Source organism: Musca domestica, unplaced genomic scaffold (genome assembly GCF_030504385.1).
Source record: "Musca domestica strain aabys unplaced genomic scaffold, Musca_domestica.polishedcontigs.V.1.1 8, whole genome shotgun sequence".
Classification (NCBI taxonomy): domain Eukaryota; kingdom Metazoa; phylum Arthropoda; class Insecta; order Diptera; family Muscidae; genus Musca; species Musca domestica.
In genome coordinates, this window is record NW_026712409.1 from 827464 (window position 1) to 882247 (window position 54784).

At 37.3% G+C, this 54784-nt stretch overlaps 3 protein-coding genes and 2 long non-coding RNA genes across 11 annotated transcripts; 3 read left to right on the top strand and 2 right to left on the bottom strand.

Moving 5' to 3' along the window:
* Window positions 1–230: 230 nt before the first annotated feature.
* LOC101888516 (kinesin-like protein KIF13B) lies at window positions 231–17026 on the top strand. Of its 7 annotated transcripts, XM_059130866.1 has the most exons (21): window positions 231–438; window positions 1140–1382; window positions 1441–2301; window positions 4551–4638; window positions 4706–4872; window positions 4939–5455; window positions 5526–6525; window positions 6588–6902; window positions 6976–7122; window positions 7352–7393; window positions 7486–9148; window positions 9207–9352; window positions 10100–10202; window positions 10272–10376; window positions 11935–11949; window positions 13540–13602; window positions 13736–14085; window positions 14176–14248; window positions 14310–15017; window positions 15076–15375; window positions 15431–17026. In XM_059130866.1, the coding sequence occupies exons 3-21, from the start codon at window positions 2247–2249 to the stop codon at window positions 15505–15507; spliced, it is 5934 nt and encodes a 1977-aa protein (XP_058986849.1). In that variant the 5' UTR covers window positions 231–438; window positions 1140–1382; window positions 1441–2246; the 3' UTR covers window positions 15508–17026. The 7 variants fall into 7 exon arrangements, with proteins under 7 accessions (XP_058986849.1, XP_058986850.1, XP_058986851.1 ...); XM_059130867.1 differs by lacking the exon at window positions 1140–1382 and having other exon boundaries at window positions 1718–2301; XM_059130868.1 differs by lacking the exon at window positions 11935–11949 and having other exon boundaries at window positions 1140–2301.
* A 3048-nt stretch (window positions 17027–20074) lies between these two features.
* LOC101888692 (polypeptide N-acetylgalactosaminyltransferase 1) lies at window positions 20075–24091 on the bottom strand. The gene is made up of 5 exons (XM_005177892.4): window positions 23088–24091; window positions 22131–22533; window positions 21943–22064; window positions 21637–21879; window positions 20075–21573 (listed from the first exon to the last, which is right to left on the bottom strand). Exons 1-5 carry the CDS (start codon window positions 23789–23791, stop codon window positions 21174–21176), a joined length of 1872 nt encoding a protein of 623 aa, XP_005177949.1. The 5' UTR covers window positions 23792–24091; the 3' UTR covers window positions 20075–21173.
* Window positions 24092–28221: 4130 nt separating this feature from the next.
* Window positions 28222–29025, top strand: LOC131806617 (uncharacterized). Its single transcript, XR_009344113.1, has 2 exons — window positions 28222–28595; window positions 28671–29025. It is a non-coding gene; the product is annotated as an uncharacterized LOC131806617 (long non-coding RNA).
* Window positions 28670–29407, bottom strand: LOC131806618 (uncharacterized). Its single transcript, XR_009344114.1, has 2 exons — window positions 28967–29407; window positions 28670–28900 (listed from the first exon to the last, which is right to left on the bottom strand). It is a non-coding gene; the product is annotated as an uncharacterized LOC131806618 (long non-coding RNA).
* A 5600-nt stretch (window positions 29408–35007) lies between these two features.
* On the top strand, window positions 35008–44223 carry LOC101893627 (homeobox protein unplugged). Its single transcript, XM_005177923.4, has 3 exons — window positions 35008–36946; window positions 43396–43622; window positions 43695–44223. Exons 1-3 carry the CDS (start codon window positions 36091–36093, stop codon window positions 44061–44063), a joined length of 1452 nt encoding a protein of 483 aa, XP_005177980.1. The 5' UTR covers window positions 35008–36090; the 3' UTR covers window positions 44064–44223.
* Window positions 44224–54784: the final 10561 nt, after the last annotated feature.

The window sequence follows — 54784 nt, forward strand, 5'->3', positions numbered from 1 at the left end:
TTTCAATTCCAAAATTGGTTTGACAGTTCATTGTCCCAGCAGCTGTGTCGACGCGTCTGCTTTAACACCTTATTATTTGGTCAGGTCTGAACGTGTAATGAAGTATAAAAAAGACATTCAATATGAATTGATATCCCATAGAGGCATATGAATGAAGAAATATAAATAAATGCTGCCACAAACTTAAACACACGATAGCTAAGTGCAGCCAAGTTTAATTCGGTCGAAATTAGTCTTATGTATCCCTACCTACTTTTAATGACGGACGAGAAAGGGAAAAACTAACTTATTGCAAATAAAATCGACGAAATTTTTAACTTTACTAAACATTCCTTAAACGAAATCGAATCACCCACTCGGGCAACGTTTATGCATTGTAAAAATATCAAGAAAATGGAAAAGTTTTCAGCTCTTTGCGCATAAAAAAGATATACAAATGTAAGGTATTCATTTTTTGCCAAAAGACAAAATCGATGGCAAGAAAATCGCAGCAGTGTATCTACATACGAAGAAAAAATCAGAAAACGTAGTCATTATTCAGTGTTGAGAATTTTTTTGTGCTGTGGCTTGATTATGTATTATGGCAGAAACACTCGAAACAATATTGTCACAACTTTGTGGAAAAAACTGAAAATATAATTTAGAATATTATGGAATAACGTTAATTGCTTGCTTATTTGCGCAAACCGAATCAAAATCAAATAAAAAAATATTCAGAAAAAATATATTTGCATTAGTGTGTGTGACCGTGTTTGTGTGTATGAGAAAATTCGGACAAATATGACAAAAGAAATAACAGAGCATATTTCATAATTTATTAAATATAAAACGGAAGCAAAACAAATAACTGCGGTCCCATTTATTTACTTCACATATTATTTGTTCACACAACCATTGTCTCCTCGTCCTTTAATGTCATCAAGGTCCCATTCCCCATTCTCTCTCTCTCTGCCAGAAAAACACGAGTTAGTGAGCGACCAGTCAACAAACAATACAACTAAATATACTCTTGTCATGCGTTGTTGTTGTCTTTGGCGTGGTGTATGTGTGCGTGCGAATGCCTGAATGAATGTAATTTAACGGAATTTAAGGTTACGTTGATTTGTAAATAACATATTTAATTGTTTTCGTTAATGAAGTATAATGTAAAACAAACAACGGGCAACAATAAAAAATATACGAAACTTTGTGCGAAGCGATTAAAGAAAACATACTCTAATCTAATAAAGAACCAGTGTTCCAACTATATCAAAAAAAAAAAAAACAAAAACTGAATCTACATCAAAATATAACGAGCAGATACTGCTTCGAACGTCCAATACCCTACTACAACGTATTGATGACCAATGAACCGAAAAACATTGTTGGCAGCAGCAACAACCGTATGAAATGAAAGAAGGAATCAATAGACGGAGTGACTGACTCATTTTATTTTTGCAGGCTTTTGTAACGACAAACGCACACTCACCGTTGGTCAGGTGCGTGTAGCAGGTTGGCAGACAGGGAGCTATAAAGCACTCACTCTTCCCTCTTCATTATAAGGCTTTACAACTTCCTGTGCTGTGTGTGTTATTTGCGACAATACAGTCGGCCTCTCAAGTTATTCGATTGGGAGGTTTTGTTTGTTTCTGCTCCGCTGCAGTATAGTAGCTCTGTTTATAAAGCTACTACTTGCGGCAACGTTTTATTTTTTTTAATTCTAACAACTTCAAATCAGGCAAAAAGCCAACAAAGGCACATATTTTTCCTTGGGGCCAAGAGTACAACCACCATTTCGTCGTATTCCATTCAACCGGCCAAGGAAGACGAAAATTACCACACACTACCAAATCACACAGCAAGAAACCAGAAACAAAAACAACACGGCCTACTTAGAAAACTGCTAAAACGGAAAAGAAAATCATTGAAGAAAAGCATAAGCGAACTGAATATTGTTTTGCCTGACAAGTTGTCCTACGTACGGTGTGGCTAATACTCATAAGAACGGAGGAAAGATTGTATTTTGTTGTTGTTCTGTTCGTGTTTAGGCCCTCTCTGAGTGGCGTCTCATTTCGCCAACGAACCACCAACGCTAAAAAGCAAGCAGAATATACACGAAGGAAGGCAAGCAGTTTTGTTTATGTCCTCTATGCCTTTTGAACGCTAGACATACCCTTCCCTAACCACTTTTACCCTTGACTATAATCTACTACGTATCTAACTCCAACACAACACCTCTCGCAACGTCAACTTGCCAATCAGTCACAATGTCAACGGATAAGATCAAAGTTGCTGTCAGGGTGCGTCCCTTTAACCGCCGTGGTAAGTACCTTTATTATTCTGTTCCATTTAAGAGAAAGTCCTAAATTGTTCGATGAAGCAATGAAAACAATATTATGTTGTGACAAGAGGTTTACAGTGGATTTGGAAACCTCAAATTAAAATTACTCCCCATATTGCTGCAAATAGCTTCAAATGCTTAAATCTTGGTAATTTGTAATTTTAGAACAATGTATGGAAAAAAAAAGAAAGGGAGTAGTTTTTAAACTTGAAGGTATTTCTTGATTTGATGCTGCTTAGGCGACTTATAGTCCTGTCTTATTTTCGTTTGAACCAAGCTTTGTTTGGAGTTTTCATTCTAAGACAGAAATAACAACCGATAAAAGCCCATTTACGGAGCTGAGCTCATACAAGCGTTATCACAATGACTCATTGGCTCATTCATATGACGGAGGAGCCCCATAAAAACGATCGTATTCACTCACGACACACTCTTAAATGCCTTTTTGTTTTCATTTTTATTTGCCCATACACATTGAGTGCTTGTGTGTGTGTGTATGTGTTTATAAAGCATTTTACTTAATCACGGGCTTTGTCGTTCTCCCCGTCAGTGAGTGATGGCAATGAAAATGTTTAACTCTGCTCGTATTTATACAATTCCGCAAGCAAACTCCACATAGATATATTAACAAAAAAATAATAAAAATAAAACAATAACAAAAGATATCTAGTTTTGCTGTATTTATGTCTTCTTCCGAATGTTTATGTTCGTTATGTTGCGAAAGTCCGAAAGACGGTATGAATTAGGTATCTGCTGCTTCTTCATTCGATTTTCCATTTGAACATCGTTGTTAAGAGATACAATTAAGTTTGGTGTTTTGGGAAGGTTTTGTTTTCTGTTGAAGCGAATCTGTTTCCAATGTACCCAAAAATTATTAATAAGAAAACTCTATCTTTGTTGTGAGACAGCTTATTTTATTGTGATCAGACTCTGCGGCAGTCGGTGGATTAATCTATATTTTTGGGGTTCTGATGACGGGGCTTGAATTGGATTGACAACAAAACCAAATTCCAAACCATTCAAGCACGGTTACAAGCGACCCGACCCCATATTATTGCATCAGACAGATCATCATCATTCCTCTTCAGTCTATTGTCTCTTGTTTTGGACATTTCTGGTAGGAAATTGTACTTGTCTTTGAATTAGTTTAGTGTCTGTATATGGCACTACAGGTTTTTCTTGTTGGTACATTTTATTATCTTATTAAACATAGAGAAGAAGGCCATTACGGAAACTATGTTAATAGCCGAAAGTTCAGCTTACATTTAAACTTGTCTTTTGACAACGAACATCTATGCAGGCAGTATAATTTAAACTAGTCTGAGGAATATTTGTATCGCAATGGTTGATGTTACCTATAAGGAGTATTAAGGAAGAATGCTTCAAATTTAAATTTATTTTTGTCATTCCTTTTAAAGTATGATTTCATTAGGATTTCTAATGCATGCATTTTGATATGTTTTTTCCAATAAAAAAATATTGGTCACTTTACAAATTACAATTTGTATACAATTTATATTTTATTTCTCATATATTATGTAAGCCCTGTCGTTCATTTAAAAAAGAAATAACAATTCAAAATGGGGCAATTTGCTTAGACGACAACAATTTGCACATTAGCCCACCCTAGATGGTATTATCGGGCTTCAAAATATAAAATAAAATGAAAGCAGCAAAGTAACCATTTTGTGCTCGTATCTTAAAATACGTTATAACGGATAAAATATAAGTAAAAATTTTGGACTTGAGATTTGAATGCAATAGCATTCACGTTATTTGACATCAGTAATGGGCGCTGTAGCGATATTTTGGTAAATAGAATCGAATGAAATCATTTTTTTCCCCAAAACAACTTGAAAGTCATAAATTATCGCTAGGTACTCCGTAGTTTATTCTAAATAAATAAAAAAACGTGTCTCAAAAACTTTTAGAAATGCCGTAGACTTTCACGCCGTTGCTAACTAGGAGTAAAGCTTCTACCAAATGAACGATTCGGGTTACAAGGAACTGAGCGTTTCTCGGAAAATGAGAAAACTCAAAAGGTCCCATGAGGAAATGGGAGAATTGAACAATAAAAGTATCAACCGCCTATTAAAAATTAAACAATCTTTTACGCCCAAAATTTTGTATTTTGGCATTCATATTTTGTAGACAAACTACAGTCAATTGTTTTTATCGGCGATTCCTTGTGAATCAACTACAAATTTGTGCTTTTCTTTTCATCTTTCAGAAGTCGAACTTGGAACAAAATGCATCGTGGAAATGGATAAACATCAGACCATACTTCACAATCCTCCAGCCATCGACAAAATAGAAAGGTTTGAACAAACTTTATGGTGTATACCTTTGTTGTGAAATTATTTCAATCGCATCCTTATTTTCTAGCCGGAAACCGCCAAAGACTTTTGCATTTGATCATTGCTTCTTTTCGCTGAATCCTGACGATGAAAAATATGCATCGCAAGAAACTGTATTTGATTGTCTGGGTCGAGACATTCTGGACAACGCATTTCAGGGATATAATGCCTGTATATTTGCATATGGACAGACAGGTAAAGTAGATAGAACATAAAAATATAAAAGGAAGGATTTCCAGTAAACGGTAATATGTCTTGCAGGTTCCGGCAAATCTTACACAATGATGGGCTCACAAGAGTCCAAAGGAATTATACCGCGCTTGTGTGACAACTTGTTCTCAGCCATTGCCAACAAAACTACCCAAGACCTTATGTACAAAGTTGAAGTGTCCTACATGGAAATCTACAATGAGAAAGTACATGACCTCTTAGATCCGAAGCCAAACAAACAATCGCTAAAAGTACGTGAGCACAATGTCATGGGACCCTATGTCGACGGTCTATCGCAGCTGGCCGTTGCCTCCTACATGGACATTGATAATTTGATGACCGAGGGCAACAAGTCGCGTACAGTGGCCGCAACGAATATGAATGCCGAATCGTCGAGATCTCATGCTGTGTTTTCGGTGGTCTTAACACAGATACTGACAGATCAAGCATCGGGAGTTACGGGTGAAAAAGTATCGCGAATGTCCCTTGTCGATTTAGCCGGTTCGGAAAGAGCCGTTAAAACCGGTGCTGTGGGAGATCGACTCAAGGAAGGCTCAAATATAAACAAGTAAGAGTCACATCATAATTTCTTAAGTTTCCAAGGAATCCATTTTGCATAATTCTGATTCACATTATAGATCACTTACAACACTTGGTTTGGTCATCTCTAAGTTGGCCGATCAGTCCAATGGAAAGAAGGGTGGGAATGACAAATTCGTGCCCTATAGGGATTCAGTGTTGACTTGGCTTTTAAAAGACAATTTGGGAGGCAACTCTAAAACTGTTATGGTTGCGACTATTTCGCCTTCTGCGGACAATTTCGAAGAAACTCTTTCTACACTACGGTATGCAGACCGTGCCAAGCGCATTGTCAACCACGCCGTTGTTAATGAAGATCCAAATGCCCGTATAATTCGCGAATTGCGCCATGAGGTTGAAACACTACGAAATATGCTTAAGCATGCCACTGGATCGCCGGTGGGCGACATCAATGATAAACTGGCGGAGAGCGAAAACCTAATGAAGCAGATCTCACAAACCTGGGAAGAGAAACTAGTTACTACTGAGCGCATTCAAAATGAGCGCCAACAGGCACTGGAGAAAATGGGCATAAGTGTCCAAGCCAGTGGTATAATGGTGGAGAAGAATAAGTATTACTTGGTTAATCTAAACGCAGATCCGTCCCTTAATGAGTTGTTAGTTTACTACCTTAAAGAAAGGACTCTGATTGGCGGACACACCATGAGTGGTCCTCAGCCTGACATACAGCTATCCGGCCTGGGCATTCAGCCAGAACACTGCGTCATCACCATTGTGGATGGTGGTCTCTTTTTAGAACCATTCCCAGGTGCACGATGTTTTGTGAATGGCACGGCAGTCGTAGATAAAGTGCCGCTCCACAATGGCGATCGCATCTTGTGGGGCAATCACCACTTCTTCCGCGTTAACTGCCCTAAATCGGCAACCGCAAACCTGAGCTCTGAGCCACAAACTCCAGCCCAACTAATTGACTACAACTTTGCTCGCGACGAAATCATGCAGAACGAGCTGAGCAACGACCCTATTCAGACAGCTATAGCAAGACTGGAGAAGCAGCATGAGGAGGACAAACAAGTTGCTTTAGAGAAACAACGACAGGTAATATTTGTTTGTCTTTTGTAAATATGCAGACAAGGTAATATGTTTTTATCTGATGACAGGAATACGAACGTCAATTCCAACAATTGCGCAACATTCTTTCGCCCAGCACACCTTATGCTCCCTACACTCCTTATGACCCACTGCGCTTGGGTAAAATAACACCCAACACGCCTACTTCCCAGATGCGCGTGGAGAAGTGGGCGCAGGAACGCGACGAAATGTTTAAGCGTTCATTGGGACAGTTGAAGAATGACATCATGAGAGCCAATGCTTTAGTCCAAGAAGCCAATTTCCTTGCCGAAGAAATGGAAAAGAAAACTAAATTTTCCGTAACTCTTCAAATACCACCAGCCAATCTTAGCCCTAACAGGAGGGTGAGTGCATGGACTTTCTATTGACTAATGGAGTAAAATAATGTGATTCAACCCGTGCTTTCTGCCTTTTCAGAGAGGCGCTTTCGTCAGTGAACCGGCAATTTTGGTAAAGCGGACGAATTCTGGCAGCCAGATCTGGAGTATGGAAAAGTTGGAAAATAAGCTAATAGATATGCGTGAAATGTATCAGGAACACAAGGAACGCATTCTTAATGGATTGGTAAGTTTTGGAACAAATCCGTCCTACCGTTATTTTGTATATATCAAGTCGCATCAGAAGCACCTGTAAACAGTAGGTGGCCCAACTTTGATTTACAAAGTAAATGGTGGATGGGACACCCTAACATATCTTGTATTCGAAATTTATGAAACACCCACCTATTGAACACAAAGATCTAACACACTGGTTTCACAAATAACTCTTTTTCAATCATTGCTCACCTAAAAAGCCTCTTATTGAGACATTCTCAGATGAGGAAGATTCGGACGAGGTAATTCAAAGCAAGATCAGCTTACATATTTTTAAATATTCTACAATCTAAAGATTTCTTAACCGAACACAATCGTATACATTGTTTTGTAGGAAAATGAGAGCTCCAAGTCCTTGGATCCATTTTACGAGTCTCAGGAAAACCACAACTTGATCGGCGTGGCCAACATCTTCCTGGAGGTCCTGTTCCACGACGTCAAACTGGACTATCACACACCGATAATAAGCCAGCAAGGTGAAGTTGCTGGCCGACTTCAAGTCGAAATACAACGCATCGCTGGACAAATGCCGCAAGATCGAATGTGTGAGTCGATATCGGAGTCATCGTCCGATTCGCGTGATGATTACGATGATGCTCCGGACCCAATGGCAAATCAGATAACTTGTCGGGTGACAATTAAATGTGCCTCTGGTTTGCCTTTGTCGCTGTCGAATTTTGTGTTCTGTCAATATACTTTCTGGGGCCACTCGGAAATGGTAGTTCCCGTCCTCAATGCTGAGGCAACGACCAGAGATCAAAATATGGTCTTTAGGTTTGACCACACGAATGACTTCACGGTAACAATAAATGAGGAGTTCCTTGAGCATTGTATAGAAGGGGCTCTGTCAATCGAGGTCTGGGGACATAGAAGTGCCGGGTTTTCAAAGTCGAAAGGATGGGAAGTGGAGCAGCAACAAGCCAAAGCTCGCTCACTAGTAGATCGCTGGGCAGAATTGTCGCGTAAAATTGAATTGTGGGTAGAGATTCACGAATTGAATGATAACGGAGAATACGGACCAGTTGAAGTCAGTAACCCTAACGAGGTGCTCACTGGCGGTATTTATCAGTTGCGGCAAGGACAACAGCGCCGCGTCCATGTCCGAGTTAAGCCAGTCCAAAATTCCGGTACATTGCCGATAATCTGTCAGTCTATCGTGAACATATCGATCGGAAGCGTGAGTGTGCGTTCACGTCTGCAACGGGCATTGGATTCGTACCAAGAGGAAGACCTGACAATTCTGCGAGAGAAGTGGAGTGAAGCTCTGGGTAGAAGACGCCAATATTTAGATCAACAAATTCAAAAGCTTATTAAAAAGGAGGACAAGACAGAGGAGGAACGGGAGCGTGAACTGAGCCTGGTTCACCAATGGGTTTCTCTAACAGAGGAGCGTAATGCAGTATTAGTCCCAGCTCCTGGGTCCGGAATCCCCGGGGCACCGGCTTCTTGGGACCCACCTTCCGGAATGGAGCCACATGTCCCTGTTTTATTCCTTAACCTCAACGCTGACGACCTCTCGGCACAGAACACCAACGATGAGTTCTCTATAGCTGGCATTAACTCGATACTATCCAAGGAACATGGCCACAAATTCTACACACTGCAAATTCTGCAGCACCTGGACAAAGATGTTTGTGCCATTGCCAGTTGGGACTCATCTATGCATGACAGTCCTGCTCTCAACCGGGTTACGGAAGCCAATGAGAGAGTGTACTTGATCTTACGAACAACAGTGCGTCTGTCGCATCCCGCTCCCATGGACTTGGTTCTCCGAAAACGCCTTTGCATTAATATCAAAAAAGGACCAAGCATAACGGATCGTCTCAAAAAGTTCCGTCTCGTTAGAATGGATGCGACTATTCCCAGCACAGGAGTCACATACGAAGTTGTGTCGAACATACCGAAGGCATCTGAAGAATTGGAGGACCGCGAATCTCTAGCCCAACTGGCAGCAAGTGGTGACGACTGTTCGGCGAGTGATGGCGAAACGTATATAGGTAAATGTTGGGAGTGGAATTCATGTCCCTGGCTAATTTTTTTTTTTTTGCATTTCAGAGAAATATACACGTGGTGTCTCAGCAGTTGAGAGTATTCTGACCCTGGACCGTTTGAGGCAGAACGTGGCTGTCAAAGAACTGGAAACGGCACATGGCCAGCCACTGTCCATACGCAAGACTGTCAGTGTGCCCAACTTCTCGCAGGTAATGTATACATTCTATGTACTGAATCGATCGATATACATTTATATGCGTATTTATACATATATACACAATGTACTACTTACACACCACTGTCTCTTTATCTGCTTACGAGTATTGTCTTTGTAATGTACCGTGCCGTATATATATTTTCAATGAAACTAAACTCTCAATTCGTATTTTTCTGAAATTACTCTTTCTTTCACTTCTTTTGTGCTTTCACTCCCATCATATGAACAAATAATGTATTCAATGTGTATGTTGTGTGAACACCACCAATTCGTATCGAAAACTTTCACCACAAATCTGAAAAAAAAAATAAAAAAATAAACAAAAACTAAATTGATAATAACCTGATCTATTAATTTCACCTTGTTCACCACCTCTGTCGTGTCAAAATTAACCAATCTGTTGTTGATACACCCTAACAAATCGCTAACCAAAATCAAATCTGAATAATCAATCCGCACTATAACTTTTTGTAATGAAAATGAATAAATGATCAGGCGGTCAAAGACACACCTAATCCTGGAACAGTAAGTACTCAACCAGTTGCTTAAATAGAACATTCTCATAAATCTATTTTGTTCATTAGAATTTTCATTTTCCTCTTATTTAATCTACTCTGTTCCTTTGAAATTATGCCGTGTGTGGGTTGATTTGATTTCCCGTACCATTTCCTCCCACGTCAATGTCCACCAAAAACTCGTCTATTAATCACGCATTTCTCTCAATCTCATTTTGCCACAGATTATGGGCTTTGACGCATCTATGGAGTCACTTTTGAATGTGGGTCGATCCGAATCATTTGTGGATTTAAATCAATCTCTTGGATGCAAATTTATGCCACAAGGTAATATTTACATCAGTAACTACTCGAGGATACGATTCCAAATGTACTGAGATTTTGTTAAATTTTTAGTGCAAACAACGCCCGTTGGAATGCGAGATTTCAACACTCGCTCTCGCCACAGTTTCGGAGGAAAAGGAAGCAACGACGACTCTCCCGGCAAGCCATTTGGAATTGGTAAGTTCCCGCAGTGGTTATCTACGACCTAAGTTCTTCACACATTTTGATTTGTTTCCTTTTGTCGATTAAACAATCATACCCATTACTTTAATTGCAAAATTATTATACCTATTGACCTGATGAAACACATGAACTTGACTTGCCATTAACATCGCCAATTGTAAAATGTTTAGGGTTGGGGTGGATGCGTGAGTTTCATTGTTTTCAGAACGCTCCTATCGAACGAATGCATTTGTTTGCCTTTAAAATAATTTCATTCACTCCAATATCAAATCCAATGATAGGGCCGTTGTGAATTGCTTTCTCCATCCACCCTAACACCATGACACCCTAATATGTAGTACTCGTAAATGGAATTCTTTCAACGTCGTATTTTATCATTTATATTTCTTGTGTTTTATTGAGTCATGAAAATCAACCTTTGGAGATATATTTTGCATCTGATGATGGTCTAGTGGTTCTTTTCTAATTATTTCTAAATCCCTTTTTTCAGAAAATATTTGTTCAAAGCACGAGATCGCTTAATTTGTGCTCTGTTTTTAATTGTATGGGTGGTTGTAACAAATTATAAATTGAGACTTCCATCATTAAATGCAAAAATCATTTAAACCAAACGAAGCAGATCATGACTCAAATTTGAAACATTAGTAAAAAGTGAAATACATTTTATAGCATTGTTCGTTAAGCTCAATTCCATTTTGAAATCGTTTTTTTTTTTTTATTTAATCCGACCGACATTAATTATTTGGTTCACACTTAGTAAACGAAAATCCTTAGATTAGTTTTTTTTTTCGCAGGAGTTAAAAAATAATTTAAAACTAGAATCCCTTATCTTTGATGCACTATACAAATATTTTCGATTTTTATTTTCCCCATTATTAGTTTACACATTGACATTTTTGGTACTTGACTCGCCACATCTAAAACACTTGCTCAAGCTTTTGTTTCATTTTAATGGGAACTGAAGCAACCACCTTTTGAACACGGCTAACGGTCCAAAGAAAAAAAGAACAACTTTTCGCTGCTTTATTGCAAATTCTAGCTTTTTTTGAATGTATTCCATTTTTTCCAAATCAACAAATATCACAAACTTATCGTTCTACATGCTGCCACATGCATATACACAGACAATTCTGTCGAGTTTAGCTGTCAGAACAGATCACTCATCACATTCTTATCATGTTTCATGTTTCACAACAACAACGTTATTGGATTCAATTCTTACTCCCCACCCTTCTACACTGAACTCAACGTATCCTGCCAAAAATATGTGAATTTCAATTTTTATTTTCTGTTTTCTTTTTTGTTAAAATGATTTACGATTATTTTATTTGCATTGGAGTCCAGTCATTTCCTTGGTTATTTTTCTCAAATATTTTTGCACTGGTTGGCAAACAGCAAAAATTGAAAACATTTTAGTTGTGGCCGTTCTTACTGGTGCAATTTTCTGTTATTTTTATTATTCTTGTTTTTTTTTTTTTAATTTCCGACATTGAATAATGATTGTGTATATTCTCAATTCTCAAAACATCACAACAATGCGCAACCATCGCAGGTTCCTATTTGTCAGGTAATAGAAAAATGCTGGGTTGAACCCAAAAATTAAAAAAAAAGAGTCTATTTATGCAATTGTTAGAAGAACGCAACTTTTCCAACGTTCAAAAGCATATCGATACGTTTTGTTTTGTTGACAACACTTAACACTGGATTGTTATTTATTATTGGACAATTTTGGTTTCTTCTTCTTCGTTAGAATCGTTCCTTTGTTATGAAACGCTCGTTTCGCAATATTTCCTGAACACTCAGTTTGTTTTTGTTGTTTCGCCCCACGGACATACTAATTGCAGCAATGGGACACGGAACTCCGTTACCAAACTCAAAAAATTGAGTCATCCTAAATTTTTGATTTGAGTTTTGAGAGACATCCCTCCTCCAGTCTGAGTGTTTGTTTGCAACACTCGAGCATCTGTTTTTTTAATACACACAAGATTTTAATTTGAGTTTGTTTGTTTAGTTGTAATCTGTCCTAAAACACACTTGTCGTTTGTTAACCTCTGTTTATCTATACTTGTCTGTCCTTTTTCTATAAAAGAAACTTACAGTCTATCATTTAGTTCAATTTTCTAATTTGTTTAGTTTACAATGTTTGTTACCAAGTGTATTTCATTGTCTAGAAAATCCATCATCTAATCCATCCGATCGCATTGCATTGCTTCGAAATCATAATCAAATGCCGCCATCGCAATACTACATCGTCACAACCATCCATCAATCCGCCCATGCACAGCAAAGGACATTCAACCACATTAGAAGCATCATGTTGTTTTCTTGTTGTTATGTGTAAAGATTTGTATTTAATTGAATGCTCTCGGTTCTCTATGCGTATTCTAGTTCTTCTTTCTATTTGTGCAATTATTTGTTGTTTAAGTTTGTTTCGTCATAAGCCTGTCATAATCACAATCACCCATTGTAATTTCCTCTGCCACAAATATTAATAATGTATTGTGTAGCGCAAATTGCTATTCTGCCTGCCGTTTGTAATTACGTTGCCGAGCCTCGCCCTTTGGCAAGGAGGCAGTTAGATTTAGAAGACAAGGTGCCATAAAGCTTTGACCCTGGAACCGATATAGCCCATAACGCAGACACTGAAGAGTTCACTCAAACTACTGAATATTTGAAGCAATTGAAGGGTACCTACAACGAATTATTTTAAATGGAAATATTCAGTGCAAAAACGAAATAGAAAACGGGGGACTTCTGTAGATATATCATACGACTTGAGTTGCAATATTATATGAAGTTCCAATATTACAACACTAAACTCTAAAAACAACACTCTACTGAGTCTGCGTTGTGGGCTGGTTTACTGGTACTAATAGTGGCATGCTCCATAGAAAGACTTAAGTGATCCGCAACAGCACTTGGTTTTAGCACAGGCCTTTTACCTAGTACACATAGTTTGTAATTACATTAGAAGAACTCGGCACATGTGTTGATCCCAGAATGGCGCTAAGTAATAAATACAAATATGTTTAAATGGAATCACCTCAACGTTTAGTTCCTGTTTTAGAATTTAGTTTATGCTAACTGTGAAGCAGTTTATTGATATTAATATACTAATCATCTGTATGCGTAAAATGTTTCTTCTTTTGGGATGCAGCTCGTCCAACATTCTTAAATTTGAATTTGAATTCAAATTCGCTAAGAACACAGCCAACAAAACGTAGGTCCAAAACAATTTGAATTTAATTTGCTTACGTATTACACACAGCGTATAGAAACCTATACAATATATTTCAATATTTTTTTTAAAAAAGTCATTTTAAAATCATATGTTGTTGTTTTTTGGATTGTAGCATCGCCGGCTACAAGCAAATTGATGGGCATGCGTATGACCACACTGCACGAAGAGCCTTTAGGCGGTCATCGTTCATTGGCCGAAGAACCCGAGGACAGCTTGAGTGACTCGGACTATAACCACGATTATGATTTGGAGAAACAGCAACGACTGAACAATAGCTACCACCAGACACCGCGATCGCGACTTACGTCATCTAAAACAATGGACTCCTTTATGGATGTAAGTTCGCATTCGAACCACAGCTATTTGAGCTACACCTCAAACGCGAACACAAACTTGAAGCATTTGACAGGCTTAGCAACGCCAAGTATGAGCTCTTCAACCTCTAGTGGTTACGGTTCACAGGTAAGTCAAGGCGAACTTGGAAAATCACCTTAACTTGTTACATAAACTGACAACTCTATTGTATATCGTATTGTATCGTATATTTTACAGGCCGTGTCTTGCACTAACCTAACCAATGACGATATCACGTCCATGCGTTCTATGAGCATTGATGAGACTCCAGGTAATTGCATCCGAGCCCATGTGTGACACATGATACGTTAATGATACATTCTGTTTTGCAGATTTTGATCGCATCAATTCCAATTCTCCACCCAATCGTGCTGCAATTCACCGTGTAAATCCATTCCTTAAAGACATGCCAAATGCGTCGAATGGAACTCAGAACGCAGAAACGGGTTTTAGCAGCAATCAATTGCATGAACAGCAACCCAAATCGCAGGTCACCGTTGCCAATGATTGTGGTACACTTCAGCAGCCAAATGAAGCGGATACGCCGTCAGCCGTGAGTAATAATCAAGAGAATATGCAACAACGTGATATGGGCGAAATGAACCAGAAAACTGACCTTTATAATTCTGCTACTGACGAATTAAATGAACCAGAAGGCGAACACGAGATTGCAGATTTTAAAAATGAAAACATACGCAATATCGTGGACGACAACAACAAAACGAATGTTATGCCAAATAACAACAACGACACTTCACCTTTGCCCAACAACACAGACAATCAGAATGGGAACGAAGTCATAGGCGAAGGCACTGGAGTGGTAAAAACTCCACTTCCAGCGGGGAAAGTTGTGAGAAGAAAGAAGACACCCCCTCAGGGTGGCGGCAATGGCAATGAAACATCTAACGGAACAACTCTAAATAATAATCGCACAAACACTATGCAAAGAATGTCGATTGCGAAGATGGAAGGATTGGCCAATAATACATCTAATGACTATCTCAATATGACATCAATGAGCGCCAGCATGGAAATAGAAGGTGGGTCAAATCATTTAATTGCATTCGCATTGAGTTTACTTATATCTCTCATTTTTAGACGAAAGCAAACATGTCGATTTAACCCTTCCGGATTGGGTCACAATTGGCGAATCTGTCCTGATTCGGCCCTACAATACAAGTGGAGTGATCTCCTATGTCGGCACTACACACTTTCAGGCCGGAACTTGGATTGGCGTGGAACTTGACACCCCGACAGGAAAAAATGATGGCACCGTGCAGGGCATTCAATATTTCCACTGCAAACCGAAGCATGGTATATTCGTGCGATTTGACAAATTAATACTTGACAAACGTGGCAAGGCAATGAGAGCATATAAAGCAGAAAAGAGCAGTAAAGGTAAGCTGGAACAATCTTATCCATATTCGATGTAATAACAATATGTATTCGGCAGAGACAACGCCATTGCCGCGCTCTAAAAGCCGAGGCGAATCGCTAAGCTCGCTGAGTGGCGCCGGTGGACGAAAATGATTATTTCCGAAGTGTTCGCATCAAATGCAGAGATGGGCCAACATTACAAGTGCAAGGCAACATTACACAACCCCGACAACACCAAATGCAATATCCGTGCCAAACCAAAAGCACCAACCCCCCCATATGCGCCGAACTACATCTGTCGCAGCAGAACCAACACCACCCCCCATTTCCACTAAGCGCACATGTTCCATAATGCGAATGTCAACATATGATGCGAACACGTCTAATGCGAAAAAAACGAATCGACGCTCGACGGCATTTTGAAGGAGACCAGGTGAAATCAAAGTTATCGTTTGCAAATGCCGTTCGATGCAGTCACTTAATATAGCTATGAGACTCCAAAAACAATGAAACACACACATACACACAAAGCATAGGAAATCAGAACGAGTATAAACAAATCTCTATCTAGAATAGTTGGCTTTATATGAGAACAAAATCAGCTTCCTTCAAGCGAAAACTTGTCCTTTTTGTATGTTTCTGTTGTACTAGGATTAAACACAAATAATGTAAATCATTACACTAGCTTAGGTGGCACTTTCTCCAGAAATGGAAGGCAGCTTATCTATACGGATACTGCAGTCGAGTAAACGCGTTCCCTTTGCTTTTTATGTCAACTTCGGTCATGTTTGAAGCACACCAACCCCTTCCCCCGATTTCAAGCATTCAAACAACGACGACAGTTGCAACTCGTATTGTATAAACATTTAGGCGTGGTGGCATTTCATTTAAGGTTATTAGTGAGGTAGACAATTTTGTATATTTTATTTAGAGCTTTTAATAGATACGATGATAACGAACGCTGACATAGACAGATTTTTATCAGTGCAAAAGGCCCCCGACAAACAGTTAAGCTTTCAGTTGAAGAACACAATTTCATAGTTTTAATTACATTTTATGTTTCCTTATAATTATTATTATTATTATTTGCTGCTTGTTTATTGATTGTAAGTCTTCTAACTATGTAATTTTACTTTACATACAATCATTGTGATGCTTTTATTTTGTGTTATTTTAAATTCCATTTGTGTTAAGTATTCCCTTTTGTTTAAGCAACGAATTAGCCAGTTGTTAGCCAACATTCTGACAGCGATGTCAATTTTTGAAAGCCGTCGTTTCTTGACGTGATCCTTTAAAATCATGAAACTTCGGTACTTTCTACTCCATCGTAGTAAAACAATCAATTCCTCCAGGTATTTGAAAAATCCTGAATACGATACAGGATGGAGCAAATCAAATCAAATTTTCATGGACATTGTAAAACATGTTATGCATATAAAGTATTTTATTATACACACATATATAAATATATATATCTATTAGTTTTACGATCGACCGAATACATCAATGTGTAATTACTTTTTAATTATCATTTGCAACAAAATGCTGTAAACTAAACAAATGTATAAAATTTAATGTGATCTGAAGTCAAGACAAAAAGTGTTGACTTAAAAAAGGACTCTTTTAATTTTGCAATAAAACTATTCAAATTTTAATTTTTTTTCAAGTGCAATATTTTTTATAAGCTTTGTTTGTTTTATTTTTTGGTTTTGGTTTTTTCAGAGTTAGCCACCTATGCAAGACATTCCAAGCCTCCTTAGCGTTGACAAATTTTAATTAAACTTAAGTTAAGCGAATTTAGTAGTAAAGATAGTACAGATAAGCAATATTGATTTTCGTGTCGACAAAGACCCGACCCGACCCGATCCGACAACTCAAGGATAGTGTTGAGACGGAAACATTTTATTTAATGCTAAGTAGTGAAACGCGAGAAAGTGTCATAGTAACGCGGCATTAGATGAAATAGCAGAGACTTCCGCTGGAACGAACGAACGAAATTCGAATGTAACAGATCAGCTTCAATGAGCATTTACCAGCGGGATCGTCGTATAGTTTGTATGCTATTAAGAATCATTATAAAATATAACAAATACTAAATAAGAATTCTAAACTAGAAATTACAAAAGAAAAAAAACGTATATTTCCGACTCCTTAAAGCCTATTTTAAGATCTACATCAACACTTGATATCAAACAAAGAACGCCCAAAAGGAAGTCCACAAATTATCTCTCTTACAACGTATGTGCGTTGATGTTCCAAAAAGAAAAACGAAAAAAGTAACAAAAAGAAAAACACAAAACAAAAATACTGTTTTACGTAAGTATCCATCCAAAATGAAAAACATGTTGATGACAAAAACCAAACGGAAATGTCCAATATTAAAACAATAAAAAAAATATGTATTACAATATTATATTTACTAATATTCCAATTGACTATGATGAACAGTTTTGAAATTCACTCTTACCAACATTTTCAGTAAAAACAGAAAATGCAAATCTTACAAAACGTCCAAATGTTTTTATTCTATTATTTTAAAGAAAAGCATTAATAATATACACTGCAATATTTCTTGATATATTTATATATATTCACTCATATATACTTACATACATATACTGTGTGTTATTTATTTTTTTTTTTTAACAAAAAAACCTTATATGTCAAGCAAACCATCCAAGTCCAGACAACTTTTCCATCAAGAAGAACACATGCATTCGACCGAGTCGATTTGCATTTACCTGTGTATATGTATGTATGCTGCCCTCCACATCCGAATTTTTCGATTTCTGATATAAAAAGCAAAAACAAAATGGAGTATTTAGGTTTTCCAACTGCTTGACTACCTCCATCATGGTGTCAGGTTGGAAGGAGAAGCACTCCAAACTTTATTTCTGTCAATAGATAATCGACAAAACAAATAAATGAACAAAAACATTTACACTTCTTCTTCTCATACTCAGAACAACAAATAAATAAAAGCACAAATTTTGATCGTTATCTAGCATATAGTTATAGCTTAGAGCATGAGTGCGCAATAAATGCATATTCCCGAATCACGCTTCTCAATTATCAATCATTCACACGACAACAAATATGTAAGTAAATGGCAACTGCCACAGAAGGATGCCAGGCCATAGCATAGCGCTTTGACTTAATTTGCGTTTGTTTCTCATTCAAATGAAAGGAAAAGGTAGTTGTGAACAAATTTATTTCTGTTTTTCATATTATTTTGTTTATTTGAGATATTTTACTACAAAACAAAAATTGACTATTTGTTTCACAGCAAAGGCCTCAGAAAGGCCGGCTAAGTACCGGTTGTTAGCAGGTGTCTACATATTTCGCTTGTGCTTTGTATTAAAACACATTTTCTGCAAACAAAAAAAGCTATTTGGCCTCATTCTGGACGAGTGAAAAAACCTTACTTTCAAAAAATGGAGATTCTTTCAGTTAACCTTTAACTAACGATATGGTTTTATAGTGTTTTTATTTATTTTTTGTAATTAAAAATATTGTAGATTATCCTAAAAGACGTAACTATCAAAGAAAATTTTAATTTAATATTACCATCAACTCAAACATAAGTCCCAAAATTTCACATCGACAGTTAAAGGTTAATGAAAAATGTGCACATCCATGCGCCCAACTTTTTTGATTGTCAATTATCAATGGATGCAATTGTATTAGTAGAATTTTCTTAATTTCCCTTTTTTCTGTTATTGCCCTAGAATAGGGCAAACATAGAAATGGTAGAAAAACTTCAATTGGAAACAAGCTGGTTGGCTGACTGACAATATTCTAGATAAAACATCGGAGTTTCAATCCCAGTGCACATTTCGCTTGTCTAATGCGCTAAAGATCCGCAACAAAGTTGCATTTTGAAATTGAAGACTTTGTATACTTCTTCGTTATAGAGCCATCCTTGGTGAAATAAAAAACAGCCCCCTAAACGAATTGTGAACAGGATCAACGTTTGGTTTTCGTTTGTTACACGCATTGATACAAAAAACAATAGCAAAAGGACAACAACGACAACGCTGGGTGTTGATCTGTGTGGCAGCAAGAAATTCAAAATAACTGCCATTTTTGGTGTTAAAGCAAATCGATATAACAACGACCTGCAAATTTTAAGTTGAGCAGGTGGGAAAAGATTTTCTGACATTCAAAACTGTCCGGATGTGCCATATAAAAAAGCCCAGTTCTTCTTTCCGCACATATAAGCATTAAACCTTGCACAGTAGTGAATCCCTATTTCTGTAGTTTTTACTTAATTTTATGTTTTATCACAACCATAGCGCAAAATACCTATTTCAAAAGATAAGATAAAAGCCCTTCCACATATTATTTTTAATTTTTGCTTTTCGTCGGGAATTTAAGCAAATCTTAACAGACAAGTCACTACCCTACTCCAACTGCATGCATTAAACACACCATATGAGTAATAAAACAATTTTTGAGAAATACTGTGCTGTAAAGTATAAAAAGAGAGAGGGAGAGAGAGAATGAAAGAACACGATTGAAGGCCATCTTTTATTTCTATGTCAAAAAATGTTTACCAAAATTAAAAAAAAGTATCATAGAAACGTTGATAGTGTATAAGGAAAGTGTAACGAACTTACAAATTACAAAATATTAACATTAACTACACCAAAGAAATATTAAATAAAGGAATATTAATTATACAAGAAAACGGCGTTTGTTTTATTGCAAAAATGGTTTCTTTATTTTTTGTTTTTTACAATAGTAATGGATAAAAATCCAAAATTGACCGAAATACTAAATATTCAGTACTTGCACCATAAAGCGAAGCTATTTAATGTACTATATATAGACTGTGTATGTAGCATACATGTCTGAGTATATGTATGTCAGCATAGTGTAGGCTTACAAAAATATTCTTTGCTTTTCCTATTTGTATAATATTTCTAGTTTTAATTTTAATTTAAAAATTCTACCTAGTGACTAATATAGGAAGTAATTTTATACCAATTTGCATTCATTTTAACTCAGCAATGGTTAGGGGAATTATTCGGTTCAGAGATTTATTAAATATTACCTGATTAAGACTTAATAAGGAGTTTGTCTCTTGTTACAAATCAGTCGTGTTGATAATAAAATAGGTGATCTGTGATGCGTGAGGAATGATATTTGTTAGCCCCTAGAACGACAATAATTTCAATCATGAATAAAAATCCCGCTCGGATTTGGAACATTTTTTTTTCGAAACTAAAGTGAAGAGTGTAAATGTCAATAAAATGTGTGTATCGGGTTAGTAAAGGATTTTTCCTATGTTTTCCATTTAAAAGAATGAACTTTAAAATAATTTTCCACAAGGAAAAATTCCTCGAGAATATTTGTGATTGCCCTGAATATCTTAAAACTGGCTGTCGTTTTCGTTATACCACTATTTATGATAATAGAAGGTAATGTCGCGTCGATAAGGGTGATTGTACCGCATCTATACATCAGATATATATATAAAAACTCGGACAATTAGCTATGGAAATGACAACAAAAGTTCACAAGCAATTCTTCTTCGTTTCAAAGGTGCTTGGATTTGTTCAATTGCAGGATACATTTCGATACATGCTTGGGTGCATGTAAATAATTGGAGATTTCTATACTTATTACAATAAACTATTTACAATTAAAGTGCAAAAGGACACAAGCGATTATTAAGAATAATGTGCACATCTTAAGACTGCGCAAGATGTACACGCCTTTCATATCAAAAATAGTTAAGTGAGATATGAGGATAGGAATTTTGTATTTACAATGTATCGCATTTAGAGCTCAAGGGCCGCTCCCTAAAAATTCAGCTAGGGAAGATAGGAATCGTCGCCATGGTCGATCGTCCAACTTTGAGTTCTGCTGTAGGGATCGCAAGGGGCGACTTGAATGTAGTCGCCTTGATGCAAACCGCGATGATCCAAACATAAACCGGTGAGGATATGTCTCAGGCGATTGCCTAGATATTGCCACTTTTCATTGTGATCGTCGTTTTCGAAGCAACTTGTCATAACTATCTGGAATGGTGGCAAGTCACTGTGTTGCACAGTGGCACAGCTCAACTCATTGCGCAGTACTTTGCTCTTGGTAAGGGAGAAGAACTGTGTCTTGGAAATGTCCTTGCTGCAGCTGTAAACCCCTAAATTGTAAGGTTTTTCGTTGTTTTGCTGCAAATCATCCAGACATATATTTTCATGGAGCGAACGGACTCTGCGTAAGAGGTAATTGGAATCAGAACAACATGAACAACAATCTAAAAGCACACGTCCTTACCTTCCGTAAGCTATCACATTTTTGGTGGGCACAAATTTCTCCGGGTAAATATTCTCCAGATACCAATCGAAACTTTTGCAACGCAATTTCTTGCGCAACATAACGCGGTGCGTAACGTCTCCTATGTCGGGATGGAATTTTAAATCCGGCCGATTAAGGAAGAAAATATTTATGTAGTCATCCATCCATACCAATGCCATGCGAGCTGTGTTAATGCCATGCGTGTCTCGATTGTTGGGGAATCTGTGGCATAAAAACGTGAATTCACAAAACGAACAATCTCTAAAGTGATTATTTTTGGCTTACTTGTAGGGATGAAAGTCACGGAAAATATGGCCAACCCTAGAGCAGGGAATGGTCTCTATAGTTCCACCACACTGCCATATTCTAAACGACATCTCCAAATTTTCTCCACCCCATCCGTCCATCTGAATGAGATGATGAAAAACTTAGTACGTTTATACAATTTTTAAGAGTTTTTTAGACTACAACACCTGTTCATCGTAGCTCCCAACTTCCCAGAAATAGCTACGATCGATAGCAAAGAGACCACCGGCCATTGTGGGACTCCATGTGGGACAGATATCCAAGTCGACGTCTTTGCATACCCGCTGTTGTCTCCTTCTCTCCTTCTCAGACACCGAAATCCAATCAAAATGGCCAGACCACTGGAAACCTCCCACTTGGAATGATTTGTATCCATTTGTGTTGTACTTGAAGTCTTGTGCATCGATTACGTCGATTATGGGGACTAGCACACTAGTCCTAGACTCCCTAATGCGATGCAGCAACGGCTCACACCAACCAATATTGGCTTCACAATGTGCATCCAAAAATATTAAGACATCGCCCGTTGCTACACGTGCTCCAGCTAGACGAGCGCGAATTAAACCCAAACTGTGGAAAAAATACACAGAGAATTGATAATTGAATTACATCTAGTGGTTCAGGTACTTGTAAATAGATGAAAAAACATTTGCGCTCGGTCTACTATCGTTATTAGTATTTGTTTCAACTTTGATTTCTACGTGTATTTGTATAAATATTTATGATTTCATCATAATGCTAAGCATTGGCCTTGTAATGCGTTAGAGCCTCCAAAAACGATCTAATTGGAGTTAAAAAGAAGCAAGAAAACCACTACCACCACCAATCAACAACTGCCCCCCCGATACAAAAGACCGAATTATTTATTTATTCATGTGAGCGGAGATAACGCTTTTCAAAACGTGGTTGAAAGCAGAAGACTAGAAGACTTGTTTTCTGATGTACCAAAGCAGCTATTTTGGTGTTTCGTCATTGACGCCTTTGCTGCAGCCAAGTCAAATACCAAAGTTGATCAGCTTAAATGTCTTCATCGTTTTACTTCTTCGTTGGAGTGTATATGTGTGTGTGTGTATATGTAAATGAAATTTGTGTGAATTAGGCTATACAAATTTGAAAGTACCTACCGATTTTTCAGACGCACCACTATCACCTTTCCTGGGGGAAATCTCGTTCGTATGTAGTAATCTAGTTTGTCGTGCAGTTCTTCATTGGTGCTGCCATCATCCACTAGAATAATCTGCTTCAGCATATTTCCATTACACGTATTAATGGAACTATGGACTGTTCTTAGGAGGACAGAGTAGGGTTCATTGAAGAATATAATTACTATACTGGCTGTAAGATCGCCTGTATTGTAGTGCTGTTTTAGGCACTGTGGGTGACGGTAATCGGCCAGTGTTCGGTTGTAGCTCAAATGTTCACTTAGTTCTTCATTGAGAGCGATTTTTTTGTAAATCTCCTCGCCACGTATTCTGGCTTCGCCCACTAGGTAAGCAGCTTCACCATTGTCCCCCAAACCGGGTTCTTGTCTGGAAAGGTCCCGAAGAATTTCGCTTTCATATGGAAGATAGGACTCCCCCGTATCTATATCAGGTTTGTGGGCCGGAGGAGGCGGCCTTTGAATTTCGTTTTCATTTTCATTCGATTCACTGTTTTTGGTTCCGTGTCGATGGCGACTCTGTCGGAAGGAAGCAACGTTTTCAAAACTCGAAACTATATTGTTCCCCTGCTCGTCGACTTGGATGACTTTAATGTAAAGAAAGAACACAAGGGCCACTAAAGCAAAAGTAATAATTTTGCCGTAAAAAGAACGAAACCGAAACAACATGTCGACGGAAATAAGACTGAAGGACTGTTTACGTTTTTAAGGATGGATGATGAACATCTGTCGCCCGATATACAACGTCAACGTTTCTTATGGAAAGGTCTGCCAGGAATGTAAATTCATTTATGAAGACGTTGATTCTTCTTGTATGGCACTATGAAGAAACACACACACCTCTTCACTATCGAGTCGACTCAAAAATCCAGTTTTCAACTTTTTTATTGGTATTTGACGCGTGTAAGCTATTTTATTGTTTTGGCCGTATTCTTTCTTGGCTTGTTGCATGGCGCAATGACAAGTTGTTCCAACAAATTTCAAAAACCAGTTGAAATGTCAAAAGTGTTTAGCTATTTGTTTATCTTTTGTTCTGTGATTTCAATCACAATAATGCATTTTGACATTACGTTTGGTGGTCAGCTGGCTTAACAGGGTAACCTTATACTTGGGCCATGGACTATTGTTTATCTTTTGTTCTTTGTTTTCAATCACAATAATGCATTTGCAGTTAAGGTGTAAATACATAGAAGGCTTTTTTAAATTATTTTTTTTTTTTATTTTCTTGGCTTAACATATGTGAACTTTGTTTATGTATTCGTGTGTATTGTTTTCAATTTATGAAAATTATTTGTAAAATATTGAAATTATTCCGTTGATTTATAAAATGCCTATTTCGACGTAAGTAAGGAAAAACAATTTTGTAGCGAAATAAACCTGTAGAGATATGTAGAACATGATTTTAAAAAGAAAGTACGACCTTACATTCAGGTTTCGCGTTAATAATTATGAGTCATATGTAAAATGACACGAAAATACACATCTATAATAAAAGTGACAGCACACATGGTACAACAAGGTAGGGCTATGATACCATATGATTTTAACTTTTTTATTTTCTTGGCTTAATATGTCATCTTTATTTGTTTATGTATGTGTTTTCTTTTCAATAACCTAAAATTGTTCAGAAAAATTCAAATGCGGGTGTTTTCAAAATGTTTATTTCAACGTATGCATCGACAAAATCTAGAGTTTTTGTGGCGAAATAATCCTTAGAGATATATAGTACATGATTAATAAGTGTTGACCTTTCATTCAATTATCGCGGTTTCCAATTATTTATTCAAAATAAATGCAACAAGTTGTTTGATTTTTTATTGTTTTGATACTAATTCTGACATTACAAGCCAAACAGGTAGACCTCTATACCTGCAATTTCTTCAAAGTTGACCTACCTTCTCTTCATTGTACCATGAGTAGCAACGAAAAATGCCATTGTGATTAAAACCCCCTCATACTGTTAAAGTGTTTGTTTCGTGACTTCGGTGTGAAAATACATCACATCATACATTTTCGCGGCGAATTCACGATCTAAGCTTTGATCCGTTTCAAAAGCATTTATACTATTGAAGACTCTGGGTTTATTAGATCCAGTGGATTAAACTTGTGTGTTTAGATACACTTTTTAGAGGGATATTAATCCCGCGCAGCTTATGCTTGTTAACGTATGCATACATAGCGAAAAGAGAATGCACATAATAGCCAAAAATGATCTATCAAAAAACATTATATAGAGACAATGGATGTTGAAAAATAAGTATTTATTCACATTGATGACATTCTGCAAGGAATAACTATTATTATGAGTATATAAAATTGTATGCAGGATAATGACGGTAGAATTCTAATGCGGCTCTGACATTCCTCTGTGATATGTCACAAAATATGCCATATCATGATGCCAAGCGGCTTATGTATCAACACCTTATACGTGAAAATACATAACTGACTGGCTTAAGTCATCGGCTGGCTTCTTCGTAGAGGAGCAAAGGAGTTTTAGGTTGACTTAGTTCGATTTTGGCCCTACGCTCCTTTGTTCTTTTCCGAAGTAGTCAGTGGATCACTTAAACCAGTCAAATAAGCGTTTTATGTATTCTCACCTCAACTCTTTTTTTACTGTCTTAAGTCATCGGCTGGCTTCTTTGTAAAAGAATAAAGAAATTGGTTTTGGAAATGTGTACTATAATTGTACGAAAAGTAAGTGGTACAAAATTGGGTATTGGCGGAAGGGATAGGGCTGGAATCCGAGAATTTGATATAGATGTAACTATTTGAGTCTGTGGTTTAAATATGGAGGTTTGGAAATGCGTGCTATATTTGTTCGAAAAGTATAAATAATGGTTGAACTTGGACTAAGTCAACCTAAAACTCCTTTGTTCTTAAAACGAAGAAGCAAACAGATGACTTAAACCAGCCAATAAAAAGAAAACAAGTTTTTTACTGGGTCAGTCGCCGGCTGGCTATTTCGTAAAAGAACAAAATATCTTAGGTTGGACAATTTTAAAAAACTGGCCGTGATGTCAGCAAACGGTCGGAATGCTGTCCGTCGTTCTGACCATTTGTTGACATCACGACCCGTTTCATGGCTAGTTTTACGCTGGTCATGAATATATATACTTTGTTAGGTCTAAAATTATTACCTCGTTGAGTTACAAACGGAATGACAAACCTAATATACCATCCATATCCTGGTGGAGAGCATAAAAAGGGTTACCATTTCGATTTGGCAAATGAGATTATCTTGTCAATTTTGCCATGAGAAACAAAGTTTATTTTTTTTGTTTAAAACTAGTATATTTTTAACAAATGCGCAACTGTGTTTAGTTAATTCCGTAAATATGCGGTTATTTGGCAGGGCAGCAGTAGCACAATGTCATGCTTGCATGAAAACGCAATTAACAGATAATTGAATTACGTAAACAACTGCCATTACCCTCGTAACCCCACTAATTACCATGTTCAATTTTTTTGATTCCTCCTCTAACGTCCTACCCCTGTAACAAATATCTGCTTGTGGACAGCGAAAGTAAAACATGATATGTAGACACGTTACCCACACACACACATGTATGTGTAGCGGCCATTTGAGTAGTTAATGAGGCAATTGTCCTGCTTCAAGTTTTTATAATTGATCACTTGCGGTAAAGTATACTAACACTAAGGAAAGGGGGCGTGGCCATTGTTGGTTAAACATTGAACTCAAATAAGCACCTATGGTATCGTATTGCATTCTCAACTAGGGTTAAAAGAGTCCCCACGACGCTTCAACTTAACATAAATTCAACTCTTTTGCCACATTCAAAGGTCATATGGCACAGTTCTCATGTCAATAATTTCACTGTTCAATAACAAATTATTAAAAGGCTCAACTCAACAGGGAGGAACCGAAACGTAATCGGTATTAGCCAGTGCTCTTTCATAATTTGATTATATATTTCGTTGGACCTCGCATCATTTCAAAATAATTCGGTAATTAGCGTTCACAGTCTGAACATGGGAAATAGTGTCGCCCTACAAAAGAGTAACAACGAAAGAAACGACCTTTTCAAAACAACAAATTGTTAGGGCCAGCCGCATTGTGTGAAAATCATTTTTTCTGGCGATATTCGCCAGTGAAAAAAGGTGGTTGTGTAGACCCTTTATTGTTAAGGGAAATGATTGCTCGTCTTTTCTATAAAAATTCTATATGGTCTCGATTTGCGAAATCTTGAAAGTGAATTTTATGTCTTTATAATGAATTTTAGATCACTTTAATTGAGACAGAGCTCTTCACGGCTACATATATGCAAAGGATGCTTTGGTGATTTTTCAATTTTGTATTGTTTTGTTTTTTTTTTTTTTCATTCTGACAATCAGAAAATATTCAAATAAACAAACAAACAATATCGGACGACCAAATGGATAGGCCGTGGCCAAGAAGCTACTGGTGTTAAATTTTAATATTCACTATTTAGTTGTTTCTATCGAAATTTGGAGCTAAATCAAGTAAAAATTGACAAAATGTCAATTCTAGTTGTCCTATTATCAAAGACAGGAAATGACATTGTTACATTCTGCCTACTCGGCGTTATGGTGGAGTTCCGCACTAGCTCAGGAGGGAGCGGTTAATCCAGGGGGTTCTCAACCCTGCCACCATCAACCCTAGGGAATGAACACTTAAAGAATTGTACTTGAATAAACACAAACACAGAAAATCTGAAAACAAACATACACAACATACACCTATGACACAGGAGCTTGATATTATTGCTCCCCCACTATGCCCACCCATCCTTGACCCTTTAGTCCAAATACACTCAAAAAAATTTAAAAAGGGCCCCAAAAAGCCACACACACTCACTTACAACGCCTAACCTCCTCTCTCACAAACAAAATTTAGCACAACATATTATTTCTTTTGACAATTAGACATTAAGCTTATTTATTAGAATCATTATCGTTCTCTTAAAACTAATTTCAACACGAACACATAAAAAAAAACTGGATTATTAATACCCGAACGAAAAACAAAAATTGTGAGTCAATACTCAGATTACCTTTTTTTTATTACCCTGCTAGAAGCGCCAAATTTGGCCAATACAAGTACTTTGAATTTCTGCCTAAAGGAGCTCACTTAGACAAATCTTTTGGGCATTTCAAATCTTTGTCCCAAACAGAAAAATCGAAATTTTCTAGCTGTAAAATTTTGAGGCAACCCTACACTCACTAACAATAAGATTTAATGGGCATTAATTTTCCTCACATTTGTATCTTAAGCACTATTTATCTAACTACAAACAATACGTTTAACTTATATACTAAACTACACACTAACAAACAAATATTTTTTATAGCTTCTTTTTTTCTTTTGGTCAAATTCGGATTAATTGATGAATTTCATATTTTTATTCTTTTTTCAGTGGTGTTTCCGTCAAAGGAAAAGGAACTTCATATGACTTTTTTCAGCGGGATTTGGCTTTCTTTCTTTTCTTTGGTAAGTAACTTAAATTTTGAATTACATTACCTTCACAACGGCATACTTAGGCAACTTTTTATCTTCTTTTTACAGATTTTTAGGTGGGATCTACTGGTTAGCTTCCCGGATTGGTACTATTGCCTGTTCCAAGGGCTATCCACTGGCAGTTTCCCAGGTCTTTTGGCCGTTTCCAGAACCTTTTCGTTGCCTGGAACCCCTGTGCCGCACCTGGCGATACAAAAATAATTGTTGGGGATGCCCGCTTCTTTTTCGTCCAAGTCGGATGGCGTTGTCCAATTGTGGATTTATGCGCGGCGTTATTCCTAAATAGAACACAAAAACTTAACACAACACATCCGACATAACACCACTTACAAATCAACACTTACAAATTGTTTAGATACGCCACACAAATAAAACAATAAAACACACAAATTGTAACTGCCAATTCAGTATTTCCTTTTTTTTATTCACAAAAAAAAACATTTAAAAATTGACTGAACTGTTTCTGTTCCACACCACTTTGAAATAATGGCGCTTTTAGCCCTCTCTGTGCTTTATATACGGCCACCAAGGACGCTCAACCAAACTTTCCCTCTTTTCCAAGATTTTCCCACAATTTCCCTGACATTTATTATTTACCTTTATCAGGTGTTCTACCTACCCACTATTATCCCCAGTGTTGTATTTTTGCAACACGTCTCTCATGTTGTACAATACACAACATGAAACTTGGCATCACTTTTTAAAATTTAGCCGGCCGCCCTGCGTATCCGGTTCTCTTTTTTGGCTGGCGTTCAGCACGTTCGGTGCATTAAATTGCATATTATAAAAATTTTGCAATGAGGATGAACGCAACAACATACTCTCACTTTATTGTACCTGGGAATTTATTTGAATGTTACCGAAATACGTCGAACGTTCAAAATTTCAATATTGAAAATTGCTCTGTTTCAGAAACTCCAAGAATATACTAGTTTTGCGATTTATTTATATCATTATGGCCATGGCACAATTACGGAAGGTAAAACAAAGCTACCTCCTAAATACAATTATTTTGGTGGGCCTATTCTATCAAAACAATGGCCCCTATAAGGCCGGTCAAGACAATACTTCATAGTTTTTGGATTATCGTGATTTGACTCTTTTTGAATTTGGAAATACCATTTATGTTTTGTGGATTTTCCGCAATATTGTAATTTTGAAAAAAAAGTAAAATAAACAATTGTTGCATGTTTAGAAGTCTATTTGACACAATAAGACTCCAGTACAGAGTTGCATTTTTCCTACTTTCTTTCAGATTGAGCAATCTTTCTTATTGAGCCATGATTAAGGCAATCTCGGTTGTCGTAGTAAACATTTTTACATTCTTTCAGCTCTGAAACAGACCAAATATGTTGAAATTAAAGACGAAAATTAGAAAAAATGAGAATGCTTAGAACTGGGAATGGCTAAAGTTGGAATAATCTAATAATATGTAGTTGGCATAAAGATTTCAATCTTGCGTATCTGGTACAAAATGTTGTACCAGAGTGGAAGGCGAGTAATTTTTTGTACCATACGTATGGAATTAATTAGGCCTCTAATAATGAAAATCATCTGAAATTATTTCAAATTTGGTGGTAACAAAAATTCATATCTTAAAAGTTTACTTGACGTGAACACAAGACAAATTGTCAGAGTTGTATTTTAAATACACACTTGCTCAATTATCTTCGTCACTGTCAAACATGTTACAACGACAATAAACAACGTCTGACATTTTGAAAGAACAAGAACTTTTGGAGAGTAAAGGTGTAAGTACATAAAAAGCTTGAAGTCATGGCTAGGCATATTTTGTGACATTTCATAAAGGGATTACAGAGCCGCACGAAAATCCTGCCGTCGATTTCCATTATAATTTGACATTAATATGCCTAGCCATGACTTCAAGCTTTTTATGTACCTGCACCTTTACACTTTTGAAAATGTGTCTATAAGGGTCGACATATAGTATGCTGGTTTTTGGGAACTTTCAATGCTTAATATTTGTAAACAATTACTTTGAATAATGTAGCTAAAGTCAAATCAAATTACCAAGTATCCGAAGGCAGTGTTATATATCTGTCATAGTTTAAACAATTCCGTTGAAGAAGGTGACTTAAATCATCGAACAAAATCGGGAGGTACCGCAATATGTGATCTATACCACAACTTGGATCTGTATGGACACTTCTTTACAAGGATGTTTCCTGCATAATGACTCCGTACCTTACTGGACCAAGTCAGGTGATTGACTAAGCGATACATTGACATTTGGAAGTAAAATCCTGATTTTACACTTATTAGGCAGAACCGGACATAACATTGTTTCTCCGATTCCATATCCGGTTCTAATCGAAAACGTTCAATTGAAAAGTATTAAATGATTGTCTTCCATCATCAAACAAATACATTGTAAGTAGGCATATTCAAATTCAAATAGCGGAGTGCGTATTTAAATTTATATATTTGGATATGTAAACATGCAAGAACATGCCTAATTTATTTGTGGAAAATAGGAAGATATTGGATGCCAAATCACACGCAGGAAACAAATGCTTTATGTTCCGTCAATTCGATGGGGCTGGCTAACTTGCATACACATGCAAGTCTGCCTCACTGTACACACGTACATGCGTTCGCTTGTGGCCTGCGGCCTCTGCTATGTGGATATGTTCAAATTAGCTGAAGGCAACGAAGCATTTCATGTACTCAAATAAATCAGAACACTGTTGACAAGAGGGGTCTCGCCCCCTGGCCATACATCTTTAGTTGGAGATGTAGTTCGTTTGCCAGGAATACCTCTGACAGTCGTTTATCGGTGCGGACTTTTCGTCTGTGAATGCAATCAACATCCCAACCATTGAGACTGCTCTCCGAACTCTCTGCGTTATTCATATGTCTGGCAATTTTCGAAACAAATTGCGATACTACATATGACATGTGTCGAAGCGTGAAATCACCTTGGGTTTCTAGCTCTTCGTTTGCGACAAATTTTGGAAGTAAACAATGCGATGTTGACTACAGTTGTTTTGCAATCACTCTTCATTTTTTTGAAGATCATCAGCCCACCAACAGCACGTGAATCACTGTGCAATGGATAAAACTTCATCATGTTATTTACTGACAAATTGTCTCGAATATTTCGAATAATTTCGGATCTCTCGAAGGGGATCAACGCCAATTTTGTTGCATTGCTGACAGATTCATTTTCATAGCGATGTGTATATGTTGTTGCTGTTGGATTTTAGCTCACACATGACATCGTTTACTTGTCATTTAGGTATGACATGTACACATGTATATGAATTCGGACGATACTTTTTGAGTTCGATTTTACATAGTGGAATCTCTAAAATTAGCACCCATTGTTTAAGGACTTTAAGGATAGAAAATGCACGCCTTAGGCGCATGTTGGAATTGAAAATAAATATTATTGAATATTGCGAAACCCATCGAAAGGAAAACAGTTGCAAAAGAAGTGACGATATTATTTTAGAATAATTAAAAAAACTTTTATAACGAAAATCGGATCTTTGATGCGATTCTCCAACTAAAAAACGACACAATTTAAGATAATTATAAGGGTTTACTTGATGTACATGTAATAGATTCGGCAATTTAAATACACTGGATTTACTTAATTCCGTAAACTTACTTAGTTGTGTCCGGTTAACCTAAAATTTGTAACAATTGTTGCAAATTGTTACAAGAAGTCGTCAGTTAACACAAAAGTTCTGCAAAAGCGAGCGACTCGATGCATATGATAACAACCACCGATTTGCGTCGTATAAGAAAACATTTAAAAATATACTTATTTTTGAAAAAAATATTATAAAAATTTTGACAAATCAATGTTGCCAATCATTGATGCTTCTACCTATATTCTTCTGCCATGCTTCCAACTCTTCTTAAAAACATCTTGTCATTTTTAATTTTTGCAGGAATTTCGTATGTTTACTATTCATGGTTTTCTGGCACAAGAGAAATAAGTTCCTTGACAATTCCTGCAGGAAAAGTAAACAGACACAAGACTAATTACAAGGTAGGGCAGAATGATTTAAAACCCCCTGAAGCAAGAATGTTGTAACTTCAAATTTATCAATAACAAATGCAACAATTTGTTTTTATTTGTCTCCCAATATTTTAACTAAAAGAAAATGGGGAAAAACAAATGGAGCGCCGTTGATTTATAACAACATAGAGTTCCTAATACAATAGCATTTCTTCTGTTTTCCCAAAACGGAAACATTAGTTCTTTCCAAAAGCTGTAACATGAATTAATCTGTACTTCCATCTGCATTGTTCTCGCTATCTATTACTTTATGTTACAATTTAGTTTACATACTTAGAAAAAATTCCAATCAGCAGGCAGTATTGTACCCATTGTAAAATATAGAATGTAAAGTCATTTCAAATACCAATATCCATCTCTGTATTTTCTGTAATTTACCTTGTCAAATGTCACCGCACAGAAAACAGGTTCCCATTTTGACAATGAGATGTTGTCAGATGAATAGTTTTGAAAAAAAAAAATTGGAACATATGATTCCATGACTCCACCTTTATAATTTTACCATGATTTGTATCATGGTACAATAAGGAGGTAGAACAGCTTCGTTAAACTACAGAAATACAGCCCTGATGCTATGCCCGCTTCCTGTCAGAATTATTCAAAAATATAGGCAACAAATTATTTTTATTTATTTGGTATTTTTTGTTCATTTCAAAAATAAGTCAAATAGCATGAAATGTGAATGAATTTCGCTCAAAAATATGATCCTAAGTGTTCAATCTTTCAATTCCATGGCAAATCTGGTTAATATTATTATTGCGGGCCCCGCAATTTTAGTTTCTTTCAATCAATGATTTTGAAAATGTTTTGTTTTTATTTTTCAAAACAACAAATACATACACAAAATTGGCAGAAGTCGGGCACACCTAGAAAAAATTGTAATCAGCCTTAACTTTTTATTGTACCATGGATTTGTATATACTTTTAGCCATGACAAAATAACTGAAGATGGAACAAAGCTACCCCCTAAATGCAATTTTTTCTTTTGGTGCCCTTATTCTGTCAAAACATATACACATTTTGTGTATGTGTGTGTGTATAGTTTTGAATAAAAAATGCACTAATTTGAAATTATTTCGAATTTGTTTGCAAAATTAATGCACATTTTTGACGTAAATGGGTAACAAATTGTACAATTTTGTGATAAAACTGTATTGAGCTACAATTTTATATTATAAATTATTATATAGATATATAAAATATTATATAGAATAACCCCGAAATTCCATTCTTGTTTCGCGGGTTTTCCTGAATATAAGAATTTTGAAAAAAAAAAATTAAAAATAAACAAAACCAACTGTTGTATATTTAAAAGTCTATTTGTCACTATAAGACTTCGTTACAGAGTTGCATTTTTCTAGTTTCCTAGAAGTTGAGAAACCTTTCTTATTGAGCCGTGCTTTTAGCAAATTTAGTACTTTTTATTTATTTATATATTTTTTTTTTTGCTTTTCAAATTGGAAAAGTTTTCCAAGATTTTCCTCGTGTGGGAACACACAACCGTTGTATGTGCGCAATTCCAGAGATGGAACCTATGTTTACAGTTAAATTAGTCGAAAAACGCAAAGACTTTCGAAAGAAAACTATAAAACATAACTATTTTACAAACACATCCTGGCAGGGCCCCATAGTAAATTGTAGGCTTTAGCTCCCATCTGTTTAAAATTGCCAGTCACGCTCCTTTGTTCTTTTACAAAGAAGCCATATTTAATTTCATTAAGAATCATCAATCTGTCCTCTCGAAGTATTCATGACTATTTTTGCCTGGAAAAGCTTCAAGGCTTTGTTGTTCTTTTTGAACTACGACATTTCTTTAGGAAATTTATTTACATTCGTCAATTTGGTGAGCAGCGGTTAAATGCTTTAAAGTTATTGCTGTCTTGAATCTTAAATAAAATTGAAATTACATATTGCAGTTTAGAATATTTTACTTTAGAATTCGATCCCTAGTGAAATCCGTATGTTCTAAGTTTAAGTTCCAACTGACATTTTCACCAAAAAACAACAGAAATTACAAAATGAACTTGTTAAAAAAAGAAAAAAAAACATTTATTAACTGTATAATAGTTTTATTTATTTTGGTATTTTGGTGCTACATTCGAACACAAAGATAATACCTACTTGTTTGTATGTATGTAGATGTGTATGATAGCTTATAAACACAGAAAAAAATAATTTAGAAAATTAAACACCAATGCACCTATTTAAGAATTATCTACAAATTTATTTTAAGTTATTATTGTAAAGAAATCAAAAGGAAAACATGAAATACATACCCACGTATGTAGCTGTGTACTTTAACATCACACACACAAATATACACGAGTTTGCTAATGGCCATATGCGACTGACTAAACAAGTGCCACCAAAGAGACAAGCAGTGTGGTTGCTGTTGTTGTTCCTTTACAAATTGGTAAATTGGTCACTTAGTGCAGCTCATCTCGGTCGTTAATAATGAATAGGCGTGGCATTTATTCCTATAAACAACAAGAGCAACAACAACTCAGGCATAAAAACAGAATGACGATGTGAAGGATGGTGCGGTGCGGAGCGGTGTCGTTAGCAATGATGTGCCATTACGAGTCGAATCATGCAGAACAGCAATTAAGTAAACAAGCTACAAGCTTTTTTTCTGTGTTCGAGCTAACAACCAGAAAATGACACGCCAAATAATGATTCATGATAACAACAACTACTCCAACACCAACAAAGAAGAAAACAAAACATAATTAGCTGGGAAAACAAATGAGCAACCAATTGTTTTTCTCTATGCCTCTCTCGTTCGCTCTCGCCTGGAGATTGCCGTTCAGCTCGGTCACAGTGGATTCGTTCGTTCATTGGCATGCGCCATGTTGGATTCGTAATTGGGAGGCGGAGTCAGTGATTTGTGTGGTGACAGACAGCGGTGCGGCGCTTCATGCTGCCGGCTGTGTGGTGGTGGTTGCCGTGTCGCTGCCAGGAGCTAAAAGAGCTTCTCCGATTGGGGCATTGGCCAATGGGTGTGAGCACGAAATATACGTTTTCTGTACGCTACGTGACGATTGATGTGCTGTAAGCGACGTCAGTGCAAACAACGGATACGTTCAGTACGCCGGAGACCTTTAAACGGTTCACTTAAGAGTGTGTCAATATTTGTCTTGTTAAGAAATTAATATCAAAAAAAAAAAAAAAAAAACAAAACAAATCAACTTCAATTAAGAATCCAGAGAATCCCTTTCAATGATGATATCAGGTGTTGTGCGGCTTGAATTATCGACTAGCCAACGGTGATTAGTACTGCAGGTGTGTGTGTTTGTGTGTGAAGAATATGTGCTCATGACAACTTAGTTTTTATGATAAACACCAGATTAGCCAATCCAAGTTGATTGAAATATACCTACTTAGCTATTGAATAAATATATACATAAAAGTGACAAAATGGACTCCGATCTACCGACAAAACTGAGCAAGTTCCCGACCCCCTTCTCCATAGAGAGCCTCATAGCTACTCAGCATCAAGCTGTTCAAGAAAACAACAACAGATCCGTCGTCGACGCAGGCCTATCGAACAACAACGATTTAACGGACGAACTCAGTGCCAGAGCAATGGTCGCATCATCGGCGCTGGGATTAACTAACTTCCCACTCTACAATCCCTGGCTGCATGGCTATTTCGCTCAGAACCACGACAGGATTTCTCAGCTATTGGCAGTCAATGGAGATTATATGGCGAATAGTCTTTTAAGGGATCAACATTTGAAGGAATCCATAACCAAAGCGAATAACATTGGCTTGAACGGCTCAAATTCGCTACCACTAAACTGTAAAGTTTCTCCAGATCCAGAAACACAGCTACAGCAGACACGTTTCCTAATACCGGGTGCGGCATTTGGTTTAGGAGCGATACCATCATCCGCGGCCCTCAATGATACCATACTCCAGCAATCCGCCACTCTCGGAACTGATTTGACATCCCGGCAAAGACTAGCCGAAATAATGGCAAATGGCTTGACGACGGAGAATGTTCAGAATCTGTCGATTAATTCACGCTTTGCCAACAAGGTTTTCAATGATGCCGCCGCACTGAGCAGTTCGTCCAACAACTCGAATTCGATGTCCTCGTCGTCCCATAATGGAAAGCAAGATGCTGCACCTGGTTTTGGCCAGCATCCATCTGAGGAGGGATCTGTGGACGTTGTTGACGATGATTACGATTGCAGCGGCGATTCGTGCAGCGACATTAGCCTGACCATGTCACCACAGAATTATAGAAATGAAATGGACAAAAACAAAGGTAATTTGAATTACAATCTGTGTCGATTTATGAATTCTCTTTAAACGTTATTGACGACCTACTCCATCCAGGCAATGTCCTCTATCTCACCAAGGCAGGCGCCTTCTGATTTTAAATAGGTAAATAGACAATAGTCTACATTATTGGATTACAATTTATAGCCGAATTCTACCTCAAGGAAGCATATGATAAATTTCCCCCTTATCAATTCTACCATGGAAAGAGATTTCTTTTCAACTTCAACTTAAATATATTTTTAGGGATTTAAGTTTTATTAGATCCTTATACATAGGGGTATAGAGAAATCTTGTCCCCGTAGTAAAATTGACAATTCGAAAGAATAAAGGTGAGAATACATAAAACGTGTTTTTGACTGGCCTAAGTCATCGGCTGGCATCTTCGTAAAAGAACAACGGGGTTATAGCTTGACATAGTTCGATTTTGACCCTAGGTTCCTTTGTTCCTTTACGAAGAACACTTTATGTATCTGGACATTTATAGTGAGAATACATAAAACGTATTTTTTTTGACTGGCATAAAGGTGAAAGGCTTTTTTGACTGGCTTAAATCATCGGTTGGCTTCTTCGTAGAGGTACAAAGGAGTTTTAGGTTGACTTAGTTCGATTTTGGCCCTACGCTCCTGTGTTATTTTCCGAAGAAGCCAGCCGATGACTTAAGCCGGTCAAAAAACTTTTTATGCAATTCTCAACTTTGGTCATCGGTTGGCTTCTTTGTAAAAAAGCAAAGAAGTTTTAAGGTGAGAATACATAAAAAGCTTCTCTGACTGGCTTAAGTCATCGGCTAGCTTCTTCGGAAAAGAACACAGGAGCGTAGGGCCACAAAGGAGCGTAAAGGAACAAAGGAGTCTTAGATTGACTTAGTTCGATTTTGGTCATACACTCCTTTGACCTTTAGCAAAAAAGCCAGCCAATGACTTAAACCAGTCAAAAAAGCGTTTTATGTATTTTTAATTTCAACATAGAAAAAAATAATTAATGTTAAATTTTCAATTTTCGTATACCCGACATATTTCGGTAACATCCATATAAATACATGTGCTTAACTCCTGTTGTGGAAAAAACGTCGACCGAGTTCGACGAATTTTATTGAACGCTGTAAAATTTAAATTTACAGCCTGTGGGGATATTTTGCGTTTTAATTTACAAGACTCTAGCTCCAGAGTTGTATTTTTCACAATAATTGAATCCGCCCTACCTTGTAATTTTTTTTATCATGGGTAACACAACCAAACAAAATTAACTCTCTCATATCCGCTCTCTTCTAAATACAAAAAAATACCTATATAGAATGAATACCGAAAGATTTAAAATTTGTACATTTATTCCTTGAAATGTCCTCTGTTAATTCATCCCGATGACAAAATGTCCGCATTCCCACCATCAGAACCGAGGCAAGAATTGAAAAGCATAACAAAACACAACATCGAACGTTCCATTAAATGTGAATTATGAGCAGGGAGTTGAGCATTGAAACCGATAACGTCAAATAACGACAGCGACAACAGCAACAACAACAAAAACAATTGTCGCCTAAGTAATTTGGGTTTAAATGTGTCCGTGCATCATTTGTGCCTTTCGCACTTACACGGATGACTTGTCTCGCAGTTATTCTGGCAGAGATTTATATTCGTCGTTTGAGATGTTTGTGAACTTGTCGACTGTGTCATAATCCAACCACTAATCACCACTAATCATCAATAAAGTTCCTCGCAGCCCACCGCATCCATATGGCTGGACTGTATGATGTTCGCAACGAAAGTCACCCCCTCGCTCCTTCTTCGGGGCGACAGTTAAATATTAACAACCCAATGTTAATCGGGCATTTGTGTCGACAATACGACGACGTCATTGGTGTTGTTGTTTCATTATTGTATCATCGAAAGAAAATTGTTTATTTACTGATGATGTACACTTGCGGCAGTCGTCAGAGCGGGGCGGCGGGGCGGCGGGGCAGCAACACTTACTGATTACATCCATACAATATTTCACGCAGTCATTCGTAATTCAGTTATGAATATTTAATTTCTCCTTACACAAACAAATTGAATCGATTCGTTTCGGCCCATGCATGTTTGAGTGAGTGAATGAGTGACTGTATGTTACGACCCATCTACTGTGAAAAAGAAAACCATGAAGCCGCCTTCAATTAAATCCAACAGGGATTGAATGGATTACTTCAGTTTGCCGAACACTGTTTCATTAGAAGTTAGTTAAAACGAGATTCTTGACTTGGAAAACATTCCTGATTTTTTCGAAGGTTTTTATTTGATTAAAATTTCCGATCTTGAAAACAGTGTTTCTTTATAAAATATTCTCCTACACTTTTTGCAAGAAAATGCTCGCATAGCGAAAGAGATTGTCAATAAAACGCGTCCTTATTTGTTATACTAATTTAATATTAAGAAGGTATGTCTGCGACGGAAAATATAAAATATTGGTTTCATCTAACTTTAGCTTGTAGTGGAGTTTTAACTGTTTAATCTTCCTTTTCAGATTGCTAGCCAGCAATAAAGCGCTTATTTGACTGGCTTAAGTTATAGGCTGGCTTCTTCGAAAATGAACAAGAAGTCTAGGGCCGAAAATCAACTAAAAGAACCTAAAACTCCTTTGTTCCTCTACGAAGAAGCCACCCGATGTCTTAAGCCAGGCAAATAAGCGCTTTATGTATTTCCACCTTAAGTTTGCAACAATTAAAAAAATTGGAAGGTAATACTTCAAAATAGACATATCAGCCAATCAAACCTACTATTTTTACTCGGCCAAATTTAGGTTTACATTGCAGCATGATACTTGCTCTGTTCCAGAACCTGCAAGAATCTACTAGTTTATCAATTTTTATACCCTCCACCATACATAGTATGGAGGGTATATTAAGTTCGTCATTCCGTTTGTAACTCATCGAAATAATCATTTTAGACCCAACAAAGTATATATATTCTTGATCAGTGTAAAATTCTAAGATGAGGTAGACCTGTCCGTCCGTCCGTCTGTTGTAATCACGCTACAGGCTAAACGAATTAAGATAGAAAGCTAAAATTTTGCCCAGATCTCTCTTTTGTCTGCAGGCAGATGGGCTATATCGGTCCACGATATTGTATAGCCCCCATATAACGGTACCCCCGATATCCGGTATTTTGATGATTTTAGCCACATTTTTCAATGAAATTGTATGAAAATCCACACAAGCAGTTCTTTAAGAGCACTTCATCTTTTGGCAGAGAATTATCTATATAGGTCCACGATATCGTATAGCCCCCATGTAACGGTAACCCCCGATATTCGGTATTTTGATGATTTTGGCACATTTTCTAATAGAATAGTCTGAAAATCCACACGAGGAGTTCTTTGTTGGCACTCTACCCCCTGAAAGAGAATTGCCTATATAGGTCCACGATATCGTATATCCCCCATATAACGGTACCCCCCGATATTCGGTATTTTGATGATTTTAGCCACATTTTTTAACGGAATTGTCTGAAATTCTACACAAGGGGTTCTTTGTGAACACTTTAGCCCCTGGCAGGGAGTTCTCTATATAGGACCATGATATCGTATATCCTCCATATAACGGTACCCCAGATATTCCGTATTTTGATGATTTTAGACACATATTCAAACGGAATTGTCTTAAATTCTATAAATTTGTCTATATAGGTCCACAATATCGTTTATCCCCCCATATATCGGCACCTTCCGAGATTTTAACAGAATGTTTAATGGATTCTATTTTTATTTTTTGAAAATGTCCTAAATCGTTCCAAATGGTGGAGGGTATTCAAAGTTCGGCCCGGCCGAACTTATTGGTTTTTCATTTTTTTTTTTTTGATATTGTAAAGAGAAAGTCTCTTATCGTAGTAAAAAGTTTTGCATTTTTGTAGTTCTGGAACAGATCAACTGTATGTATTCTGGGACATTACCATAATGTACATTCTTTTAATATCTACATTCCACTGTGCGGTGTCAACATTTTAGTTGTCCAACAGAGTCGTCATTTCGCCCACAATTCTTACTTTCCGGTCGTTTTTTTATTTTGAAATATGAAATGTTTTAATCTATCCAGACCGCAGACATTTGAAATGAATGCTCTACCCCCACTGCCACGTCTTCATTGTTGCTGTCTGCGTTTTGCCTCCTGTTCAGCTTGAATGAAGCTGTTGGCAACTGAGAATGAATTATGCGAGTCAGTCCGGGATTGAGTTATTTGCTGAATTCTGCTGCTGGAAGAGTTTACCCCCGGCGAGTGGCTGTTGCCGGTTTGGTGAAGTGGGCGGCGGCGGTGGTGGTCGACCGTTATGTTGCCGCTGAGGAGGACAGGATGATGACGATGAGATGGCAAAGTGTAACGTGTGTCAACATGTCAGTTGTTTGCGTTAAAAGCGTTTACGATGTACTTGACTTGGTTTTCACAGTTTTCATTCTAATTTGATTGACATCAGACACTGGGTTCTTAATGCTATTTATGCTAATTTTGCCATTGTTTATTGTTTCGCTTCCCCGTTGGAAAAGTTCATAATTAGATATGAGATGCCTATTTAAAGCCGTCACAAGAATCCAACATGGATAAGCGTAGCAGATTTAGAGGATTTAAAACAAAATCTCTTACCGATTCCATTTTCATCAGCGAAGAATGGGTGTTGCACAAGATTTGGATTCTCTTCCGGACGAAGTAAAGAGTTGTCTTACAAGTGCTCACGTTTTATTGGAACCAGTCCCTGACTTGTTATATACCCGGTCATATGGCTACTGAGCCTATATATCATGGAAATATCGAAGATGGGAAATATCGGTTCACTCCTTTTGGTACCTCACAACAAAAGGTGAAAACTTAAAAAAAATAAGTTACCTCATATAACAAGCTGCTGAGTCCTGTTTGAATGTCCAAGGTCTGCGGCCAAAATGTTTGCGTGCCGAAGGTGTACATTTTCAGCTGACCTCTTTGACAAGTAAACGCCATGATTTTGTTTGTTTACAAACTGCAGGACAACGAATGTTTTCTCATCGGAGAAAACCAAATTCGGCAGTTCACCACTTTCGGCCAAGCGAAGCAACTCTTTAGCTCTTTTAAGTCTATTTTCTTTCTGTTGCGGTGTAAATTCTAGCACTTTTGGAATTTCAATGGCTTTACCCGAGCTAATTTTTCAATATTTGGAATATTGCGATATGTTCAGCTCACGAGCCATTTTTCGGTCACTGCGACGCTGGTTTCGATCAAGCCGCTTCTTTACTTTTCGAATCATTTCAGCTGAAAAAAAAACAAACTTTTTATCTATGTTTTTTTATATTTTTGCAAAATAAGTTGCGTGGCGTATAAAAATAACCCGCTTTCTCACCAAAATCAAGAATTTTGTACGGCTGAATTTTGAGAAATGTTTAATACTTTGACAAAATGAAAAATATTCTTATGTTTTCAATATTTTTTTATTTTCTAATTTGAAAACTTCAATTCAACAATCAATAGATACACTGTCAAGTTAAAAATTTTCAACTTGATTATTTTGGTAAAAAAAATAAAAGGCTTTTTTTCATTTGAAAGACATTAAGCATCTTTACAGGCGCAGATGGAATTAGTTTGACAAAATTTGTGAAAGGTGATGTTGGACGGTATGGCTTGTACTGTTAGAATTACCATAAATACACAAGCAACAAATTGCTTGGTTTACTTAATTTGTTATAAATAAACAACACAGAAAGGGAATTTAAATTCAAAGTTTCTTTACAAAATCCCGTTACTTTAATTCTAAAGATTTGTATCTACAATTTCTATTACAATTAATTTCAATTCTTTGTAAAAAAGTGTCATATAATTGAAAATAATGTAATTGTTATTGGCATTTTAAATTCTAAAATCCAAATGCCTTTAACTTCGCAACTGAAAATTGTTATGCTAAAAAAGAGGAGGCAATAAAATGTTCTAAACGAAAATCATTAAAGTTTTTTTTAACAAATCAGTGTTGGGTTTTTCTCTGTTCGTATTCTTTCTCTTTCAATTTCAAGTCAAAACTTGATTGTCAGATGGGCCTTCTGACCAACCTTATGTAGGCCTTGATTGTTGATTTTATAAAAAAAAAGGTTATTTATTAGTGAAGAAAATTAGTAATGTTTACCGGGAGGTTGGGTAGAGAATACAATGCATTCGAAAAGCGTCACCAATCCTCACAAGTTCCCTCCGTTTTGTCTGGGAATATTTTCCCCAGGAGTTATTCGAAAACAACTCATATAACAAAAACTTTCTACGCCCAAGTAACCAACACAAAATCAATAGATGTGGACACAAAGGATTGACATTTCTTCTAAATCTAACAATTTCATTCTATCACCCCAAAAAAAACTTGGTTCTCATAGTAGTCGCAAGTGGGTACTGTAGACCTGGTTTGAGCCACAAACTGTGCACATAAATTGATGGCATTGCCTTTCTTTTCCTCTTTTCAGCGTACAATCACACCGACAGCGAAGACTGCTCCGACGATGAGGGCAATTCGAATGGCCACAAAGACCCCAACAACAGTGGAGGACAGAGTTCCAAATCGCGGCGGAGACGAACGGCCTTTACATCAGAGCAACTTTTGGAACTGGAAAGAGAATTCCATGCCAAAAAGTACTTAAGTCTGACGGAGAGAAGCCAAATTGCAACCAGTCTTAAATTGAGTGAAGTTCAGGTATGTATGAGCGGAACCGGCGCTTACGCCATTAAACTGTGACAGTGGCATAATTGATGCTTTCCTTACCAGGTCAAAATATGGTTCCAAAACCGAAGAGCCAAATGGAAACGTGTCAAGGCTGGGTTGTCGTCGCACGGCTTAGGTCGCAACGGAGCATCGGGAACGAAAATTGTTGTGCCCATACCAGTCCATGTCAATCGTTTCGCTGTTCGCTCGCAGCACCAGCAAATGGAGAAAATGTGCCTGAGTGGTCCCAAGCCAGACTTACGGAAAAAGATCACCTCTGACAACAGCGGATTCGAGAAATTCAACGCCAACGTCACAAGTCCCAGCACGCCTTTATTGCCGCCAAATACAGTCAACACACCTGCCACCTCTGCCGCCGTCAACTTGTCGGCTTTGACGGGCACCCTGGCATTGGCACGTAGTATTTATTAGCCACCTCTGGTTCCCATTTATGGTGCACTGTAGATTTCTAGGCATGTCTCTCTATTGTGTTTCCCCGTTTCCTGACAACACCTTATGTTTCGCTAGTTAAGACAATTTTTTTTTGTAAATAAATAAATAAAAAAATAAAAAACCAAAATAAAGTTAAGAACTCGAAGTTTAAATCAAAAACAAGATATGATTAATTGTCTTTAACATCAAATGGAGGGCCCAAAAACGAATGCAGAAACTATCTGAATCTCTGGCACAGCAAAGGACTACACCACGAGCACTGCAACCGAGCGTTGCTGTTTCAGTTGCTGGGGATAGGGTTGTAGGTGCAAAAATTCGAGAGTTTGAGTTACAGAAAGTCAGACTGACTTTCGTTCGGATTGAATTTTTTTAATGGGTCGGCAACTGTTTTTCAGGGTGTATAAAGTCTGTCGACTTGTTTTTAGTTATTTAGTGGCAAAGACCAATGTTCAGTTCCAAAACCTGCAAGAATGTAATAATTTTACCACGATAACGATAGCATAGTATTAGAACACTAACAAGTTCTAGTACGGATACTACTTGAACACAGAAAATTGGCTCAATTTACTTTCATTTACTAAATTTTTTCTCATTTACTAAAAACAGACAAAAGAAAGTAACAACACACAACACAATATTGAAATTTATACGAATATGCCTGTTGTATACGGATAATTGCTCCGTTCCAGAACTGCAAGAATGTGAATAATTTTATTACGATCCCTGCAGGCTCTCGGACAGAGCAAATATAAAAAAATATATGTTTCTAATGTGAAACAAGTAAAAAAACATGAAAATTTAATGCCCTCCCCCTTTGGATAAAGAATACATGTTTTTATAATAGTATTTGAATTCAAACGTGTTCTACTTTAAACTACAAATGCCAGTGAGACCGTTTGGATAATGCTGTTAAACTTTTCAAAAAAACAATAAAGTGTTTGAGGCCGTTGTATGGGGGCCATACCAAAATGGGAACCTCTAAAGACAATTTCATACTTCAACGATTGTCATCTACCAAATCTTCTTAAAAACCAAATTTGAAACAATTTCGTGGGTAAATATAACTAGGCTTATCAAAATACCAAATATAGGCGATTATCGTCATAAATTAATAAAAAAAATAATGTGCGCTATACATACAATATTCCGCCACAGGAGCTGGAACCCATTATGACCCACAAATACCAATTTATAGACAAATCCGCGAAAAAAAATGTGCGAAAATCATTAAAATAAGGAATATCGGAAGGTACCGTTATATGGCAGCTATACCAAATCATTTTCAATACCAACCATCGCAGACACTATACAAATTGCTCTCCCAAGCTCTACGTCAAATAATGTGATCATTTCAACAGACGGACATCGTTAAATCGCCTTAGAATTATATGCTGATTATGAATATATATACTTAATAGGGTCTATGACGAATATTTAGGGATGTTACATACGGAATGACAATGTTAATAAAGCCTCCTTTTCAAATGGAGTCAAGTGAATTTGACAATTATCAATTTTACAGCGTTATCATTTGGTAGTTTTGAAAATATGGACCCAGCGTATTTGGCAAAACATCCGTACAAAGCAATATACCATAGCGGGGAAGTTGAAGTTTGTTGTACGCAATGTTGAAATGTAGCTAAGTCTGTAAATCCTGTACGTCACATATTAAGAAGTAGTGAAAGAACATGAATTAAAATTACAAAAAAAAACATACGTTGGTCCAAGAAGAATTCCAAATTTAAAAGACTGAATGCACTTTTCAATCTCAGACTAGATTGCAATAATTATTCCCCCAAAATACTCGCTAATTAACTACATATTTTGCAAGAAAGTACTCTGTAGCTGGACAAGGGTCATCACTCTCAAGTAGGAACGACGTGACGAATTAATTTAGAATGTTACCTACATTCTCGAAGTTATTGAGAGAAAAATAAAGAAAAGCAACTCAAGCGTTAATGTCGCTGTGTCGAATTGGAACAATTTAATGGTACAATTTGTGACAATCAAACGACATTAAATGTACTACTCGCCAGCCGTCTGGGCAACGATTATCGGGGACCTCCTTATATGTCAAACACATTCAGTAGCCCATTTCTAGTGCGAGAGAGGAAATCCACAGCAGTTTACACACATCACAATCACTGTCCATTTATTAACGACTCCAAACAAATAAACAGTCAGTCACTCCAGGTGTATCACGCGTCACGCCTCTTCAACTGATTTTCTGCCTTTGGTTGGTTGTCAGGCAAAAATTGGCATTGGCATTCACACACACACTCAAGCACTCTAGTCGGCAGCAATGTGTTGGTAGCCAACCCTTACTTACTCGTGGTTTTCGGGGCATTGCGAGTACTTTTCACTGACTTATTGGCTTACGAGTCGGCTTCATTCCCTATGCCTGTTCGAATGTAGGCATGTTGCAGCTCAGCACAAGAAAAATCGAAAGTCACAACTGCCTTAATAGCTGTGACAGCATCCGAAGCAGGAACGGGGACGCGTTAAATGGGCAACATCGTAAATTTACCCCTGATTGCAGCTCTGAATTGCCAATGTGTGAATCGGTACAGTGCCATTGTGGGGAGAGCTATTAATAATCATTGCGTTGTTCTTTTTGTTGTTGTTCATTTGGTGACAAAGTGACTTTTAAGTAAATGCGACAAATTGTTTTCACACAAACACACATCGAAAGTAATAAAGACAAACGGGGGGTAGGCTAAACAGGCGGTCGACTGCAAAACAATGTTGCAAAAGTATCACTATGTTCTTCCGACAGATGTATACCCATAGCCAATGTTCGATTATTTAAATATATTTTGACTTCTGTTATGATTATGTTGACTCTATGGAGTAGGTTCCGAAGGAATGGTCCAATATTCCCCATTTCGTAAGTTAGTTGGAAGCTTATTTTGCTTTTTTTGAGCGTTTTCATTATTGAAAATGGTCCGATCTCTATCATCTTTATAACAAAACTTGTGTTTGAAAAATTGAGATGCTCCAAGTCTGAATTGAATCGGATGTTAATTTCGCGTTTTATGAGCGTTACGGATATTCAAAATGTTGACCCTCTGTGGGTGAAGTACCAGAAGGATGGGTCCGATGTATTCCATACTAACAGCGGACCTTGGGTTAATAAAAAATATTGTGATGTGTGGATTTGAAGACAATCACATTTTATAAAACCTAAAATATTCAAAATGTTGACCCTTTGTGGGGGAGGTACTTCATGGAGTTGGGCGATATAGTTCATTTTCGTGTCTAACCTAGCACTAATGCAAATATTAGGATTGGCAAAGGTAGAGCGAAATCGGATTATCTTTCTCTTTCTGTGCAGTAAAATATTTTTTTTTTTGAAATTTTCGATTTTTTTTTTGTGGGGAGGGGGTGCCAGAAGGAGTGGGGCACCAGGGGGGTACTAGAAAGAGTGGACCGATATTTTCCATCTCCGAACTCGATTTTAGTTTGATAATAATATTACAATGTACCAAGTTTGGACCAAATCGGATACTCCCTTCTAGTGTTATCATGCGCACCAGCCAGACAGACGGACGGACATCGTTAGATCGACTCCAAATGTCCTGAAACGGATTTTGTCCAAAGAGACCTAGGGTCTAAAACTGTTATTTCGATGAGGCACGTTTTGGCCGTATCAAATGATACATACCTTCTGGAGTCATATGGCTGAGGATATTTGCATGTTTCTACAATTTGTTAACCGCCCTCGTTTCATGGACACATAAAACGACATCGCCCTTCGCAACGGTTTCTGAAAACCAACCCTCAACACAAATTACGAAAAGCTGCGAGTCGATTTGCACAATGGGCTACGATTATGGGCAGAGACGCCAATCCATTATGCGACAAACAACAGCAGCGATCATGTTGCAAGACACGCCTCCCGAAATACGGAAAACATTGTAGCAATTTTATTTCAACACAACTCCCAACTCGCCGCACACAAGCAGACAATAAAAGTCAAACGGAATGTCTTTTCGCTCGCTGCCGGAACTACTTTGTGGATAATTTGTTGACGCTGCCGCTGCCACTGAAAGTGTCGCCCCCCATCGCTTGGCCGTACTGCTACGATAACAAAAGCGCGATTTTTTTATACCTACCTAACTGACTTGAGTAATATTGTTATTGTAATGGCTTTTTAACGAAGGACTCTTTCCTTGCCTTAGTAGGCAAGGACATGGGTAAATTTGCCTTGTTAATTGCGGAATCAAGATTCACCCCATGCTCTGATATAAGTACGTAATTGCACGCCATATTCAATTCGGCATTATTTGACAATTAATTATCCGCGGAATGATCCGTTTCTGTGTAGAGAAGCGTAAAGAGCAACCACAGATCAAGGACAATTCAGATTCAACGCAGAACAAGCGAGAGGAAATGAAATCAATTTGTGAATGTTTGGGATTTCGGTGGTGAACAGGAACGTAACAGGCCTCTGCTACCCAAAGGAAGAGGGGTGGGACGAAAGTCTAATTCATCATTATTGCAAACATACTGCTGGTTATGTTTCATAATTCATCATTAAGCCCAGCAACGCCTCTGCAGTATAGTCATCGTCCCATGGAACCTTCAATAATTCTTCTATTTATTAATTATTAGCATTTTCAGTTGTAATCTACTTGGCGTTACATTATCATTTGTTTCATGGGTGACTTTTTACGATATTATATTCTGCATAATCCACTAATTTTTTTTGCCAATCGGAACCATTCAAGGTAAAACAAATTCTTCTTTCAAATACCTGATCTGTTACAGAACCTGCAATAATTTGTTAGTTTTCCAATTTTATTCGCTATCATAAAGGTCAAATCGGTCATCGTGCTAAAAAAAATATACATTCTTGCCGATCTGGAACAGACCAACCGTTAGCTACCGTGTTGATATCTGTATTTCTAACACACGAGTACCATAACTTAATAATTTGCAGTTCGATGAACTAAAAGTCCAGTAAATTTGAGTGAGTGAGAGAGTATACAGGGTGAGACAAAAAACTGCAACAAAGTCAAACGCCTTAATTTTTATTATTTTTTTAAATTTTATTGAATGAAAGCAAAAATTTCGGATACAGCATCAAATTTTAGAATAAGTTTAGATTTGCTCGAATTGGTCAACTTTGGTACGAATTATGCCCTTCAAACGGCCAATAAAATCGTCATACGCTGCCCGAATGTTGTTCTGCGGTATTTTGGCCCATTCCCGGCGAAGCGCCTTCTTGAGGTGATCGACACTTTGGTATTTTTCAGTGCCAACTTTGCTTTCCAAAATACTCCAGACCCAATAGTCCAACGGATTGGTAACCGGAAATTTTGGTGGCCATTGTGCGCTGGAAATGATACTAGGAACTTCATTTTGTAACCATTCTTGTGTAGCGCGTGCTGAGTCCTGTTGGAATGTTCAAGGTCTGCGGCCAAAATGTTTGCGTGCCCAAGACTTTAATACACCCTCCAGAATATTTTCGCGATAATATTCGGCATTTATTCTGATTCCATCTCAAATAACTTTTTTTCTGGAAAATTCTCACTAAAATGCTTTTGTACGCTTGTAAACAATATGAGCCAAAGCCATTTTGATTGAAAATTCAATTGGTTAACACTCTGACATCCCTGGGACCCAATTTGCCTTGCGCTACTCTATAAAATTATGTCGAGATGGTATTATAACTTTGATGGGGCAGTATACTGATCACCATATTTCCACGTACTGAGTCGATCTGTGTTCCGGTCCTCAAGGCTAGGATCAAAATGGTATCTCAATACCTTGAGGGATTCATTTGTTTGTTTGTTTCAGATCAACGAGAGCATTATTACAATTAGTAATGATGTAAGATATTACAATGCACACTTTACAGTATTTTATGGCATGGTAAAAGTTCGTAGTTTACAGTTAAAGCCAGGGCATAATGAATGGAAGGTAGAAAAAAAACTAAGTTCGAAAGGGTCGAGCAGGGGCGAACTCAGACCTCCGTCAGACCACTTGCTATCGAGAAATTCTTACGACAAATCCATTAGAAATAAAAAAGTTTCGCCGTTCGGCGAAATAGAATAGTAATTCTACGAAGAGATCCGCAGAGAATTACATATGTTCAGGCAAAGAGTACATTTACATACACATACCTTTGACACTTTAATGATGGAAATCCGCACGACGTTATGCACTTGTTTCCCGTACAAATTATCGTCACGGCTACTTCTTACTTATCCGGTGGATATTAATTCGCTTTAATTTGTCTGCTTTTCATGTTCAATAGTAACTGAGGAGGCAATCATCGCTTGGACATGAAAAAAAGCCGCCTGGCATCATTAAACCTCATTAATGTGTGCCACAGAACAACATGTCCCATTCTCCAACATGGACAACTGAAAAAGTCATGACAACCATCACCAAACCGAATTGTGCGGTACGTATGTACCTCGGTATATATGTATGTATGTACGTTGGTTTACAACACTACCAGAGTATTGATATATCGATAATAGTAACGAAGAAGTCTTCGGGAATTCATCGTAAATCCACCAAACCACAAAAGAAGCGGACACGGGCAAAATGGAATGTAATCCTTATCGTCCTTATCTTTAAATCGGTGTATCTCAATGAGGCTTTGGCGGAGCGAACACGTCAGCAACTACACAAAAATGAGACGTCAATCGTGAGCGACGGAATTTACGAATCATGTCAATATGAACAAATCATTTATGTCATGCCTTGGGTTCGTCTTCATTCGGCTGATTGCCCACAGTCATGGCATGTTTAGTAGGAAAAATATGCAATTGATATGTCTTCCTAGTCATCCTTTGATTACCATGGACAATGTGACTGAAGCCCAGTTCGACTTCGTGGGGGTAGGGGGAGAGGAAGAGAAATTCAGTTTTTGTGGAATTCGAATGAGATGAAGAATAGTGTTCCGCAGTTGGGGATGTTTGGGTAAAATAATCACCTTCCTAGAGACCCTTGTCCCGGTGGTTTGGAACATCTTCGAACAAGACGACGACCAAACTGATGCACTTGTCGGGAATTCGTTAAAACGCCAAAAATATCGACAAATACCTTTTATGAATTCCTAATCAGGTACGGATTACTGCCAAGAGAGACTCTTTGGTCCGCCTGTCTGATGGCTGAATATTGTGTGTCCGCATGAGAAGTTTCTTGCTGCCCCTGCTGCCCAGCCATCATCATCGTTCGGAATATGCAGTGGTGCACAAGGCCCTTGCATGCATAAACACACACGAATGTATGTGTGTGTGTGTGTGTTTGACTACAAACGATGCATATTTATGAATCGATTAATTATTATTATTATTGTTATTATTTTGTTGTTCGACGACAACGACAACGACGTCGACGATGATGACGATGAGACATGCACATGTCTTTTCCAAACGATTACATTAAATGGATTGTGATCGTTTAACAAGCCTTTCACCTCAGCCGAAACCGATCCGATGTTATTGCAGTAATAGCCCAAATGAAAGCCCGAACGCAAAAGATTCCCATGGCATATGGGCACGTACGACAGTGGCGGCGGCTGCAGTCCCCCTCAAGTGACATGTGAGCTGTCAGCGGCGGAGAGTGCGGCGGCAACCGATACAAATTACTTTATTAAAACGATTTAATAACTTCATTTCTACAACATTGTCGCTGCATTCTATCCATGCCCATTGACCACTTGACTATTGCAGCCCCATCGGTAATTTTCAACCAGCATACATACTTACAGTAAAACCTCGAAGTGCCTCTTGTTCACGCTTGGCCAACCACATCGTGTAAATATATGTGTCAGCACTTCCACTGTGGCAAAGGAGCCATGCAATGAACGTTCAACTTAGAGATCATGTACTGAAGGTAATACATACGTATGTATGTGTGTAAGGCGAGATGACCAGCTCAGAGGTCAAATGTATGTACACACATAGTCATTTCTCTTTCCTTTTTTAGTTTTTTCACCTTACAGGTATTAATCATATCATAATTTAAAACTTCGTAATCACGCATTCGAGGTTCCACTGTCGACCATGGAGCAGAGTTTTTCGTTAATGTTTATGCCTGATAATCTCAGAGATATTTACATACTTGGGCATACATAAATCTAAGTACGTACAAACGACTGACTGTGCGTCGGCCTTTTGAGGTAGGGAAACCAAAGGGCCCTTGACAAAATGCCGACTTGGCCGATGAAGAATTTCTTTTTAATTAGAATATATTTTATAAATTATTCATAAATGTTTTATTTGATTTTTATTGATGCACAGTTTCAAATTCAATTACGACGACCGAATGGCCAGGCTGATTTTGTGATTTTGTCACGGAAGCCATTTGTCAAAAATATTGTACGTTCTCGTTGTTTGTCACATTTCAAAACTGGGAATACTGCGCACGATTTCTATATTAAGCGGCGATTCAATTGACCAATCCCGACAACAGTTTTGTTTGTTTGTTTTTTTTTTCGAATATCAACTATTAAAAGCGGGTGTCCGGATGTCTAGACACTCCAACGAACCCTTTGGAAATACTGAATGGTGGCTGATGTTGAAAAAGATGCGGCACTTTGTAGGCGCGCATTAACATTGGGAACCTTCCCGCGACAATAGATCTATTTGACGCATATCTTTATTTTACATTTTACGTCAAATTATCGTGATTGAGTATTTTTCCAAGATAAAGGGATAAAATGTAAACATGGACTCGTTATTATTTATTTTTTCATAACAATCCATTGACAACATCCAAATTTCAAATTTAAAAATGAAACATTTCTCCGTCAAATAATGTATACCTCAATGTTAATTTTTATACCCTCCACCATACGTAGTAGGCAGGGTACATTAAGTTTGTCATTCCGTTTGTAACTCATCGAAATAATAACTTTAGACCTAACAAAGTATATATATTTTTGATCAGCGTAAAAGTATAACAGTCCGTCCGTCCGTTGTAGTCAAAAGGAATTAAGATAGGAGGCTAAAATATTGCACAGATCAGGAGGCTAAAATATTGCACAGATCAGTCTTTTTTCTGGAGGCAAGTTAAGTTCGATAATGGGTTACATCGGTCTAGGATATCGTATAACGCCCATATAACGATACTATATAGATATACGATATCGTATATTCCCTATATAACCGTACATCCCGGAATCGTTTCAAATTTCGCATTTAAAGTTCGTAATAGGTACTACAGCTTGCATTTTTTTGCAAATAGCACGGAACTGGGGAAACAGAGCCTTTTTAATGTACCAAAGGACGAAAAAAAAAGAGACAAAGTAAATGACAAATCAATTGATGTTATGAATAGTAACGGAAGGGCTGCCTTTTTAAAAAGGCATATCAACATCTGAGTGAAAAGTAAAAGTTATCTCTGAAGGAACGAACGACGACGAAATTTGCTACTTAAAATTATTTAAAATTCTCGAATTTTAGCTAGATTTGGGTCCCTCGGATCTAGACAGTGCACTGTGTACTGGCGCTGTCATATCTCATTCCTACATAGAAATGAATAGAATATATAAAATTGCCTGTGTTTGGTCTTAAAATAGCTTTATTTTAGGTCCATTGATGCCAAACAATTGGGAAAATGTGTTGCTTTAGCGATAAAGGATATTTGACAGACTTATTGACCTCGTTGAGAGAAACCAAGAATTATATGTTTACATCCTTCATTTCCAAGTTTTTACTAAAAGTATGCATGCGATTCTTATCCGGCTGAGACTTTTAGTCAATAATTTCAAAAAATCTAGACAATATCATGGATAGGGAAAACCATACTTACAAGTCGTCAAATTAAGAAGTTTAAACAAGGGTACAATAATCATCAAGTTAGGGCAGAGAAATCACCTGAATACGATTTTTTCATACGTTAGCCTTGTTGGTCAGATTTTGTGCGTGTATGTATTGTTTTGAGAATTACTCAAAATAAATTTTCCAATTCTATTGAAATTAAAATTCACAGTTTTTTTGCGGAGAATAAATTGTTGCGCTTAGCATCAGATTTTTCTTTTTCGCATTTAATCAATCTGACACATAATTAGCTTGCCTTCATGTCATGACATATCTTGTGACATACATACTGCAGAGCGATGTCAGAGCCGCTAGATTTGACATTCCGATATTTCTTCACATTAAGAAACCTTAGTCTAAGGATTACAAAACAAAAAACTCCAAAATTCTAAAAAAAAGTAAAGACGAAAATTCGAAAGTTCCGTGCAACTGTCCCCGATTTGAAAATCATTGCCATCCTTGTTCCCCAAAAGTTAAGTGCTTCTAAATGTCACTTTGCGTGACGCATCTTCTCAAATGTCATCTGCTATTAATCATTACAGCCATTTACAATTGTTGGCACGAACAGGTCAATCGACTTGGTATCTATGCATCACGCTGTACACGTTCGAGCGTCTTGTGTGGCTAGGTGTGATAAAACCTGTTACAGATGTCATTTGACTACTTTACGAGGACAGCGTCAAGGCACAACAGGAAGTTAATCCAAATAAGTGATTTAGATGTATCAGTGAACGCTCACGTCGTTTGCGGTGCGGTTTTGGTAAGGGTGACCTACCGCCGCCACAACCGCAGTGCCGCAACCCAAATGGAAGCAAATCTGACCCATGCTGCACTTTGTATTCAGTGCGTGGCCGTGCTGTCTGCTGCCTGTCGGGGAGAGTGTAATCGAAGGACACTGAGTGCTACAACTATGACAAC

Bases quoted from the DNA above. Each gene is read 5' to 3' on its own strand.
- LOC101888516 (XM_059130866.1), top strand. From the start codon at position 2,247: ATGTCAACGGATAAGATCAAAGTTGCTGTCAGGGTGCGTCCCTTTAAC. The intron at 13,603-13,735 runs GTAGGTCCAAAA...TTTGGATTGTAG, and splicing joins AAGAACACAGCCAACAAAAC to CATCGCCGGCTACAAGCAAA. The intron at 15,376-15,430 runs GTAAGCTGGAAC...TGTATTCGGCAG, and splicing joins AGCAGAAAAGAGCAGTAAAG to AGACAACGCCATTGCCGCGC.
- LOC101893627 (XM_005177923.4), top strand. From the start codon at position 36,091: ATGGACTCCGATCTACCGACAAAACTGAGCAAGTTCCCGACCCCCTTC. The intron at 36,947-43,395 runs GTAATTTGAATT...TCCTCTTTTCAG, and splicing joins TGAAATGGACAAAAACAAAG to CGTACAATCACACCGACAGC. The intron at 43,623-43,694 runs GTATGTATGAGC...TTTCCTTACCAG, and splicing joins TTAAATTGAGTGAAGTTCAG to GTCAAAATATGGTTCCAAAA.
- LOC101888692 (XM_005177892.4), bottom strand. From the start codon at position 23,791: ATGTTGTTTCGGTTTCGTTCTTTTTACGGCAAAATTATTACTTTTGCT. The intron at 21,880-21,942 runs GTAAGCCAAAAA...TTTATGCCACAG, and splicing joins CGTGACTTTCATCCCTACAA to ATTCCCCAACAATCGAGACA. The intron at 21,574-21,636 runs GTAAGGACGTGT...CCTCTTACGCAG, and splicing joins AATGTGATAGCTTACGGAAG to AGTCCGTTCGCTCCATGAAA.